This window comes from Amphiura filiformis, chromosome 5 (genome assembly GCF_039555335.1).
Source record: "Amphiura filiformis chromosome 5, Afil_fr2py, whole genome shotgun sequence".
In the NCBI taxonomy this organism is placed as follows: Eukaryota; Metazoa; Echinodermata; class Ophiuroidea; order Amphilepidida; family Amphiuridae; genus Amphiura; species Amphiura filiformis.
The window spans coordinates 6,931,255-7,003,343 of NC_092632.1; the positions used below are offsets into that span (position 1 = coordinate 6,931,255).

The window sequence follows — 72,089 nt, forward strand, 5'->3', positions numbered from 1 at the left end:
ACACAAATGTTTTATAGAAAACATTTAAATGTCGGGATATATAAAGGTTATAAAAACGTTTTAATAACATTTCAAAAACATTTTTGAAAACTTGGAACAAATCATTCTAAACAGAATGTTATTTTGGGGTTGAAAAAATATTTTGCAAAAAATGTTTGCCCAAAATATTTACAATAACGTTTTTAAAATGTTTTCACGACCTTTATAATTATAACCCGACATTTAAATGTTATTAAAACGTTTTGTAAAAAACATTTTAAGAACATTTCTGTGTTTGCTGGGTGCAAATATTTTAACATAATGTTATTTAAGTGTTGACAAAATATTTGGCCAAAAATGTTTGTAAAAATAGTTTATAATGACATTTCGAAAACATTTTAAATATTGTTGTAGTGTGTTTTCATACAAAACGTTTTAAAACGATTTCATGACCTTTATATAACCCGACATTTTAATGTTATTAAAATGTTTTTACCTAAACCAAATCCCAAAATATAACTTATTTTAAACGTTTTAAAAACGTTTTTGTGTTTGCTGGGTAGTAGTGGAAGAAGCACAATCGATGCAAATGGCGATGTAAACTCAATTAAGCACACGCTTCCAATTATGAGTTTGTTTCGATATTTTAGATATGGAACAAATGGAAAAATCAAACTGATAGTAATTGCATTTTTGCTTTTTATGTTAAATTAGGGCGTGAATACTGAAATAATGACATATATTATTGGGTCGAGTTTCCCATTTGTCAATACCACTTAAAAGCTGTAAATAAACTTGCTTATGAAATTTCACCACAGTCCATTAAGTCAGAGATGGTCTATGTATACGAAATGACCTGTTATTATGTGCTAAGTCTTCATATGAGTGTTTCCTCAATTTTTCTGCTCACGTGACATACTACAAAAATAACTGCTAATGGCGGCATTATTTTATGTACCAATTACGATGATTTGCACGCTCAATCAGCATTCGAATCTGTTTATCAAATTAACACCAGGGTAACAGGTTTTATAATTTCATATTCATTGATTTAGCAGCAATTCTGAAAAAGGATCACATTGCTGATGTTAGATGAAATTTTGTGTGCAATCGTTCACAGGATACATAATTTCGTATTTTTACATGTTTTCTCAATTTTGATTTAACTAATACATTATCGACTCGTGTAGTAGTAACCTGTAAGGTTAACACTTTCAACTACTGGTATATCATCTAGTATCCTGTCGCAATGAATATTGCACAAACAGCTACGACATCAATGACATCTATAGTTTCAAAAGACACATATGAATATGAATGGGACGCACCTGCCAATTTGGGTCAACTGTTCCTACCAATCCGTTTCATTCCATACCTTGTTTTTCTGGTTCTAGTGGCGTTTATTGGTACTTTGGGCAACGTTCTCATCATGTTTTCTGTGGCTCTCAATAAGAAACTACAAGTCATCAGCAATGTGTTTGTGATCAACCTAGCTATTGCTGATTTAATTGTCACTGCTGTCATTATTCCCTTTACCGTAGTTGGACTTTTCAACGACGCAGCTTTCTTTGACAGCTTTCCGATTGTGTGCAGTGGTCTCGGCGTTCTTGTTACTGTTACTTGCGCTTGCTCCATATGGTCAATTGTTTCAATATCACTTGAAAGATATTTACACATCTGCCATCCAACTTGGTATCGGAAAGTTTATAATCGACGATCAGTGTCATTTATTGTGTTTTGTATTTGGTTGGTAGCAGCGATCGTTGCGCTACCTTACCTTTTTAGTTGGGGAAGTTATAGATATTACTACCGTCATCGGATCTGTTCTTGGACATCCAAGGGAAGCTACTTCTACAGCTATTATGGGATCAGTTTAGCACTGGTTGTTCCTATGATCATTATACCATATTGCTACACTCGTATTTATCTATATGTCAAGAAATCAAAGCAACGGGTTTTGAAGCATCGTTCCGAGGCCAGTGTTAGCCACAAAGACGGTAAAAAATGGAAAGGTCATGATATAAAAATCCTCAAGACAATAGCAACAATTTGGGTAGCTTTTATGATAATGTGGGCACCGTATACGTCTGATATATTGTTTAACATATACGGCACCTGGCCAGATTGGTGTATGCTGACAAGTGCCGCTCTGTGTTTAACTAACAGCTCAATTAACTTCATCATTTATGGCATTATGAATATGAATTTCCGTCGTAGTTACAGTATGATATATCACAATATATTCTGTGGAAAGTGCGGTCAACAGTTAAGCAACAATGACACCGAAGGAGCGGACAGTATGAGCAACAGTACGGGTAGACACACTTCCGCAGTGAACCTTAACACTATCTCAAAGAAGTACTCTGCTCACGACAATATTATAACATATTCAACAACTCCTCCTATACCTTTGTACAGGAGCCAACCGTTGTTAATCCGTGATGAATCCACACTTTTACTGTAGCGTATACGCGAACACGAGTGATACTACGCGTTACGCGAATGCGCGTGAAATTCGTCATGCCTGGAACCTTTGTGTGTATGCAAGCTTACAAGTTGAAATCAGTATTTTCAGATAGCGGCTAAATTTTGCCGTTTTATTCTGTAGTTTTATTGATGATATAAACAGAGAAATCATCAAAGTTTTTGTAAGGCTTAGTGACAATGATTAACTGACATTTCCCCGTGAAATAATCGTGAATTATACGATCTTTAGCTTCTTTTCGTTGTTGAGCTTCTACGATCTTTAACAACTCGCGCCCGGCGCGTCTGCGTGGTTTACTTCGCTCGGGCAGCTAAAGCTGCCCTCGCGAGGTAAACCACGCAGACGACGCGGTCGCATCGTTGTTAAACGGTGATGAACAACGGTGAAACATGATTGAATCCCTAAACATAACATAACAACAAGTATTTATATATGCGCCTTTGCCTAGGGATTCAAGGCGCAAGAGAAAAGAAAACCAAAAAATTCAAAAATACAAAAAGCAATGGCAGCAAAAATTACGGAAATAAGTGAGTTTTGATCAATGACTTAAATGAGTCCAGGCTGATGGCATTCTTGATTGTAGATGGTAAGCCATTCCAGAACCTTGGGGCAGTCACTGAAAAGACTCTATCCCCAGCACATTTCCTGGTGCGAGGAATGATCAAATTAACACTCTCATTGGACCTAGTACTCATAGCATGTATGGAGCTCTTGATCGTGAGACAGTTGGAAATGTACTGAGGAGAGAGGCCATTCAGGGACTTGTACACAAGCGTGAGTGTCTTGAACTTGATTCTCTCATGAACTGGTAGCCAATGAAGACCTCTTAAGAGTGGGCTTACATGATCAGACTTGGGCTGTATTATTATGACAGTATGAGCAACAGTTCGGTTAGACACACATCTATTAACCTTAGCACAATCTCAGAGAGGTCCTCTGCTCATCCCAATATTTGACATTCAAATTCGACATATTGTTTATTGGTTTGTCTGCAAAAAGCCATATAGGAACATGAACGTCAGCCAACGCATCGCATTCCACAGTGCCTCCTCGTGTCTAGCTGTGCATAGTGCAACACGATTATGTGCAATAGCTGCCCTGTAGATATTTGAGGATTTTTGCATTCTATAATGTACACAACTACAAAATATGACACATGGCAGATATTGCAGATGGGGTCTTCTCAATATGTAAATAACGAGGTAACGTGAAAGAAACACTGCTTGTTATTTTGGCCGTTTAACACGCAGTTCTATGGGCGGACATAAAGTCATAATTTCTTGAATTATGACTTTATGTCGAACTTTGCTCTGTTTACCTACAAACACAACAAATTTGGCTGATTCCATTTAGGTGCAAGTTGTGACATGTGTAAACATTACAAATATGCCAAAAAATCAGGTTTGAAAAAAATTAACCAAATTCATATTATAAGATCGTACATTATGACTTTAACAACATTTTCGTTGGTTTAATTCGTAAAGGAATCGTGTTGTCACGGTTTCATTTTTCGTGAGCAAATTCAGTCGGTAATTTCAGTGACCTCGCGTAACCATTGTCATTTATATTGACTGTTGTATCTTTTGGCATTCCACTAGAAAGCGAATATTTATTTAAAGAGAATCAGCTGAAGTTGACTCTTGCTGTAATTTATGCTGTTGTCGTTACTGCTGCAGCAGTTTAGGTAAAGTTGGCAGGGTGTAATAAAAGGTTTCTTCAACAAAAATAACAACCTGGAAATGTTTGATATGAGTGTAACCATTTATAGTTGCCAGGTTTGTTAGTCGGGACTGTAATAATCGAAAATGTACTAAGATATACATCACATCGTGACTTTTCTCTAGTTGAAAGCGTCGCTAGTCCGAAAACCAAATTAAGTTGGCTAATCCGAAGGGTTCTCCAGTAGTCCGAATATAGAATAAGGGTTAGTGTTAGGGTTTAGGGTTAGGGATAGCCAGCTTTATTCTATATTCGGACTAGAGAACCGAGGAAGAAAAACAACCCTGTAGCGATAATGGTCAAGCGCTTCTTGGACTTGTATTCCATTGTTACTGTGGGCAAAATTATTCATAGAAACAATAAATAAACATGATCTTAACTTACAATAAAATTTATTAAAAGGTTGCGTGTTTCCACAAAAACAAGCCAAAATTGAGTTCAACTGAAAATTATAACATCTGCAATTTTGAAAACACAACTGAGCGGATGAAACATGCTACACTTACCAAGCGTGAAACTTCTCAAATCAAGCCTTTAAATATCGGCGGCAGTCGCGTCGAATCGAACCATGTACGCAAGTGTTGTTTGTTTGTTTTTAATTATTACCAACAAACTTTGATCGTTTTGTTTTAAAAAAAAACCATCAGCGAATTAGAACGGAAACCACGATGTACGTTTATCATCAGTCGAATGCTATTTTTGGTCCCAATTAAGTGCGTGTGATCAAATTCCATTTGGTCAAAGTTCCTTAAGCGTCTTCTGTAGCCTTGTTGACAAACAAAAGGTTCAAGCAACTTGAGTGTACGCTAATCGTTTGATATCATGGATATGTATTTTACCTTGAAGGATCAAGATAGAATACTCATTTCAAGGTAGCTTGATTAAGATGGACATGATAAATGAAGAGTGACAAAATACACAAGGAAATGGGTTAAAGAAGTAAAAAAATGACATGCATTATTTCTACTAATTACTAGTAATTAGCAATTTATCAGATTCAGTCTTTAATTTCAACCCCATTAAATCAGGAAATTTGTCAATGATATGAAGTCAATAATTGCATTCATATTTCCCGATAATCGGTCTTTTTTTTGGCACACACTTACATTGGATGAAAAGGCCTTATATAACCCATACCATTCCAAAGGTGTGTCAGCTTTATTTGTCTCAATATTTGAGTGGAAAATCCGCTAGGTCATGCTCCCCTCCAATCTATTCTTTTCTGATTTTATGCAACAAAATAAATAATTTGAGATTATTTTCATCAAAATCGGAGCAATTTAATTTTTGCCTCCTGCAGGGCCTACGATGTCACATTGTTACCCTTTAAGGACAAAGTATCCTGTTTCTGAATCCTCATTGCCAGATTATCACGATAATAACGAATTTACGCGATCTGTCCTATTATGCATGAACGGAATAGCTAGTAGTGGAAGAAGCACCATCGATACAAATGGCGATGTAAACTCAATTAAGCACACGCTTCCAATTATGAGTTTGTTTCGATATTTAAGATATGGAACAAATGGAAAAATCAAACTGATAGTAATTGCATTTTCGCTTTTTATGTTAAATTAGGGCGTGAATACTGAAATAATGACATATATTATTGGGTCGAGTTTTCCATTTGTCAATACCACTTAAAAGCTGTAAATAAACTTGCTTATGAAATTTCACCACAGTCCATTAAGTCAGAGATGGTCTATGTATACGAAATGACCTGTTATTATGTGCTAAGTCTTCATATGAGTGTTTCCTCAATTTTTCTGCTCACGTGACATACTACAAAAAATAACTGCTAATGGCGGCATATATTTTATGTACCAATTACGAGTTGAGGTTGATTTGCACGCTCAATCAGCATTCGAATCTGTATATCAAATTAACACCAGGGTAACAGGTTTTATAATTTCATATTCATTGATTTAGCAGCAATTCTGAAAAAACGATCACATTGCTGATGCAAGATGAAATTTTGTGTGCAATCGTTCACAGGATACATAATTTCGTATTTTTACATGTTTTCTCAATATTGATTTAACTAATACATTATCGACTCGTGTAGTAGTAACCTGTATGGTTAACACTTTCAACTACTGGTATATCACCTAGTATCCTGTCACAATGGATTTTGCGCAAACAGCTACGACATCAATGACATCTATAGTTTCCAAAGACACATACGAATATGAATGGGAAGCACCTGCCAATTTGGATCAACTATTCCTACCAAGCCGTTTCATTCCATACCTCGTTTTTCTTGTTCTAGTGGCGTTTATTGGTACTTTAGGCAACATTCTCATCGTGTTTTCTGTGGCTCTTAATAAGAAACTACATGTCATCAGCAATGTGTTTGTGATCAACCTAGCTATTGCTGATTTAATTGTCACCGCTATCATTATTCCCTTTACCGTAGTTGGACTTTTCAACGACGCAGCTTTCTTTGACAGCTTTCCGATTGTGTGCAGTGGTCTCGGCGTTCTTGTAACTGTTACCTGCGCTTGCTCCATATGGTCAATTGTTTCAATATCACTTGAAAGATATTTACACATTTGCCATCCAGTTTGGTATCGTAAAGTTTATAATCGACGATCTGTACCATTTATTGTGTTTTGTATTTGGTTGGTAGCAGCGGCCGTTGCGCTACCTTATCTTTTTAGTTGGGGAAGCTATAGATATTACTACCGTCATCGGATCTGTTCTTGGACATCCAAGGGAAGCTACTTCTACAGCTATTATGGGATCAGTTTAGCACTGGTTGTTCCTATGATCATTATACCATACTGTTACACTCGTATCTATCTTTATGTCAAGAAATCAAAGCAACGAGTTTTGAAGCATCGTTCCGAGGCCAGTGGTAGCCCCAAAGACGACAAGAAATGGAAAGGTCATGATATAAAAATCCTCAAGACAATAGCAACAATTTGGGCAGCTTTTATGATAATGTGGGCACCATATACTTCTGATATACTGTTTAACATCTACGGCACCTGGCCAGATTGGTATATGCTGACAAGTGCCGCTCTGTGTTTAACTAACAGCTCAATTAACTTCATCATTTATGGAATTATGAATATGAATTTCCGTCGTAGTTACAGTATGATATATCACAATATATTCTGTGGAAAGTGTGGTCAACAGTTAAGCAACAATGACACCGAAGGAGCGGAGAGTATGAGCAACAGTACGGGTAGACACACTTCCGCAGTGAACCTTAACACTATCTCAAAGAGGTACTCTGCTCACGACAATATTATAACATAACATAACATCACATCACAACAAGTATTTATATATGCGCCTTTGCCTAGGGATTCAAGGCGCAAGAGAAAAGAAAACCAAAAAATTCAAAAATACAAAAAGCAATGGCAGCAAAAATTACGGAAATAAGTGAGTTTTGATCAATGACTTTATGAGTCCAGGCTGATGGCATTCTTGATTGTAGATGGTAAGCCATTCCAAAACCTTGGGGCAGCCACTGCAAAGACTCTATCCCCAGCACAAATCCTGGTGCGAGGAATGATAAAATTAACACTCTCACTGGACCTAGTACTCATAGCATGTATGAGCTCTTGATCGTGAGACAGTTGGAAATGTACTGAGGAGAGAGGCCATTCAGGGACTTGTACACAAGCGTGAGTGTCTTGAACTTGATTCTCTCATGAACTGGTAGCCAATGAAGATCTCTTAAGAGTGGGCTTACATGATCAGACTTGGGCTGTATTATTATGACAGTATGAGCAACAGTTCGGTTAGACACACATCTATTAACCTTAGCACAATCTCAGAGAGGTCCTCTGCTCATCCTAATATTTGACTTCGTTTCAAATTCGACATATTGTTTATTGGTTTGTCTGCAAAAAGCCATATAGGAACATGAACGTCAACCAACACATCGCATTCCACAGTGCCTCCTCGTGTCTAGCTGTGCATAATGCAACACGAATAATGTGCAATAGCTGCCCTGTAGATATTTGAGGATTTTTGCATTCTATTATGTACACAACTACAAAATATGACACATGGCAGCTATTGCAGATGGGGTCTTCTCAATATGTCTTCTAACTCTAAGTTGTATTGATATTATAGCATGACTGAAATAGTTTCATTTTGTTTTCTTTCTTTTTTTCTTGTAATAATTTTGTTTTTGATGGAAATAAAATAAATTTGAAAATTTGAAATTGGCACCAACCGATTTCCTTCCGTGATCACGGCTGTTCCTCTTTCAAGCCCTCGGTCACTACGATGTTAACACCATTTTCGTTGGTTTCACTCGTAAAGGAATCGTGTTGTCATGGTTTCCTTTTTTGTGAGCAAATTCAGTCGGTAATTTCAGTGACCTCGCGTAACCATTATCATTTATATTGATTGTTGTATCTTTTCGCTAGTCCGAAAACCAAATTAAGGTCGCTAATCCGAAGGGTTCTCCAGTAGTCCGAATATAGAATAAGGGTTAGTGTTAGGGTTTAGGGTTAGGGTTAGCGAGCCTTATTCTATATTCGCACTAGAGAACCTTACTTATTATTCGGACTGGCGAACCCTCGGACTAGAGAACCCGATATTCGGACTAACGAACCTTTTTTCAGAATTCGGACTAACGAATAGTTCTTTATTCATTATCAACGCCGCTTTACCAGCACGTATATCATTAATGGTGACGTCAGCAAGTCTTTTGGATCTTGGATGATCTTCAAGGACGCCAATTCCATCTTTGAACTCTAAGGACCATTTCGTTGCTGTTATATTAAAGGCCCATTCAGTGATTTGCTCATCCGGACGATCGTAAAAATCATCAAAACTCAGATTTTGGTACCTTTGTCATTGTCATAGATGGGCTAACATAGCCTGCGAGTGGTTCAGCCGAAAGCTGTGTATTTAAGACAAAATAAGACATTTTAGATGAATCTGTAATTTAGATACTGACAGTATCTAAATTAGCTACATGTATTTGAATGGGGCTTCAAGTTCGTCAGTACTGCTGTTTTCTTTGTTTTTTGCCAAATTTGTCATATCAAAAATATCAAATGACAATTTGAATGACTTATCCTTCACTTTTAAGCAATTTATAAACAATTTTAATTTTTTTACACTTGCGCTGGGATCACTGAATGGGTTTTTAAGAACTTCATCACCATATACAGCAACTGTACATTGTTAAATTTCATTTACGTTTTCACCGCCGTCGGAAGAAATTTCCAAAATGACCCCGTGTTTACTTCTGGAAGAAGGCTTCCTCTGCAGAGTGTCCTGCCCACTCATGCAAAAATCGAGTATTTTTGCGGTACTGTTTTGAAGGAACAAGCTTTCAAATGAGACCAAATTCAATACCGTACGACAAAGTAGCAAAGCTTGTTCTACGAACTTTTTGACCGCCCCTTGTAGCTTACTTTTCAAATACAAAACACGAGTGTTTCTTGGAAGTTTATAATACAATTTGCGTGACTTCTTCGCTAAGTGAACGGTTTTACGGGCTCATTAAATTGCAAGGTCTCCACGCTTTATAACAAAACGCGTTGCTCACGGGCGCATTGTCTGAGAACAGTTCTGCTCATTATGAACAACTACGGGTTTTAATTAACAAATTACTTCATTAGATAGGTAATATACACAAAAACGTTGACTTTCATGCATCGCTGACATTTCCAAGGTAGCACTGCAGAGTAATACATACTGGTGCCTTTGAAAAGAGCTGTTAAATCTATGTGGAATTAAGGAAATGAGCGTAATACTACGGTGCCCTCTCCTCAGTTAATGATGCAGTTACAAGAATCTACTTCTCTGATAGCACTACTTTCGGGCTATTATGTTGCTTTAGTATAATATTCAGAGAGGTTGTGTCAGTGCTCGAGGCTTCACGCTCGGTCCAGCCCTTCGGGCTGCTCCTGCGTTACGCGCTCGCTAAGTCCGCGAGGGCCACAGATTGCGGCTATTTCTCTGATTACTTACATGTATTCAATTTTACCAATTGAGCGGCTCCTTTCAGAACCATCATTCATAAGGAGCAACAAATATTTTAGCATCTGATGAAGACATCAAATTTTCATAAACGTAGTCTTCAAAATGACATTACAAATAAACAAAAACACAATCAAGAATTAATTTTCTCCCTCTGTTCCTCCCTGATCTCTCATCCTCTTCCCTTTCCCTCTTTCAACTGTCCCTCTAGTTCTAGTACTTCCTCCTCAACTGCGGAGAAACATAAAAGCTGAGATGGATCTTAAATTTCGCAAGTTTAATCAAATGAAAGCAATAATTCCATTCGTACATGACTATACGAAGTATTTTATTTTCGCTGTCTACAATTTGCGCGCTGTGGAATACTTTATAATTTGTACAAAATATGTATTGTAAAACATGCACATTTGGCTAATCAAGTTTGAAACAAAGATGATCCTCAGTGTAAAGGCTTGAATAGTTTAGTTGATTAGGGCATATACTGTACGGTGTACACGCAATGCTGATCGCTTGTTCGAATCCCGCCCACAGCCCGATTTTTCCATGCTCTCCAGAATAATATTAATGACGAGCTGATGATTATGTTGTTTTCACATCATTGTCGACTTATTCATCAACGCATGTTAACCTAGGGTTATAAATACGTCGATTTAACTGTATAAAATACTATGAGGCAAGAATATCCGACAAAGTATTGCCAAATACATCTCATCTGAATGTCAACATATTGCCCGCTTTTTGTTCAATCACTATTAAAATTTGGTTCGACATCAGCATCCTCTGCATTAATAAGCAATGGTGATTTTTCATCGTGTGCTATTGAAGAAGTTTCTTTATTTTTATTTCGAGCTTTTGTAAGGTCGTCATCGCCTGGTGCTTTAAGGTGCTTCCACGATATTGCTACCATGATCTGAAGAATAAAATCATCCAACAAAAATAGCAGTAAAAGTATAGCAGTAAAAGTAAAAACAAAAACACAACAAAAACAAAACAAGGGTATAATGATGATAATTATCTAAATCTTTCATACACTCCTAGATAGCGACAACCAATCAGAGCAAACGTTAATAAATTACTAGCCGTGCATAAATATTGTTGATTGCCCGGGCGCGCTCTCCGCGTTTCAGACGCGTTCATTTTTCTTACGGGTGGATGCATTTATGCTTGCATTTTCCAACATTTTTAGTGACACCCCCACACACCATGCATAATTCCATCTCTGTATACAGATGTTATTTATATGAGGTGTAGTGAACAATGGAAAGCGTCCCTTCTCACCACCAATGCTCGTATGAGGGGTTCGGAGTACTCTCTAGATTATTTTAACGAGTTCGTCTATATCATTATGATGAGGAGTAAATTCAAACGCAGATTCAAAATTCTTAATCTAATAGATTCAAATTTAACTAATCTGAAATAGATTATAATTGAAATTTTTTAATATCTTAATGTGGATTTTTCTCTATTTTACTTACAGCTATCATAACAAAAAGAATCAACATGACCCCAACCATAATATACCCCATCATGACTGCTCCACCAGCCCATAGCGGCCCCAAGATGGTTGCTATACCGCCAACTGAGCGTCTGATGCCCTGGGTTAAACCTTGGAGAGCAAAACCAGTAGCAGAAATATTTTAGGCACTTGAGGCATATTTTCTTTTCAGTTTTGAGGCATATATCAACCCGTTCTCTCACGACCGTATCAGCCTACCCCAAACCAGCCCTTTCTCTGTCTCTATCTCTGCTTCACTCTCTCTTTCTCCCTTCTCCCTCTCTCTCCCTTCTCTTTCTCTCTTAGCAGGTAAATGTGGTAATTTTGTGAAGCGAAATTATGATATCATCGATTATTTGGTATTTACAATTCAAATATAAATAATGTTTACCTTGACTTGATTCGCTTACTAATTTTGAATAGAGTGAAACAATCGCAACTCCACAGAATGCCAAGCCAGCTATTTGTGTGATAAATGCCACTACAAACCAGCCCATATTAGCACTTCTGTTGTCTATAGAAAGAAATAATACATTGCAGCCAAAAGCTATACGATATTCTGGTATTAATGTTAATGTTATACTTTAAAATACTTATCTTAATTGTTTGGGCCATTTCACGAAATGTTTAACAATACTTCGCAAGTTGCACAATCCGTCGTATAAACCTTACCTGGGTTTTTAATGCGATACAATATGCGCTACAATGGCTTAAAAAAACTTTGTTGACAGACATGACACAATAAATAAAATATCATGCATATTAAATAAGAGAAACACCCGGTAATTCTGAGTACAAGTTCGCTGATTTAACTCTTAAATCAGAAGTAAAATCAGAATGACTAGCTACATACAAGGGTCGGTTAGTATGTAATAAGAGTTGACTTGTGACGTCATATGTGGATTGTTTTCATGGCATTTCTCGATGATTACGTAAACACTGTACCTTTGTCTTTCAAACAACACATTTAAAAATTATATATCACACACATGATTACGTAACAGCATTAGCATAAAATCAATGGTCTAGAGTCACCTGCTGAAAATGAGTCGTATAAGAGGCTGAAATGAGGTATTGTTGTATATTTTAAACCATGTTTGTTGGGCTGTAAAGGTTTTAGTTTATTTAAAATATGGTCAAATATGTTTTATTTTTGACAAAAACAAGTTTCCTTGCCAGTTCTAATCCCCAAACATTAAAACTAGAAAATATTTGAATACGTGATTAAAATATAACTGTTATTCAACTATTGTTACATTTATACAAAAAGTAGTGGTACAGAGAGAGAGGCCATCGTTTGAATGAGAAATTTATTTTTAAAACTTTTCTGTTCATTTGAGGTTCAGATCATTCATAAAAATTCATATGAATATTTAAATTAAAATTTTCATAGCATTTTGTAATATTTTAGGCCCTATTTACATGGAATTTTGCCATTTTCGTGCATTTCCAGCATGTTGTATCGGTCATCCCACCTACGCATGCGCAGATTGTTGTTTCATTTGCACCAGTTATCATTGTACTGATTACCAGCTCTCACACGTGACCAGTCATTATATTTTAATCTGTTTCATTTTGGTGATAATCAATGTCATTTATAATAACTGCTTTATCATTTTCGTCATTTTTGCAGAATATCATTGTTGAATTTCCCAGACGTCCCATTTCCTCCCAAGTTTAATGGCAAGGCTCATATTTTACTAAAAGCAAACTGAGGATCCCTGCCTAAAACTAGCAATATTCACCTTGTACTTTTGCTGTTATCGGATATTTTAAACACGTGCCTTTGCTGTAATTTAAAAGGCCCGCCTTTTTGCGTGATTTTGCAGTGTCTATAGTCTATTGACTTTATGCTAATGATGTTACGTAATCATGCGTGTGATGTAATTTTTACATGTGTTGTTTAAAAGACAAAGGTACAGTGTTTATGTGATCATTGAGAAATGCCATGAAAACAATCCATATATGACGTCACAAGACAACTCTTATTACATACTGACCCACCCTCGTGTGTGTAATTTTCAGTAATAGAAAGATCCCACAAATATTATTTTCTGTTGGAGCTTGTTGGCATGGTCTATTGTTAAGGGTTATGTGGTAAAAAGGGTCATGTCAATATTTATGCTGCAAAATTGTCAACAAATAAAGTTACTCCGATTTTCATCAATATTTGGAACGAATTATTCCCGATTAGCACTAGGTGCCCTGTGAGCAATGTATTTTAGTCCGTTCAAACTAGTGGGTCCGTTGTACACCACATTTCGCCATACTGCATTTTAAAAACGCTTGCTGTTAGAATAAGAAAAATTTTAATTGTAATTATTGCACAGGTCACGGAAGCCCTGTGACCTTTCCGGAAAAAGCCGAGTGGCAGGTTTTTCAAATAAATATTTTCTGTGTAAAAACTGTACCATCAGATAGGTAATGGAATATATGAATATTAACTGTACATCTATCATAACAATTTTTGATAACAACTTGCGTCACAATTGATCTACTATAGAAGGTAGAGAATTAATTTCAATCTTATATACGCCATTTTTTTTTTTTTAATTAACTGAAAATAAATTCTGTAAAAACGGTATTTTTTTAATGTAATATTGACATTATATATATATAGACCCCGCAAAAGATTACCGCTTTGTTGTTATGATAATCTAATCTTTTGATTTCGTAAATAAAATTAGGGTCTAATGTGGATTCTGGATGCAAACTGGAACAATCCAATGCCTTGTCAAAAGCATTCACTTCAAAATGGAGTTCGGATGCACTTCGTAATACAACTTCCGCCAAGAGCACGTGGCCGAAATCAAAATCGATTTTATGTATTGTGTATGTATCATAGGACGCTCGTATTAATTGTCTCTATGCGCTTGAGAATTCAACAATATAAATAATGGTAGCTCTATTATAATATACATTAATGTTTTAAGCCAATAAAATTCCAAAATATAATACGTTTTCTGCCTTTGCTTGTCACGTGGTAGGCCTATGTTGAAGTTGCGATTATATGTTCAAATAAGTTTCAAATGGATAAGTGGCCGAGTGGTCTAAGGCGCTAGGCTCATAGAGTACTAAACGGTGCGCCGTGAGTACGAACCCCGCCTCTGCCAAACTTTAAAAGCAGTAAATTAAAATTGTACTTTTTTTTAATTTCATATTTGGGAAATGTGACTGGGAGAATTTATGTATGGCGTGGAGTGGTGTGGGTCCGTTGAGTGTGGTATAGCGGTATTAAACACGGTAAAGTTAAAGCGAACATAGCCATGATAGCTGGTTCTACCATAGATTTTAATATCTATGGTTCTACCCGAGTCCCGAAAGGCATCTTCCACCGTTCCAGGCATGACAAGTGTGTATATCAGGATGTACAGTTTACCAATCATGACAATATTAGACACTTACGGTGTGGAGCCTGAGGATAGACAATGAGAAGTAAAATAAGAGGAAACATCTCCATCAGAAACCCAGCTGCTATCAGCCATCTATCTGTAACACGTTTACTGAGAATCTTGACGAGAATAAAACAGAATATGACCTGGGTGGAAAACATTTCATAAATGTTAAATACAGTGAAGAGGTCTGGATATTACATGATCAAGTTTATCATATGACGTGTTCATACACAATCAGCTGACAATCATGAAACGCCATTATTAACTATTAATCCATCCACCCTGCCGGATTTACCATTGGGCCAGCACACTTGCCACGCGCATCCAAAAAACACCTATGTTTTGGGCCAAAATATGCGCGCTTTGATTGTTTCTTCAATTTTTCTGCTCAATTTAACATACTACGAAAATAGCTGCTAATGCCGGTATAATTTTAAGTAACGGTTGAGGTTGATTTGCACGCTCAATCAGGACTCCAGTCTGTTTATCCATGGAAATAGTAGATCAAATTAACACAATAGTAACAGGGTTTAAAATTTCATATTATTCTGGAAAACTATCGCATTGCTGATGTTAGATGACATTTTGTGTGCGATTGTTCACACAATTTCGTATTTTCAATTATGATTTTACGAATACATTATATCGACTTGTATAATAGTAGCCTGTATGGTCAACACATGCTGGTTATCAACATCGTAAAGTATCTTGTCACAATCATGACAATGGATATTGCGCAAACAGCTACGGCATCCATAGTTTTTCAAGACACATACGAATATGAATCGGAAACTTTTTTGGTTCAACTATTCCTACCAATCCGTTTCATTCCATACCTCGTTTTTCTTGTTCTAATGCCGTTTATTGGTACTTTAGGCAACATTCTCATCGTGTTTTCTGTGGCTCTTAATAAGAAACAACAAGTCATCAGCAATGTGTTTGTGAGCAACCTAGCTATTGCTGATTTAATTGTCACCGCTGTCATTATTCCCTTTACCGCAGTTGGACTTTTCAATGACGCAGCTTTCTTTGACAGCTTTTCGATTGTGTGCAGTGGTCTCGGCGTTCTTGTTACTGTTACTTGCACTGGCTCAATATGGCCAATTGTTTCAATATCTCTTGAAAGATATTTACACATCTGTCATCCAGTTTGGTATCGGAAAGTTTATAATCGACGATCTGTGCCATTTATTGTGTTTTGTATTTGGTTGGTAGCAGCGATCGTTGCGCTACCTTACCTTTTTAGTTGGGGAAGCTATAGATATTACTACCGTCATCGGATCTGTTCTTGGACATCCAAGGGAAGCTACTTCTACAGCTATTATGGGATCAGTTTAGCACTGGTTGATCTACGGAATCTGCTAGCCAGATTGGTGTATGCTGACAAATGCCACTCTGTGTTTAGCTAACAGCTCAATTAACTTCATCATTTATCATGTTTATGGAATTATGAATATGAATTTCCGTCGTAGTTACAGTGTGACATATCACAATATATTCAGTGGAAAATGCGGTAAATAATTAAACGATAATGACACCGAAGGAGTGGACAGTATGAGCAACAGTGCGGTTAGACACACTTCTATTAACTAATAACATTATCTCAGGGAAACACTCTGCTCATGCCAATATTTGATTTCGTCTCAAAGTTTGTATGCAATAAAAGCCATATGGGAACATGAACATCCAGCAACTCATCGTATTACGTGCCTCCTTTGAAAACAAAGGTTATAAAAAGCATAGGGTGATTTTGATGATCCTAATCACATCTGCCAGAACTTATTAGGCCACTTTTAGTAATTGCTTGTGTATCATTTGTGGAAGTGGCTTTGATAGTATACAACGTGATGAAATGAGTTTGTTACTTCTCTAAATTGAATACCAGATACCTCGACACCGCATAGGCAGTACATAATGCTGTTCTCTATTTCTCCAAAATCCATCAATAACTGAGCCATTGGTGTTAATGCAGTCTGCAAACATAAATGTGAAAAAATCTGAATTGAATTATGTAAGGGTAAACACATCATGGTCAAGCTTCTGTATACTATGAATCTACACATGGCCCAAACGCTATATCCGCGAAGATGTTGGTCTAAACATCAAAAATGCGACCGAAAGTTCTATAATTGTCCGAATTACACTCTCAGTGTCATAAACAAAACTTAATTTTGATATTGGGATATTGTGAAGGGTCTGATATTTAGGCTTCAATAAGATTATATTGTCATGCTTTTCACATTCAATAGCAATAACGATAAAAACGAGCGCAATGGCAAAACGGGATTTACACAGCCCGCCCTCTATGGTCATTATAATACAAAAAGGACCGGTTTTGGCTATTTGAGATTCGTCAATATGCTGTAATCATGACGAAACATGAAACCATATAAGGAAACGATGTAATCTTGTACGTCAAAATCAGGCAATTCTTGTTACACGTCGACATGGTGATATTTCAACACAACATTTAGCAAATAAATGTATAGCATGGTGATTTTGATTCTGATCATAAAGCACTAATTTGTGATTTGAGAGTTTTTTGTCACTTAATCATGTAAATATTACAAATTCATATATTTTCATTTATAAATTACAAGCTATCTTAACTATATTGTTAAGTTTACAATTATATATTAGTTACACGTTGATACGCATCACAGTAGATACGTTACCAAGAAACGTCCGATTCCTAAAAAACGTGTCACAAATTATCTAACCTCTACTATACTCCAAACAATATCTAATAAAACTATCCTTTGATATATTCAATTATCAGTTAACTTACTCACCTCCATGCACATCTTTTCGAAGAAAAATACAAACTGAGCCCACAAAAGGACAATAACCTCTTCTTTTAGGAATTCTGTAAAAGGAGGATGTATAATAGGTCTACCTTATAAGAGATTCATTGTGGAGCAATCTAAATGGATTTTAGAATACAGCCGTCACTGAATTTCTGAATCCTGTGAAATTTGCATTTTAACAACTAACAAGGCATCACGTCATACATCGTCGTGATCGCTTACTACACGGTTAAAAAAAGAGTTTTAGGCCGTGATATTATGACCTGACTGAAAAGAAAAAAGTTTCATTTTCTTTTCTTTTTTTTTCTTGTAATAATTTTGCTTTTGAAATGAAAATAAATTTGAAAATTTGAAAACGGGACCAACAAACAAACAAGCAAACAAACCATCCTTCCATGACCACGGTTGTTCCTCTTTCAAGCCCTCTGTCGATGCGATGTTAGCAACATTTTCATTGGTTTCATTCATAGAGGGAATCGGGCTGTCATGAGTTCCTCTATCATGAGCAAATTCAGTCGGTAATTTCAGTGACCTCTCGTAACCATTGTCTTTTTGATTTGCTATATCTTCATCGTAAAGAGAATCAGCTGACTCTTGTTGTAATTTATGTTGTTGTTGCTGCTGCAGAAGTTCAGGTAAAGTTGGCAGGTCGAAATAAAAGAATATAAAGAAGAGCTCTGCCAGGATCCATAATATGAACATGAACAACTACGGGCATTAAGAAACAACATAGCTTCATTAGATCTATATATATTATATAGTGTCAAAAATTAAAATGTATATAGATTACTTTAAAAGTAAAGGATCAGTCATTTAAATTGTCATTAGGTATTTCTTGAATAACAAAACAACAAAACAAAAAAAAACAAAAACAAGAAAAAAAACCAAGAAAAACAAAACAAACAAAAACAGATAAAACAAAAACGAAACAGCAAAAATGAAATAAGTGGAGTTAACCACTAGCAGGCTATGTTAGCACATCTATGACACTAACAAAGGTGCGAAAATCTGAACTTTGATGATTTTTACGATCCTCCGGATAAGCGAATCACTGAATGGACCTATAAAGCGATATTGTAACATTTGCTGATGAGGATGCCTCAATATTTTTCTCTTTTTTTATATGATTGTAATGTATATTCTTTATTAAATCAACATACCCTGCAAAAATCAAGACAGGGTGCTGTAGTTTTGTCAAAATCTGAGATTTTGAATAAAGTGCAGGAACCGTCGTTTAATTATTACAATTAGTCGAACGCGTGCGAGATGTTTATAACACAGTACGTACATGACGTGCGGGACAGTCATACACACATCAAAGGACTGTGCCGTAGCACGACCGTCGAAGTGACACGCATTGGCGACATAGGCGATGGTAGTAAATTCCATTTTCTTTGCTTTACCTCAGTTGGTCGGCTCAAAATTGAAAGGGAACATATTATGTAAAAGCTAATATTTTACGGAAAAGAAATACTAATCTATTTTTTTATGGAAATGTTAGTTGTTACAACATGGTTTTAAATATATCAAATTTTACCGATTGAACAACGGCTCTTTTCAAAACCAAGATTCATTAGGAACTTTGCAAACCTCGTAAGTCAACAACACCGTACAAAATTTAGTCTCCAATGAAGACCGTACATAAACAAAAGTCAACAAAATGAAATTAAAGATAAACAAAAACACTGCGCTATATATAGGAAGCAACATAAAGGCTTGCACATTACCCCCGGACTCGTGAACTGGTTGACTTCGAATGGTCCAATCCAGAAATGAATTTTCACAAGAAAAAGATTAAATCCCGGCCCAAGGAGAAGACCAACTTGTTTTGCTGCTAATGCTAAAGATATTGCTGACGCCCTATCTTCCTCATGTGTGGATCTTGATATTTGAGCAAAAATCGTCGATTGTACTCCCGCACCTACACCTGGAAATATAGCGTATTTCGTACACATTATTTGTTCGTTCACTTTTTTTAGGGTTACTTATATTGTAACAGCATCATGTCACTTATTGTAATGTCGCCCTGATTTCTTGTATCGTGTATTATATCGTGTCATCTATTAGCACAAGTTGCGGGCGGAATATAACAAGATGCTGTTATAATTACTTCGGCTTTTAATGTCAAAATATACTTACCAGCTACTAGTCTGCTTAACAATAGAAACCACAGATTGAACCCCATGAAGTACATAAAATTACCTGAAGTAAAGATAATAATATTATGGAGATGGTTGGTTTCTTTTGTTGACAAAAGGCTGCTCTGCTTAAATGACATAACGTCTGTTATTTGACAAAATTTGTATTCCGCCGGTGATGTTATCTCTTCAATTGAAGAATAATAAGTCTACTTCTTCTTTTAGTGCCTACGACATGCCTTCGAGTGTTTTGCGTTCTTGTGGGGGTGGGTGGGGGTGTGTTGGGGGGGTGCGAGAGTGGTCTGTTTATCACGCTGTTGCTTTCAGCAACATCCTTTGTTGTTATTTTATGATGAAAATGAATTTAAAAATGAATAGAATCGAATTTAAAAATGTGATGTATAAATATATTATTGCACTGGAAATTTTACGAAACTCATTACCTATAATTTCAAACAAATTGGCTATAACGATGAGTATTTTGGTTCTGCGCAATTTATCCTGTATCGTTCCAAAGATTGGCGCCACCAAGAGTCCTGAGAAACTAAATGCAGATAAGACGATCCCGAGGTATGAAGGAGAACCGCCTAAATCCTGAATATAAAGGTATAGGCTTGGCATAATAATGGCTGTACAGCAAAGGGAAATAGAAAAATTAATTGATTAGAACTCATGTGTATTAAAGAAATGTCAGTAATAGCACAGAACTGATGATTCATAGGACGCTTTCTTTAATTTCCTTAGAAATTTTGACTTTTTGTCGGAAATCATCGACTTGTGTCAAAAAAAAGTGGATTTTTCACAAGTGCACTTTTGGTGGATAGGTGTGCGTCGCACGGTCGCGCCCACCTGGCCATGGCTACGGACTGGCCTGGCTATTAATTAGTATCTTAAACCATCAACAAGTGCGCTAACCAATCATGATTAAATCAACACAAGAATATCAAACATGTACATCATTACAACAAATCTGCATGTTGTTGTTTAATAGAATATTGAGCAACCTGATAAAGAACTCTATTGAATTTAAAATAAGACCTGGCTTGAAGACCAACTCCCCATTTACAACTAAAATTCAAAAAATAAAACATTATTAACCATTTCAACTCTAAATTCAAAGCTAATATAATAAAACCACACTAACCATATTCCACGCCACCGAGGAAGAAAAACAACCCAGTAGCAATAATGGTCAAGCGCTTCTTGGATTTGTATTCCATTGTTACTGTGGGGGAAATCATGCATAGAAACAATAAATAAACATAAACATTAAAATTTATTAAAAACAAGCCTTTGAAGATGGAGAAAATTATAACATCTGCAATTTTGAAATATTGAAAACACAAACGTCATGACTGTGATGCATAGAATATCATGCTAAATACTTACCAAGCGTGAAACTTCGTAAATCAAGCCTCTACAAATGAATCGAACTGCCAATGTAAGCTCCCGCACTTGAACGTTTTGTTTGTTTATTTGAATTACCAACTACGTTTGATCTTTCTTTTTTTTACAAACTCTTTGTATTGGAACGGAAGTCACGATGTACCTTTATCATTAGTCGAATGCCGAGCTGTTTTGGTCCACACTTATTGGATGAGATCAAATTCCATTTGATCAAAGTTCCTTTTGCGTCTTATATAGCCTTGTTGTTGACAAACAAAAAGTTCAAGCAACTTTAGTATAACCTTTGATATCATGGAAATACTCATTTCAAGATAACTTGATTAACTTAGATGGACGTGATAAACGAAGAGAGCCAAAATGCAAAAGGATAATGGGTATGGTTATGCAGACATACATACACAGAAACACCCTCATACAGAAATGGTATGATATGCATATCATACACACAGCAATGGGTATGATATGCAGACATACACACACAGAAATGGGTATGATATGTAGATAAACACACACAGAAATGGGTATGATAATGCAGACATACACACACAGAAATGGTATGATATGCATATCATACACACAGAAATGGGTATGATATGTAGACAAACACACACAGAAATGGGTATGATATGCAGACAAACACACACAGAAATGGTATGATATACAGCCTTATACACACAGAAATGGTATGATATGCAGACATACGCACACAGATATGGTATCATCCTACAGAGATAAATGGTATGATGTACAGAGTATACACAGACAGAAAAGGTATGATTATGCAGACACCCCCACACAGAAATGGTACAGGGTGTCCCAAAAAAAAGAGGCCCCTCATTGCGCCCTCTTTTTCTCCTATTTTTGAAAAGTTGATCAAATTTTGCCATTGAGCCATATTTTTCTTCTTTTTCAGAAAAGTTGATCAAGTATATGTTGGTATGTAAAGAAGCCTTTACCCGTTAGCTTTAATAAACCGAAACAATTATTTTCAATCGGCTCATAACTTTTGAAGATATGCCCTTTTAAAGAATTGAATCCGTTTTTCACTCTGTCCACGGAGGAGGTTTGGTTACTTCAAAGATTGAAAAGTGCATAAATCATGCATGAATATAAAACATTCCTCGATGATAACTTTATAAAATGACAACTTTATTTTAGGGAATGGGCTTTACCGGTGGGCTTATGGGTTATGGATTTTGATAAGTGTCATTAATTTGGGCGAAATTGATGTGGGATGGGACTTCTTTTGCTATACTTGCAATTACTTATGTTTTCTTGGTTATTTTATGCCCTTTTGTTTTATTATGTTTCTTACTTTCTTACTGGAATAAAAGGTAGCCCTGAAAAGGGCTGTTTAGTTTGTCTTTGGTTCTTTTGAAGTGAGTTTACTGTGCTGCTCTGCCCTCTACCTGGTTGCCTTCTTGACGAATACATGTTTCAGCCCTCCCAGCAAACACAAAAACGTTTTAAAAACGTTTTAAATAAGTTGTATTTTGGCTTTTGGTTTAGGTAAAAACGTTTTAGTAACAATAAAATGTCGGGTTATATAAAGGTCATGATGACGTTTTAAAACGTTTTGTATGAAAACACACTACAACAATATTTTTAAATGTTTTCAAAAAATGTTATTGTAAACTATTTTTGCAAACATTTTTGCCAAATATTGTGTCAATACTTAAATAACATTATGTTAAAATATTTGAACCCAGCAAACACAGAAATGTTCTTAAAATGTTTTTTCAAAACCTTTTAATAACATTTAAATGTCGGTTATATAAATGTCATGAAAACGTTTTTAAAACGTTATTGCAAATATTTTGGGCAAACATTTTTCGCAAAATATTTTTTTAACTCCAAAATAACATTCTGTTTAGAATGTTTTGTATCAAGTTTTCAAGAATGTTTTTGGAATGTTATTAAAACGTTTTATACCCTTTATATAACCCGACATTTAAACGTTTTCTGTAAATCATTTTTGTTTGCTGAGCAGTAGCTTATCAAAGAATTTTTTTAATGTTATGAAAACGTTTTATACTCTTAATATACTCTTTATATAACCCGACATTTAAACGTTTTCTGGCAACCTTTTATAACCTTTTGCGAATGATGTCGAAAACGTTTTGTGTTTGCTGGGCTAGTCCTCATTGCATCAATTGCGCTGCGTACCATCCTTGTGCGCCGGATACTTGCGAATGCAGCAGTAATACGGTCGCGAAGATCTTGGAGGCTAGCTGGTGGTCCTCGCTCATAGACGTCGCTTTGGATTTTGCCCCAAAGGAAAAAATTAAGCGGTGTGAGGTTTTTAACCTTTTTTTTTCATTTAATCTTTGATGTAGCCAAACTTCATCTGTGGAGGGCATATCTTCAAAAGTTATGAGCCGATTGGAAATAATTGTTTCAGTTTATTAAAGCTAACGGGTAAAGACTTCTTTACATACCAACATATACTTATATAACAACAGACGTTTTACTGGCACAGGGATTTGCACTCCTACATGTAATACAGATCATTGATTGCTGTATTAATCCGTGGAACGGTTTAAAATGAGGTAGTCTCGTAAAATGATTATATCAAGAACGGAGTGATCAAATGGTCAAAATTCAAAAAGTATTCAAAGTACGTGATAGCTGATTTATTCCTCAAAAGCATCAAATATTCAGTAATGTTTCTTTCGGCCATTAAAATACCCCCGTTTCCGTCGATTCATTCTTTAAGGAACACCCTGTATATAAATGGGATGGAAATGACACCCCTTATATCAAGCCATATATAACCCATTCACTATGACACTTGAGTGGTCCCGGAATTTGATGTCTCATGGTCTGATTGTCTGAATATAATTTTTATTTATTCTCATAGCCAATGTTGAGTCTGATTGATAAAGTCCGGTATATAGCGAACAAATCACCAGGATATTCATAAAATCTCATGTAAATATGCCTTTGTGAAATAGCAGCTTGCTCGTCTGGTTTAGGAAAGAGCAAACCATAAAAACAATATTCAAAATCGCGTAGGACGTGTTTTCTCTCATTGTATCCTCGATGTGGATTTTCCCCTTTCGCTCTACTTTTTGAAACAACAACTAATGAAAATATCATCAATTCATTTCCTTCATAGACTGGAAATTGACTTTATTAATGAGGTGTACATTCTATCCCGCATAGCTGAAACAGGTATCTGATACACTGTTTCCTGTTCCAATGGAATATGATCCTACCAACTTTGCTCTAAAGTTGTTTAACTTTTGCAAACTCACGTCACCACTTTCAACTCGGCATTGTATACAATAAAAGGTATCATAGCTCACTATAAACGCAGGTGTGTATGCCGGATAAGTTTCAGTTTTTAGTGCCGCAAACTTTGTGACCAGTATGTATACCACACACAGATACCCCGCACTTGTGCCACCACTAGCGTTGGCATCCCCGCTACAACTGAGCAAATCACGAGACTTTACTGACCAAGAGTCTACTCTTCAGAGCGCAACATCATCACCTTCCCCTCCTCTCGATGATCAGAATAATTTCGTACACCATCATCGCCATCATCGTTTGCGATATCAAGTCGACAAACATGAACTTCAACGCTTTTGGTTTCCCTATTCAAACCCACAAGGAGAAGTGAGTGGTAATCGTGCGGCATCGCCATGGAAACCTACATCTATGGAGCAAGATGAGGAGGATAGGTATCATCAATCTTGTCACGGACCTTGTTGTGAAAGGAGTAATACCAATAGTCATTCAACAAATGAGATACTTAGTGAAAGTTTTAAAAGAAGACATGATGGTGATGATGATGACTGCAGTTCTAGACTTGCAAAGAAGGAATCAATTACATCAACATATAGCTCGCAGCTGAAGTTTGGAATTGATAGATTACTTGCAAAAGACAAAGACAGCGATATCATCCAACCTACACAGAATGATGACAACCGATTCATAGCATACAGTAAGTGCATGATCCAATATAATCTAGGTTACCCGTATACGAGAACTCGGGGTTCTGATTCTGGTTGCGATGGTTGTATGTAGGACGCGTGTGCTACTTAGCTGCAAATCCCTGGTTGTTGATCAAATTTATGTTGACAGCGTATGGTCATGATGGTGTGTATTGGGCCACATTGATTAGAGAATGCATGTAAAGTATGCTGAGGTTTGTGGGGTTATGCCTGTGCGTAGCACACTAAAAATCACTGCGAATGTTTGTTTTTTGTTTGTTTGTTTATGAAAAAGGTACCAGTCAAACGATTATATAAATTTCTTGCATTTTCATTCCCCATGAGCGCCAAACATAACTTTATGTGAAGCTTATTGTTTGTTGATGAAAGAAAAAGAATGACCGCGGTGATTGAGCGACTGATTTTATGATGCAGATATCCTGGGTAAATTATCCGTGAATATGTCAGGGGCTGAAAACAAACAAGCAAACAAACGTGAAAATAATGGGCAAAGTGCAGCCAATCCCTTTATTATTTCTTATCCGAGGGTACATTATTCATCTGTAAAGGATATCTTTTATACCAATTATATTACCCAAAATAGCGCAATTAAGAGAAAGAGGAAAACACCCAACTTTTGCCGAACAAACTATTACTTTCGTATGTGAGCACACTACCAATAAAGCGTTTCATTGAAACACACGTGAAATGCGTATTTTCTTTGCGCGATTTTAGACCTTTTCGGTTAAAATGTAACATAAAAATACCACCAATCGATTGGAAATTTAATATTTTTCAATGTACGGGTAGCCTTCAGATCAAAGTTTGAGATATGCGCATTAAAATAGCGTCATTGCCATTTCCGACCCGTTTCCTGCCATTTTTCAATCCAAGGGCCTAATTTTTTTCAAGAATCTTGAAAACTTTGTTGTTCATGTTGTCTATGTGAAGCTGAATTTACATTAACGCCTAACGAACTATTTTAGGACATCCATTCATGTTGATAATTGATTTGCATTAATTCACTCCCGAAAATTGATAATCAAGAAAAGTAAATTAATTAGAAAAATAATAGATTCATTGGTATATAATTCAATGATTGGTCAGTGTAGTTAACGAGGCAAGGGAGATCCAACTCACATATGAAGCGATGGGTACAATTGTATAGATCAAGCGGTTCGACGCTTTGAAAACGGAAAGTAAAACAGAGCACAAGTGCGATTCGCTTTTCTCAGTGGCATCTGCAGGTTTTCAAAATGGTGTGTGTGTTTGTTTGGTTTTTTTTGTGGGGGGGGGGGGGAGGGGGCACGGAGCTCGATCCCCCACTGTTCACAATTTTTGTAGCAATATTTGCGCACGCCACTGGCAATGCCTGGCTTTTCTACAAAGCGATCGAGTATAAATTCAGTTTACATGGTTTAAATCTTATGGTCTGATCAAACGCGTATTTGTCACCCGAATTTATTCTCGATCCTATATAACCAAAATACTAACCAAATTAACACTCTTCTTTTCTTTACCACGTAGCCAACAAACCAACTGCCATCAAGTTACATTGCCCATCTTTGCTGCCTTATACGACATATCAGTATCTGTGGAGTCCTAGATCCTTACCATCTCACCATTATGCACTGTTTGCAACTTACGACCAGAGAACTGCATCAAAAGACCCCTCACAGATTCGTTTCCATGGATCAAAATCTTCGTTATGGACGAGACATCAGCCGAAAGGGATAGACTTAACAGGTAGGTTTTCCTTTCTCATATCCATGATAACCACCTTTATATTTGGGGCTTAATGTGCAAGTATACAGTGCGAACAGTTTGAAAAATGCCACTCGATCGGATTATACATGAAAAGTATAAGAGGTATTTGGTCAAAATGCTCTAATTGATAGCCGAATCAACATCATGTACTCCCACAAATGTAAAATCACCGGCGTGTAACCATCAATAAAATAAGCATGATAAAGACTCAGTGTCTATTTTTGTGCACCGAGTTATGCAAATAATTGCAGGTAGGCACAAGATGGTGCTCCTCCACACAGATGGATAACTATGACGGAACGCCTTAAAGAATTGTTTGGCAATTGTATGGAGGCCCTGCATGAAATTATCGATAGGCTCCAAACAAAGGATTTGAGCCGGTGTCCTTCACCGTAGTTATGGCGGAGTGCAGTCCATTCAATCAAATGTTGTCATCAACCTATTTGATCGTAGTGCAGGGTTATGTGTGTGAGACGAACTGTCACGGTAGATTGCAATCATGCTTTTGTTGAATGCATTTGAGTAGTCCGCCATATTTACGGGATGATACGTCACATGCAAGGCCTCTATGATTGCTTTGAATCACCAAGCGGAAAGGCCTCAAGATCTCCTGATCTTACACCTGTGGATATCTTCTTGTGGGGCTATCAAAGGTTTTCACACGTCTTCCAGTAAACCTTGATCAGGGGCGCTTATGCAGGATTTTTGTACCCGGTGAGCGGGACTTGTTTTGTGACGAGCGAGGCGACCGGTAACGGAGCAAGGCCCCTAACGAGTGGGGTCCAGGGGCTCACCTTACGGGGCTGCAGGGGGGAGAGCCCTCGGAAGCTCCTGGATTATGACTGTTTTAAATGGGACATTTAGAAGCGTCTCCTGGCCCTTATTATTACTTATTTACCCGACTCACAAAAATAGCCACTGAGTCCATATTAATGGTCACATGCCAGTTATTTTCGTCTCAGTGTGGGAGGACATGATGTTGATTCACCTATCACGGAGTGGAGTTGGAGTCGGAGCGGAGTGCCATAAATGGCATTGGTATCAGGCTGGACACGGGGCTAGTGCTATGAACAGCTCGTAATAGGCGAGAATTGTTCGGTTTTTGTTAATGCGCAAGTCAATAAAAGTCCCGACTTGTGACCGTGTATATTCACAAGCATGTATGGTGTACTTGGTATTTATAACGTCACCTATGATAGGTCTTCCAACCTGATCGATATTACAGAATTTGCATTTTAGGCCTATTTAATGCAAAATCCTTTTAAAATCGAACATGACAAATGCAATATTAACAGCTGGCAATGACTTGACATTATTATAAGACTATTATTGTTTAGAAACAGTAAAGGGAAAACTGATGTCACCCATATCCGATGATGATCATCATCATGATATCCACACGACCATGACGACACTTGAAATTACACATTGGACTGTAAATTGAAATGTGTTCATCATGTGGACATCAGATGATTAGTTTCACATGAGTGATTCCGATAAATCATTTGAATCTGGATCCCCCGGCTGGATCCAACTCGATTGGATTTTGCTATTTTGCCACTGGGTGAATATTAAATCGCAGTCAAGTTAGCTCTATCGATAAGGCGTTCGACTATGGTGTGAGAGGTTGTGGGTTCGAACCCTGGCCATGGAATAATTGATAGGAAGAGGCACTCCCTAATTTGCATGAGGCCGCGTTCTTATTTAAATTAGCCATTGTGTTATAAATTCATATTCATGTTTACCTGTAGCACTTTACACCACCGCGTAGGGTAAGTCATGAATAATTAAGTGTTCTGAAGTCAAATAAGCTTCATTCTTTCCAGTCTTGAACAAAATAGTAGGCGGAGGCGGGAGTCGATCTCGGTACCTCTCGGTTGAAAGGCACAGCGTACGACCACTAAGCTAAGTAACTATCTGATGTGAGACGTGTGATTTTAATCCTTGATATTGCTCAATGGAATAAATCGTGAAATTAAATCAATAATAAAAGAAGCAGAGTTTTATTTAGGGCTCAAATTGGAGAAAGCTCTACTAGAGAAAAGGGAAAATATTTGTCTTTGCTCTAAAGAAAATATTTAAAGGCCCTTTCAGTGATTTCACAGGAACATTTAAAAAAATGGAAATTTGTCAGAGTTGCTTAGAAATAAAGAATAAGTCTACAGAATTTCATTAAACCACTTTTCCCTGAATACATCGACAAATTAGTCAAAAACATAAGTTTTAGAAAGGTTTTCTACTTCAACTCTGAGAAAATCGAGATTTTCGTACAGTGCGCCACCAATCGACTGGAAAAACTTCCTAGTCCAGTGTTTCTAACACGGGGAAGTAGAGTCTAAATTGATTTAAAACAGACGCTTTTAAGCTACAATTTTGTAGTAGAAAACAAAATAAGCAATTAAAGGTCACCGAGGCAAACTAACGGTCAATTCAAATATGAAAAACAGTCAAAATTGTGTATTTTGTTTAAAATAGTAGCTACTGATGTAATAAGTAGTAGAAACAATACGCAACGCGTGTTGGTACGTGGAGAGTGAGCTTCTTTCGATCTCGAGTCGGACTTTTGTACTGTCAGTATCAAAAGTCCAGAATCATGCAAATGCTTTATTTTGTCTAAAATACACGGCTTTCGACCGAACCACTAGCAGGCTATGTTAGCACATCTATGCCAATTACAAAGGTACCAAAATCTGAATTTTGATGATTTTACGATCGTCCGGATGAGCAAATCACTGAATGGGCCTTTAAGTTAGAAAATAATCAAATAAATTTAAATAAATATTTTGAAACAGAATGTTACGCCTCTATTGGAAAAAATATATTACAATAACTTGTCTATACTATAATTTATTATTTATTTATTATTTATTTATTTATTTATTTATTTATTTATTTATTTATTTATTTATTTATTTATTTATTTATTTATTTATTATTTAATCACTAACATTTATACTCACTTCATCACTCACTCACTTAAAATTAACTTCATTCTGATGACAAAACAACCCAATTAATTATATCATGAACAATATTATTTAAATTATTTAAATTTTGTAAATTTGACCAAATAGTTTATAAATGTCCCAGATAGATCAATTTGATTGTAGGTGCATGCAGTAGAAAATAGTCTAAAGACAATATATGCAAAGTTTAAGGCCTATTATGGTGGGTATACTTTTGGAGCTACATTTTATCTCAGGTCGAAATATGGTAAAAAATGAAATGTGTAAAAACGCGTTTGAAAATTTAAAAAACGTTGTTTTTAAATCTTTTTATCCGATATGCATAACTTTTAAAATTTTGTTTAATGTATTATCAAAAGTGCATTATGTTAATGTGTCTAATAATGAAAAACACATTGATATAATGATGATTTTTTGATTTCTCTTGACACCTGTCTCACTTTAACTTCAAAATGGCAATTTATTGCTCTCATTTATTTCAGAAAAATTAATTCATCCACCAATGCCAAGAAATCTACCGTCACCACTGTCTATTTTGCCATAATGACAGATTCAGTGATCATCCATCTTACAAAATAATATTGTGTGAAATAATATGTGGTCAGTAAATCAATCAACCAATCAACTCCCTTCTCTCAATGTTTTTGTTTTGTTTTCATAAAATTGTTGTAGGCCTATTTCTCCTTTGAAATTATTAGGGGCTGTGCAATAATGATGAGCCCTGGGGAGGGTAAAATTGGGGGGGAAGAATTTTTGGCGAGCCACAAGGGGGGGGCAAGCAATTTTGGCCAGCCGAGAGGGAGGGGCGATTTTTGGCATGTGCAAGGGGGTGGGGCTAAGAATTTTTGGCGGACCGAGAGGGGGGTGCAAGCGATTTTTGGCAGGCTGAGAGGGGAGCGATTTTTGGCGGGCCGTTCGGAAATTTTACCCCCGGGGGCTCATTATGGGTCCCCGGTGATAACATTTCCAAACGGCGTGTCAAAAATGCCCCCCCACCGGCCTGCCAAAAATCGCTTATCTGCAAATAAAATTGTGACACATCCAAATTATTGGGATCCCGCAAACCTTAAATTAAATAGATTCATGAGATTGGTGGATAGGCCCGCCGCCTATAGGCTTAGGCCTACCGTAAAGAAACATATTTTTTACAAACTTGACCGATTATTGACCATAGGCCTATTTTGTTCAAAAGACAATTTGCATATTTAAGCGTTTCCGGACGCGCACTGTTATCCTAAGCCTTTTCGGAGCGTTTTATTTAATAGGCGTAGGCCTAGGCCTACCATAAATGTGTGCAAAAAAGCCCCCTTCTCCTCTCCCCCGGCTCAGAATTATTACATGCAGCCCTTGATAAACTCCAAAATCATTCAATTATTCTTTTGATAGACCTAAATTCTTCTAGTAGGCCTACACACGTAATTCAGCAAGTGACATATCAGTGCAATGGTGTGTCACTTCATTAATATTACTAACCGGCTCACACGCGGTAGTGTATAAATCAAAATTAAAACACTCGGGTGATTATATAATCAGTGGCCTCAGCTCAATTGAGGGCGTTTCAATTTATTACGTGATTTGGGAAATGCACAAGATCAAATACAATGGCGAGTAATGATTATTTACTTGTTTTTAAAACAAACTGCTTAGGGCGGTAATACAACGTATAGGCCCTAAGTCCGATAACTATAGATTAAATGATATTTATCATCACACGAGGAAACAAAAACAAACGAGGTCAGGGAGGTCAGTGGTCTCAGCTCTCATAGCGGGCGCACTTTCAAGCTTGGTACTCGCCTGGTACTCGCATTGAACAGACAAAGTTCGCAAAACTGAATGGCGGCTTTTTTTGTCAACCGTAATTAACATGATCAAGGGGTCGAACGTGATATATTCATAACCGATCGATAACTGGACTCATTTTCTACCAAGCAAACCAGCGGGATTTGTCATAGGTTTGCGTGCTTAATAGAATAACCGTGAATTTAGTGTCACCCCCGTGCCCTGGCGTTGGTTTAGTACGAGCTCGTGGGAAAATTGAGTTAGCTTGTTCCCCTGGACAAGGAACTTACTGCTAACTGTCTCGTTATAACCCGTACGAAACTCGGGGAGCTGATCCTGGTTGCGATGATCCGAAATTTATTTATTATTATTTATATCATTAGTGGAATGTCTAAGGTGTGCGCTCTTGACACTGCAAAGTCCCTGTGTTGTTTTTGTTAAATGGTTTATGGAATAATGTGGGGCCGTAGTGGTCAGCGAAAACCTGTAAAGTGTGCTGAAGCTTGTGGATCAACGTCTAGGCGTTGTGCCTGTGCGTAGCGCACTATAAATTTTATTCCCTACAAAATGAGCTAAATTTCCGCGTTACGATGCAACATACTGTACTAATGCGCCTGCATCAGGACTGAAAATAACAGTCCATTTATAGATTCGTGACTGTTTTTGTACCATGGTCACGGTAGTGTTCGCTGTTGAAGTGATGATGTAACAGGATTAACTACCATAGCAATTATATATAGATGAATACAACTTTTGCGCTACAACGTTCACGTGGTACCTATGCATTGAACCGTAGATGTAAAGAACAGAGATAAATACCTGGATCGTAATTCTATAGAATATTCAAATCATGCTGATCACTCGCACCTGTGCGATTAGTATCTTTGAAAAGAGTGGCCTTATGCATTGAACCATAGATGTAAAGAACAGAGATAAAGACCTGGATCGTAATTCTATAGAATATTAAAATCATGCTGATCACTCGCCCCTGTAGTATTAGTATCTTTGAAAGAGAGGCCTTCATTATGACGTCACAGTGGTCATCTTGTGGGTACTAGTCAACTTTCAAAGTTTCAGGACATGAACAACAGGTGCATTAGGTATAGAATGATACTAGCAGTCAGTCAATCTATAGAAGTCATTATCAAACAAGTGAATGAGGAGCTCGTGGGTATGAAACACTACTGTCATGAGTAACGCTTGAAAAACGCTGACGGCCTTTATTGTTAATTCTATTACCCCCACGACCCATTATTCAAAATCGCGCACTGTGATTTGTTGAAACGCGTCACGTGACAGACCATTAATTAGCGATAAACTTTATGTTCTTCTATCATCACAGCGCACAGCAGAGCGCACAGCACACCTGCTTAATATGTAGGGGAGAATGGAATGTCAGGGGTGTGTTATTGTATGTCCATACCTGCTTATACATGTTACAGGGGAGAATGGAATGTATAGTTTGTGTTATTGGAATGTGCATACGCTTTGGCTACGCGTATGCGCCTGGGGTATGCGCTCCACCTTGAGGTAAACAACTTGAAATATTTGGGCAAAAAATTTGATATTTTCTCTTTAAATCACACTATTTTGTGGTAATAGAATAGAAATAAAGGGTGCAGCATTATCCTTTACACGCAAATAATGTGTCCTCGGCAGTAAAACGTTTAAATAATGGGTTCGGCTGCGCCTCACCCATTATTTACGTTTTACTGCCTCGGACACATTATTTTCGTGTAAAGGATCATGCATTACCCTTTATTTCTTAATTGTATTCAATCGAAAAATCCTCGTTTTTTGCAAAAACAGTTGTAGTGCCAGAATGTTAAGAAATAATGTAGGTAGTTAAATGTCTACCGAGTCGGTAATCAAGATATCGATAATATAACAAAACAATTGTGATGCTAGATTCGCCAAAATTCTACCCCAAAACGAGCTTCTAAAATCAGTATTGCATTTGGTTCTGATAAATAATGACATTATTTCTTCGATCGGTTTGTACCACAATACAAAAAAGGAGAAAGCAATCACTCGGCGTGGTTTTATACGGGGCAAACATTTAAAAAACAAAAATAACATGGAAAGTGTTTTTGATCTATAGTGAACATGCATAAAAAGAATGAAAACGAAGTTAAGATTTAATTTAAATCTGGTCAACCAGATAATACCAATTTTTGACGAACGAACCGACGTTGCGACTGAAACCTTCAGTCTTCAGCTGGGTTGTGATGCAAAATGACCTTGAGTACCTGAAGACTGAAGGTTTCAGTCGCAACCTTGGTTCGTCGTCAAAAATAGGTATGCCTGGTTGACCAGATTTAAATTAAATCTTAATTTCAACATACCCAGATGAATGAGAGTCTACAGTTTGATGAAAACGAAGGATTTTCAAACGGATTCTAACAAATTGTTAAATAATTAGTCCAAAAATACGAAACTAATGTAAAGCTACATCCAACCCACCAACATTTCTCTCATTGGGACATTTAATTGCTGAAAAAACTTGATTTTAGGGAATAAGTTTATACGTTTTTATACGTTTCTTTCCGAGCCCTTAACATGCTTTCCCCCCGTGCTTTCCCCATGTGCTATTCATACAAAACCGCTGTTCTTTTCCCGGGAAACAGGAAGTAACCCGGGAAGTAACCGGGAAGGAACCATCATTTGTAGTTTACTGCCACAATAGCATTTTTTCTTGGTCAAAGGACATCAATTCAAATTTTACAGAAGATATAACAGCATGCATGAGAGATGAGATCCAGATATAGCTCTCTTGTCTTTATACTGATAAAAACCTATTATACGACACACCAGTTAGTTTTCTTTAATTCTAATTACGTTAAGGAATCGGATAGCAAACGTTTGCACAGTATTTTTTGTGGGACCTGAGAGCACGTCAGACATATCGAATTGCATTCTGAATACGAGGAATGTCCTTCTGATATCAAATAATTTTGATTTATTTATTTTTAAATTCGCGATATAATACAAATACAACATTTTAACATAGAACGGATGGTTTATTTACGCGCATTTGGATACCTCATTCACCTAATGTCGTCAAATGTTTTAGTTTGTTCGAGGTTTCGGAATAAACCTGTCATTATTTTATTGGTAAACGATAAAATAGCAAAGTAGCTAAAATAAGCGGTCATTTAACTCAGCAGCATATTAAAGTGAGCGCCAATAATTTCCTGCTTGTAATATCCGCAAATCCGGTAGCATGGTGAAAGTGTTTTCCATTTCTGTGAAATGTAAACATGCTAAAGGTAAATGATAAAGCATTTGTCAGTATTTTTCATCCTAATTTTCTTTGGTATCCTTATAAAAAAAGGAGTGGGCATATAATAATTATTATGCGAGTATTCGACAGAAAAATATTTCACACAATTCTAAAGATGACTGTTTGAGCCCCGCCTCCTGTTTATACGAATTACGATATTTCTTTACAGATTTAAAATAGCAAACGGGTATTGAGCTAATCAATAAACTCGCTGAATGCAGCATACTGCAAACTTACTGACACCTAATTTGTAGCTCTGCGCGCGATATCGTTAAGAAAAGTAACAAGGATTTTAATGGTAACGGGTCGGATTTCAAAAGTTGCAACACCTATACAAAAGTGCAAAGCCAATAAACAAGAATAACACTGAACGCATTATTTTTAGGATTCAAAAGACAAGGTACATGTGACGCATCATGTAGGGGGAGGGGGAATGACAAAAATATATATATAAACAAAGTATTAAAAGGCTTTAACACCTTTTGGATGTTGTGTCATATTTATGCTTTAAAGGTTTAGGTCTACTTGTGCACTTTCTAACAAATAAATATATCTTTAGCAACGGGTTGGTATAAATACTTGGTCCCTTTGATGAGAATGTCTCGCCGCACCGTACCGTGCTGGAATAGTGTACGACTATAGAGACTAGCCAATGCATGTACTATTTAACTCCCAATTATTCTACTGCCCCAGAGAAAAGAAATGATACTCATCCGTATCTTGATCCTAGATTCGACTCACTTAGTGTCATCCCCTTAATGCTAAATTACCCGTGCATTGGTAATAGCCCACAAAGAGCATACACAAAAGTCAAACCCGGAACATTTGCTCAACAAATTTATTATACCTACAATGTATTTTTACCGATTCGACTGAAAAACTATGTGATTCATACAAGATATATTTAAGTTCAATACTGAGTATTTTGTTTTCAAAATAACTTAGGTAACTTGGAATTGTTTATAACTAGAATGACTATGATTTATTAATCTCATACACGCTGGTTAATTGACTCAAAGTGTTGCAAAGCAACGACAAATGTAAAGTAATAACACTTTTGTGCGCATTGTCCAACATTTCATTGGCAGAAGCTACGAACAGACAACGACGGGCAACCGATGTGTGTGTTTGACGGTCCAATACCTGGCCATGCCAAAAACCACTAAAAACATTTTAAGATAAATCCGTCCAAACTGTAATTTCTGCAAATTTCTCAATCACATGCAATGGTTATATGTTAATAGCATTGAATAGCAAAAAATGCAAAAGTCTTGTTGGTCTTTGGACCATTTTTCATTACCTTACACAAATACCGCGCACAAAATACAAATAGGATTATCTTTGTATTAATGGTTTCCTTAATGTATTCCAATTATAAAATGTCGGAAGTCATATAGAAAAATATTATGTCTGTCCATAATTTCAGTTGCATGCATCTAGTGTATGACCGACCTGTCCGTTTGGCCATGTACGTATATAGACCAAAGAGCCGGTCTTCATCTGTTCATGAGGCAAGTTAGCCATACATGATCTGAGATCAATCGGACTTTTCACCATGCACCACTGGTCCGCGACGAAATACGCTTCACTTGTGAAAATAAAATTTAGAGGGCGCCAGACAATGGTCGATATTTCAAAAACGGAACGTCAACGCTCGACGACAAATGTTGATTCGTTGTTAACCTACCATCGTATGTGTTGTTAAAGAATGATACTAAAATTTGGTCCGATTAATCAAATTTAATAAGGAGCTACGCTACGTACGGTTACCAAATAATTTTACGAAAGGAATGAAGGCCCTGCACAAGTTATTGTGCTGCGTGAACCAGACGTGCGTAAAATGGTACATGCAAAACGCGTAACTCTCGCTAAATGGAATGACTCGACAAGTGATTTTGGATGAAGGGGCATCATATAACCTACATTATAATGAATTGTAAAGAACAAACCCATAGAGAATATTACTTCCTTATGTGCGAGTGTAGCAGTAAGCGTGACGTATTCCATGTATAACTTTACCGTGATTGCCACAAATCGCACAGGTGGATGGTACTCCTGAAATGAAAATCACTAGACTGAATCGAGCCAAGCTGCTCAGATGTAGGTCGCTGGTTCATAAACTCACAAAACATATTGTGCCCTTGTTTTTTTAAGTATCTACAGTCTCTGTCACGTCAAACAAATAAAGGCTAAGAATCTTAATGCAAGCTGTCATAGCTGTGTAGAAGAAACGGGTGCAAAGACTAGTAGCTATCATTTTCCGTGTATCATATTTTCACGGTTTCCTATACTTCCTTCAGAAATGACATCAAGGAGATTAGCTTTATGTTCTGTCATCATTATGCGATGCACAAAACCTGCATTTATATGAAAAGAACTATAAACACGATCGCAAAACCTTTCATACCAATATGGCTATTGCATGTAAGAACCACTATAACTCAACGCTGGGTACGCTCATTACTTAAAGGTGAACCTCATTGAAAATAAAGTTATATATCAACATGATCAATGGAAAGCTTATGTCTGGATACTAAAAATTATTTTTTCCGATTTTTTGATGGCCAATAAAGCTGAAAAATTAAAAAATGAATGAATTTTTGGTCTTTTTAAGGCGCCCAAAAAGCACCCAAATCAATCGTCTATGACCTTGGGAATGCTCGTGACGTAAGCTCAGGGTTCGCAGTCACGTGAACCGTCCGGCAAGTCTGATTTTCACAATAAAGCTTGAAATTAGAGGACTCTTCAAGTTGCTGGTTCCTTCTATAAATATTAGAAATAATATAATTATTGTCAGCACATAAATTTTCCGTAAATTTTTGACAAAATCAGTCATAACTCGCTGGGTATAATTGGGTAATTGAGTTTGAATTTCGCGCTGGGATCAGTTCCATGCGCAAATGCTTGCTGCTACCGCTCATGTCATGGATTGAATAAACAAATTAAATACTTGTTTGTGACATTCCCTATTCTTTGCATTTTCGCAATAAAGCTTAAAATTAGAGGAATATTCAAGTTGCAAATAATATAATGATTGTCAACACATAAATTTTCCGTAAATTTTTGACAAAATCAGTCGAAACTGGATGGGTATAATTGGGTTTAGTCCAGGAGCAAGATCCCACAGGGGGCCTAAATAAGGACTTGGTTCATCCCCCACTACATACAAGGTTTGACACCATAGGTAGTTACTATGGACCCTATAGATCACTGCTAGGTAGGTAGTGGACTCAAATTGTGGTATCACTTTTTTTTACAGGTCATTTTATGTATGGACGTATAATCGCATAAATTCACCAAAAATAGGACAAAATTAAGGGGTAGGGGAAATATAAACTCCAAGAACTCAACTTTTACTCATAATAATGAATTTATTTTGGTATGAATATGTAGCTAATTGATTGTTCTAACTGCCTAGTATTATTTGAAAGCAAACCTGGGTTTCATTTGATCATGATTTGAAGTGGCCAGTCTATAACACTAGTGGAAAATCAGATTTTTCACAACAATGCGTAGGGTGGGTGTTTTTGTGACATTGGCTTCAAATTTTACTATTGTGCCAATTTCTATTTTCAAAATTAATTAAGTTTCCATTTTTTAATTTTGTTTTTAATATCAAGCCTATCCAGGCAAACTTTGATGTTCTGGTTCAAATATTTATGTATGTGCATGTTTGCTTGCATGTTGGTTTGTGTTGTGTGGGTTTGGGGTAGGTGGGGGTGGGTATGTGGGGGTGGGTACGGGGTGTGTATAGGGTTCAGTGTTGGGGTGTTTTACATGTCTTAATATGTCACTCGGCTGAACTATATAAGTTCTATTAACAAAATTTGTTTGGTAAGTTGCCATTCATGTACTATTTTGAATATTTATATGTGTGGGGTGAGACCAACCACTGTTTGTCAGGAAAATAGACTAAAAATGTAAAAAATAGTTACTTTTCCACATGTAGCAGCGTGTGTAACAATATTAAGGGGTAGGGGAAATATAAACCATCATAACTCAACTCCAACTCATGATAATGAATTCATTTTGGAATTAATATGTAGCTAATTGATTGTTCAAACGTGTTAGTATTATTTTAAAGCAAAGCAAACATTAATTGTTAGGTAGATAGCCATAAAATGTGAGAAAAGGTTACTTTTCTATGTACAACCATGTCAAATATGGCATTATTAAGGGTAGGGAAATAAAACCACCATAACTCAACCTTTACTCATAATAATGAATTCATTTTGGTATCAACATGTAGCTAATTGATTGCTCTAACTTTCCAGTATTATTTTTAACAGAAAAACCATAAGATAGACATAAAATATGATAAAAATTTTAATTTTCCCATGTGTAACAGCGTAAAATTTGACAATATTAAAGGTTAGGGGACGTACAAACCAACATAACTCGACATTTACTCATTATAATTCATTCATTTTGGCATTAATATATAGCTATTTGGTTGTTGTAATCTTTAAAAGCAAAATAACCATTAATTGTTAGCTGGAAAGACATAAAATGTTAAAAAATGTCGATTTTTCATGTGTAGTACCGTAAAATATGACAATATTAAGGTGTAGGGGACATTCAAATCACCAAAACTCAAGTTTTACTGATGAAAATGAATTCATTTTGGTATCAATATGTAGCTATTTGATAGTTCTAACTTTCTAGTATTATTTTAAAAGCAATTAAGCCATTAGTTGTCCGGTAGATAGACATAAAATGTATGAAAATGTTAATATTCAATGTCTAACAGCGTAAAATATGACTATATTAAGGGGTAAGGGGACATACATATCACCCAAACTCAAGTTTTACTGATGGAAATGAATTCATTTTGGTATCAATATGTATCTATTTGATTGTTCTCATTTTCTGGCATTATTTTAAAAGCAATTAAACCATTAGTTGTCAGGTAGTTAAACATACAATATGAGAAAAATGTTGATATTTCATGTCTAACAGCGTAAAATATGACAATATTAAGGGTAGGGGACATACAAATCACCAAAACTCAAGTTTTACTGATGAAAATGAATTCATTTTGGTATCAATATGTAGCTATTTGATAGTTCTAACCTTCTAGTATTATTTTAAAAGCAATTAAGCCATTAGTTGTCCGGTAGTTAAACATACAATATGAGAAAAATGTTGATATTCCATGTCTAACAGCGTAAAATATGACAATATTAAGGGGTAGGGGACATACAAATCACCAAAACTAAAGTTTTACTGATGAAAATGAATTCATTTTGGTATCAATATGTAGCTATTTGATAGTTCTAACCTTCTAGTATTATTTTAAAAGCAATTAAGCCATTAGTTGTCCGGTAGATAGACATAAAATGTATGAAAATGTTAATATTCAATGTCTAACAGCGTAAAATATGACAATATTAAGGGGTAAGGGGACATACAAATCACCCAAACTCAAGTTTTACTGATGAAAATGAATTCATTTTGGTATCAATATGTAGCTATTTGATAGTTCTAACCTTCTAGTATTATTTTAAAAGCAATTAAGCCATTAGTTGTCCGGTAGATAGACATAAAATGTATGAAAATGTTAATATTCAATGTCTAACAGCGTAACATATGACAATATTAAGGGGTAGGGGATATACAAATCACCAAATCTCAAGTTTTACTGATGAAAATGAATTCATTTTGGTATCAATATGTAGCTATTTGATAGTTCTAACTTTCTAGTATTATTTTAAAAGCAATTAGTTGTCTGGTATAATAGACATAAAATGTATGAAAATGTTAATATTCAATGTCCAACAGCGTAAAATATGACAATATTAAGGGGTAAGGGGACATACAAATCACCAAAACACAAGTTTCACTGACGAAAATGAATTCCATTTTGGTATCAATATGTAGCTATTTGATTGTTCTCATTTTCTGGCATTATTTTAAAAGCAATTAAGTTTCCCACGAGGGGTTGAAGGTCATAATGGGGCCAATACTAAAAAATTATCCCATCATGTTGTAATGTTGTAATCTCAAATTGTTCCTCTCATCGCTATATCATCATCATATATCAAAAAGTATAAAAGCTATGATTTTAGTACTTTCTCTCTGTTTCAATTACTTATTCTTTTCCAAATATCTGAATCTTCAATCCGGTACAAGCTTTAATAACGGGGGAACATACATTTTTATTAAAAAGAAATCCTATCATCTATCCAAACTCGCCGTGTTATTCCAATGCACATTTTACTTCGCCGGGCAGCCATTTTTTAATTGTATTTTGAAGATGGGCGTCATAAAACCGTCATAGGTACAAATTTAGTACTTTCTGTCAATCAATTATGGCTTATTCTCTACATGTCAATCTTTAAATAATTGGCATAGTCCTTATAATAACGGTACTCCGCCTTGATGAGTAAATGACAGCAAACAGCTGCAAACCAGTGAAAAATATCCCAAAACTTGGTCAGTGGGGCCCCGTTCGTACATGTCAATAGAGTCGTTATCGATTGGATTAGTCGTCCGTAGCGGACAATTCGGTCGCTCATTGGATCAATATTATCAGGTGGTAATAAATTTGCATTGGACAATAGATTACTATATAATGGTTTAGTACTGCATATATCGGTTTAATCTTCAATAAGCGGGTTTATGGCTGGAAAGGTCACGGTGAATTCGCCGTGGACGTAAGTGCACTATGATTCATTATCACGAGTAAAAGTTGAGTTATGGGAGTTTATATTTCCCCTACCCCTTGATATTGTCATATTTAGGGACCGTTCACAAACACTTGTAAGGGGGGCTGAACAATTTTGGCCCTCCTAGGGGAGGGGGGGGGCCTGAAAAAAATGACCAAAAGTTTTCGTGGAAAAATTGAGTTTATATGATTTTCTATGGGGTTGACCCATAATTTTCATGTCAAAAAGGGGGCCCTAAAATGTTTGAGGTCTGTAAAGGGGGGGGCCGAAAAATTTTTGCGATGACATTTTTTTGTATTAGGCCCCTCCCCCTTACAAGTGTTTGGTGAACGGTCCCTTCTGACAGTTTTTGTGTATCTACCTGACAACTAATGATCGCTTTGTGTATAGAAAGTTAGAACAGCCAATCAGATACATTTTGATACCAAGATGAATTCATTTTCATGAGTAAAAGTTGAGTTATGGCAGTTATAAATTTCCCCTACACCTTAATATTGTCATTTTGTATTATTATGTATTTAAAAATACATTTTGATACCAAGATGAAATCATTTTCATGAGTAAAAGTTGAGTTGTGGCAGTTTATATTTCCCCTGCCCCTTAATATTGTCATATTTATTTATGCTCTTAGACATAGAATAGTTACCTTTTCCTCACAAATACTGTGTATCTACCTGGTAAATAATGGTCGCTTTGCTTTAAAATAATACTAGAAAGTTAGAACAATCACTTAGATACATTTTGATACCAAGATGAATTCATTTTCATGAGTAAAAGTTGAGTTATGGCAGTTACAAATTTCCCTACCCCTTAATATTGTCATTTTACGCTGTTAGACATAGAAAATTTATCTTTTCCTCACAGTTTCTGTATATCTGCCTGACAAATCATGGTCGCTTTGCTTTAAAATAATACTAGAAAGCTAGACCAATAACTTGGATATATTTTGATACCAAGATGAATTCAATTTCATGAGTAAAAGTTGAGTTATGGCAGTTTACATTTCCCCTACCCCGTAATAGTGTCATCTTCACGCTGTTAGACATAGAAAAGTTACCTTTTCCTCACAGTTTCTGTATATCTGTCTGACAACTAATGGTTGCTTTGCTTTAAAATGATACTAGAAAGTTAGAAAAATCAATTAGATACATTTTGATACCAAGATGAATTCATTTTCATGAGTAAAAGTTGAGTTATGGCAGTTTATATTTCCCATACCCCTTAATATTGTCATATTTACGCTGTTAGACATAGAAAACGTACCCTTTTCTCACAGTTTCTGTGTATCTACCTGACAACTAATGGTCGCTTTGCTTTAAAATAATACTAAAAAGTTAGAACAATCAATTAGATATACATATTGAATTGAATTGAATAGAATTAATAGCAAGATGAAGTCAATATCATGAGTAAAATATTGAGTTCTTATGATTTATTTTCCCCTACCCCTTAATATTTTTCTATGTTATGCTGATATACGAGGGAAATCAACATCAGTTTTGTTGGTTTTTTTTTTTTTTTTAACATTTTTGTCTTTTTCCCAGTGGTTACTCACGTCCTACACATAAATATTCAAAATATTACATCAATGGAAACTTAAAGGATTTTGTAAATGGAAGTTGGTGCAGTGTAGTGACATATTCATGTACACACACATTCATCCCCTCACCCCCACACATACCCTATGTACACCCAGCACCCCACACACAACTCGTCCCACAGACACCCTGACGAACTCATACATATTACAATATTACAACTGTTACAATAATGTTTCCCTTGATATGCTTAACATTAAAAACAAAATAAAACATTAAAATTTAAATTAAAAAATTAAAAATGTAAACTGAATCATTTTGAAAATATAAAGTGGTATAGTTGTGAGATTTGAGGCCAATGTCAAACTTTACACATATGGTTTTAAAAAATCAGATTACCACTCATTTATGGACTATATACTTCCAAATATGCTCAAATGAAACCTGTTTTTTTTTAAAAATAAAACTAGAAAGTTAGGAAAATCATTTAGCTACATATTGATACCAAAATGAATTCAAAATCACGAGTAAAAGTTGAGTTTTTAGAGTTTATATCTCCCCTACCCCTTAATTTTGTCCTATTTTTTGTGATTTTATGCGATTATACGTCCATACATAAAATGACCTGTAAAAAAAAAGTGATACCACAATTTGAGTCCACTACCTACCTAGCAGTGACCTAGAGGGTCCATACTTACTACCTATGGTGTCAAACCTTGTATGTAGTGGGGGATGAACGAAGTCATTTTTTTGAGGTTGCTGCTCCTGTACTAGTTATTGAGTTCGAATTTCGCGCTGTATCAATTATTCCATGCGCAAATGCTTGCTGCGACCGGTGTCCGGTCATGGCATAATAATATAAACATCAAATTAAATACCCCGGGTTAAATACTTGCTTATCAAGTGACATTCCCTGTTCTTGATTCATTTTAAAATATCTGATTTCTAAAAAATATTGTCTTGCCGTAATCAAAAAAAGATTTCATTAAATCCAGCTCATAAAAAGGTTTCATATCTAGCGCCGTGATCATTCCCCGGTCGGATATCATTCATTGCGGAAAATATTCTTTCCATGAATTCACAATTGAAAGAAACAAAGACTTTATAAATACAATTTAGGCTTAGTAGACCGAATATTTCAGTTGATGGAATTCTGAAATCTAAATTATAATATTGTCATTTCTGTCACAGTTCTTGATGATAGCACAATCGGTGTAGCCCTACTGAAAAAGAAAAACATCCATGTAAATTGTTGTATGTAGTAGCGACATACTGCAGAAATTGCAGGAGCTGATGTCTGCGAGGCGGGTATGCCCAAACAGCGCTAGCGCTTCGCGTCGTATTCCGGGAGAATTTCTGCTGTGTAGGCTTATTAGCTGATTTGATCAATCGTTCCTTGATATGAACATTTACAGGAATAAATTTTGCTGATGAAGTAGCAATAAGTTGGAAATATCAGAATGTGAATATCAAATCGGTCATTTTGTCTGCAAGTACAGTACAGTCGCGGATACACTCGGCGACTGAGCCTCAGTCACTGAGTTCATCCACCATGGTCCATCCCGTACGTATGTATCTACGAGTTCGGCTATCATACATGACCGGTTGTAAAGCTAAGAAATAATAAAACAAAATCCTGTACATGTACCTTATTCTATTCCCTCATTTTCTCATTGTGATATGTTCATCTCAACTTGGTGTGACGATCTGAACTGGTAGCACTGTACTCATGGTACTAGCAGTTATTTTTGCAATCTGTTTTCATTCCGGTTCTTCGGCGAATCTTCGCTCTTCGTGCTTTACTGTAATATTCCCTATGCATATCGTGGATGGCTTGGCCAGCACTTTTTCCATTTTATCCACACACTTTATTCAGGAACTTCATTCTTGATTTGATCATGTTTCCTTCATTTTATTCTTATTTTATTGAAGATATTTTTCATGTAAAGTAAGTTGGCAATGACTGAATTCGTACATTGGCCCGATGCATGACACAGTAATGCATGGACATCGTGTTTACAATCAAACCCGGAAGTAACTGTGTGTCCCCGAGCTGACGTCATCAACGAAAGCGCCCAATTTGAACGATTTCGTTTTGTAATTTAGGGGGGTGTGCCAATATCCAATCTTTGCACGGAGATTTTGTCTAGCCTGGTACGTTAGGCAAATAAAATCATAAGCTTTCCATTGTCAATGGCTATTTGGTGAATATGAAAACGAAACCTCGAGTCACACATAACATCTAAGATCGCATCAATAACATCACCAGTGCTCACGAGATGGTTAGATAGAATAATCAAAGTCGTAACAAATAACCCACAAACAGATAAACTAATCATCTTCGCGTAACCATCCTCGACCAACGAACGACTTAGATTTCATTGGTATTATATATTATTTACGTTAATTCAAACATTTTTACTTCACAAATCCAGTAAATGAGTACTCACGACTAGTTTTCGCTATCGGGGCTAATGGCTTTATCACAAGTTGGTCCACTGCTTTTCCCGCGAAACGGCTTGTTGACATTTCCCGGAAGTGATGTTTTTGTTTTGAGCAGTGGATCGTATTATGTGATCGACGAATACGAGACATTCGTCGAGGTTGATTGCTTTGGCCCCCTTTTTACGAATGTAGATTGCTTCCCTGATTCTCCTGCTGAATGGGTGCCAAAGCAATCAATCGCGACGAAGGTCTCGTATCTCTCGATCACGTACGGTATACGATCCACTGCTCAAAACAAAACCATCACTTCCGGAAAATGTCAACAAGCCGTTTCGCGGGAAAAGCAGTGGGCAAAGTCACTAGTAATCAAGCCATCAGCCCCGATGGCGAAAGCTAAAGTCGTGAGTACTCGTTTAATGGATTTGTCAAGCAAAAATGTTTGAATTATTTATCTACAATCCTACAAATGCATTATTATTATTTATGCTGTTTGTGATTACTATCGTGGTAAACGCTAGCGCATCATTCCAAATATGACACACTGGCTTAGTTCAAATTGCGTATTGCGTAATCGACTCGTTTGACCATCTCGATGGTTAGTATAAACTGGGCACATTGAAGGGCTTGGGTGCGTGAAAAAATTAGGAAAACAGAATACATTACGCGTTGGCTTACTGCACATAAAAGTATCTGCACACTTAGAACAAAAGCAATATCCTAAAGACACTACACCTAACTTACAAAATAAAGTAATCAATAGAATTGAGAATTTTGTTCTGCGTATTTGATACCTCATTCGGTACGTTGCGACTATATTTCCCCAACTCATACTGCAGTTACTGTCCGTTTTCCTATACACAATACACAGTGCTCTCACCATTGACGCGTGACCTCTACAAATGATGTATGTTGGAAGAATGGACACTTGCCTAGTTAACATCACTGTGTGAAAAATAACCAGCCAATATTTAATTTATTCTCCAAACTTCTAGCAAATAATGTTTCTCTAACATGACCTAAAATTACAGCTAGGTTAGATGTTCAGAAATGGTCGCACTTTTGTAAAATATGAGTGAGGGCAAAGCATAGCTAGCTCATAGCTAGCCAACTCCCCGTGTTAATTGAATGGAGATTTGACCGAAAATATTGAGCTATATTGGTAACGGACCGCTCCGTTCTGAAGGATGCCACAAAAAAACGGTACAAGCTACATTTAAACTATTCTAAATAGGTTCTAGAAAATATAGTTTTGTAACATGTCCTAAATTTTTAGCTAATTTAGATGTTTGGAGAGGGTCGCACTTTTGTGTTTTAGGAAGGATATGTAAACGACAGATAACACCAAAAATATGAAGAAATTATTTCCAAACCGTGTTAAGTCAACAATCATTATGTTGCTCATTTTGAAGAATGCTGGTTAACAAAAAGCAGGTCTTTGTCTCATTTCGTGAACAAAGGTACACATACCATTGTTTCCTTTCGTTTCCTTTATAATCGGTTACCCAACTGAAGCTATAATACCAGCTTTATTGCGATGTCGCACATGTAAAACAGACACTTGTGCACAACCAGAGAAGATCTGGTTTAATCAGTTGAGCTGCTTCAATGAGTGTTATCTTGGTTTAATAGCTTTTAATGGGGTTTAAGTCCTGCAAAGGTCGAGATGAATTCTACTGTAGACATGACTGCATCATGTTATACCAATTTGAATGAAAAAGAGAGCATTTCAAAAGTGGTGTCTTTTAAGATACTGCTTTTGTTTGAAGTGCACGGAAACTTTTTTGTGGGCGCTATATTTCGTAACTCCTTGGATTAATTTCCGAATATGATCCAAGCTCTCTATTGTACAGTAGATTTGGATTTGCTCTTTTTGTTATAAGAGGTTATTTTTAATTTCCAATTCAGGTAGTCCTGATGTGTTGATGACACTGGCATCTCCTCCGTCGCCACGGCTATATAAATCACATCCAACATCCTCTTTATATCAATACAATCAGCAACCATCATCTCATAACGCAGTTGTTGCCAGCAAAAGAAAAAAGAAGTTGGTCACGAGCTGTCTTTACAACCCTACAGCGTAAAGAACTGGAGAAACGCTTTGAAATACAGAAATATGTTAATAAACCAGACAGAAGACAGTTAGCGTCAACTCTAGGGCTTACAGACACTCAGGTAGGTTTATAATTAATTAAGAATAGTTTTACATTTTAGCTGCTCTTTAGAGAATAAAATGTATTATTTGACAGTCCTGCTGTCACTTTGCGAATGCTTCTATACTGCGCCAAAAAAGGATCTTTGCACTTGGAAGAAAAATACTAATTTTAAAACTAAACCATATTTGGGTAAATTTATTTTTTCAATAGATGCACTATCTAATCCAGCACATTATGACAGCCCATTAAATCCAAAGTGACTGAAAGTAGCAAAGTTACAAGCATTTGATTAGACGAAGGCCCAGTTTTAAAAGTGACAAACTGGCCTATTCAAAACTCCACGGACTAGACACTGGGGTTTGTGAATGGTGAATGGCTAATTAATGCATGCATGCATGCCTTTAATTTAAAACAAAAGGAACAAAAGAAAACTGAAAAAAAACCCTGACAAATAGAATGAAAGTTATAAAAGTACAGAGAGGTAAAAACTGAAATAAAAACTGCTTTAACTAACGCTTCATTGTTGTCTCTTTGTAACGCTTGTTGGAATCTTTTCGAGCCTTGGATAGGCCAGTTTATCACTTTTAAAACGGGACCTTCGTCTATTCAATTGCTTGTAACTTTACTCCTTGAGGTCACATTGGGTTTAATGTGGTGTCATAATACCCCAATATTGTTCAGTTTTGAAATTGTGATTATTTTTCCATGTGTAAAGATACATTTTGGCGCAGTATAGTTCTGGCAGCGCGAACATGGCAGGACGTTTCTCGAGTGTTTACAAATAAATTATGAACGAAAGAACGATGCCAATAAAACGGCCAATTCCTGACGACAATCACATGAATTACGATATCACGTCCTTGATCAACGTTCACCAAGGCGGATGTGTGGGATGGCGCTGAACGAAGTGGGTGAGGCCTTTTTAAATTTGCCGGGTTAGGGACGCACCATTAGATACTCAGAGGGGGGTAGGAAGTTGGGGTCGGGGAAGAAATTTTTCGGCGGCGAAGTTTTTTTTTTTTTTTCTAAATGCTTTAATTTTTTTTTTTTTAAATTTCATGCATTTATACAGTTAGGTGGGGAAGGTTTTTTTTTTTTTTTAGTGTTGGTGGGGAAAGTTTTTTTTTTGCTCATGTAGTGGGAGAAGTTTTTTTTTTGAAATACTTCCTACTCCCCTGAGTATCAAATGGTGCGTCCCTTAAGGTTTTACCCAGATTGAATCTTGTGCACGCCATATGACCAGAAGCGTCGATAGCTATCACCAAGTATACACACAAACAATAATACTAATATCAGAAGCAAGACAAGCTTAGCTTAGTGTTGATATTTATATCAATACCATGATTACTGTAGATATCTATAACGATAACAACCGCCTCTTCTTATATCATATATAGGTGAAGGTTTGGTTTCAAAATCGTCGGATGAAATGGCGGCACTGTCAACAGCAAGAAATGAAGGGAAGCGGCGAGAATCCACCAGTAGCTCAACCTACTACCATCCCGGCTATATTCACTGCGAAAGACCTCTCACCGTCAATTACGGGAAGCGGCGAAGATCCAGCAGTGGTCCAACCTACTACCATCCCGGCTATATTCACTGCCAAAGACCTCTCACCGTCAATGAAGGGAAGCGTCGATGATCCAGCAGTGGTTCAACCTACTACCATCCCGGCTATATTCACTGCCAAAGACCTCTCACCGTCAATAAAGGGAAGCGGAGAAGGTCAAGCAGCAGCACAACCCACTGCCATCCCGGTTCTTGTCCCCGCGAATGACTCCTCACCGTCAAGTGACATCGATTACCACACGACTACGGAGGCTACCAAAGATAGAACTGTAAAATAGCATATACTTCCAAGTTGGACTAGACTGTAAATGACTAATTTTCAATGCTGATTGTGACTGAAATAATTTGAATGAGACATGTAAATACTATACTATGTACCGATAGACAAATATACCGAGATAAAATACAAACTCGTTTAAAACTCTGAATACCTTATCTCACAAAACCCAAGCCACATGCATGTCTCAAAGAGCGGAACCAGGTGACTCAAAAAGGATTCCTCAAAAAAAAAAAAAAACAAAAAAAAAACAACAAGAGGAGCAATTTACGTGATTTTTTTTGCAATCATTTCCCCCTCCCCGAATGGCTAGTATAATATTTTTCATCAAAATGTGGGCGCGCAAGATCATTTTTCAAGAGTGTGCCCCTTTCAAAAAACCTGGATCCGCCCTGGTTATACTTATTTACAATGAATTACATTCTTACATGTATATAAGATGTGTGCAGAATTTTGTTATCTGTAACTGCTGTTCAATAACTCTACTTATGATAAAAAAATGCTACCGACTTCGACGACGCGAAAACGGAAGCAATCGAAAAGATGTCAAGATGACCGTAACTGGTCGTCCTGTAAAACCAAAACAAACCACATACATGCAACACGTCTTTTTTGAAATCTATTCTTGTTATCTCGTATGAGATCACAGAGAGCGTAGCTCTAATTTGATCAAACTACATCAATTTTCTTTCAATCGTTTAAACATAGATTAATATAATATTTTTTGACTATTATTGTCCATTATCTAACAGAAGAAGGCTTACATTCAATTAAAGAAATCTCAAAATCAAGGATGTAAATTAATTTATTTTGAGTGCAAGTACATTTGCATTTTTCGTCAATGGTGAATTGTATAAGTGCGACATAAATGACAGCCTGTGAAAGTTTCACTGACCATCCAGGATTCGAACCTGGGACCTTCGGGTTACGAGTCCGACGCTCTACCATCTGAGCTAATGGGTCAGATAGCTGCTGTCACTTATGCGGCAGGGACCTTCGGGTCAGGCACTCTATCAACTAAGCTTATGAGTACCAAGCTTATTTCTCAGATAGCTGCAGTCACTTTATGCCCCAGTACGAACATACCAAAAGTAGCTTGCAGTTGTGTTTCGCAGTACATGTATTCAACATGTTCAAGATCAGAAAAATTTGACGTCATCAGGTCATGTCATTTGAACTTTTGCGTATTTTTTTTTTTTTTTTTTTATCAGAAAACCAGTAGCAGAAAATTGACATTTTTTATTGTCTTAGTCATACTTTCAACAAGTATCCTCGTTATTCAATTTGTTTATAGTAATTTTAATCTTTTAACGAATAAATACCGTAAGTGTAAACTTGCCCTTAGTTGAAGACAACTTTGCTACTAAAACATTGGTACTGAAGGTGTTGACCCCCTCCCCGCATTTTACCCAATCAAAACCCAAATTCTCATAACCCCAGCCTAATTGCGAGGTAGACAATATGACACAATCAGAATATTCACCTTAATCTTGGACCGCTTTGCAGTGTGCCCCACCGAGTATTGCATAATTAATTACTTGGTTACAGGGGTACTTCGTGATTCACAGCCTTGATCTGAGTGAGTGAGTCATCTCCCCGTTCACTCCATGAAGTTGAGACTTCCAAGGGGATAACCCTATCGGTTTAGGATATGGATTGTCTTCAAACCAAGGATTCTCGAGTACTAATATACTATAGGATAAGCCACTCGTTTGCGCAAATGAAGTCAGTCACACAGCCAATGCACGATCATGCATGTGATGGCATTGCTGTACCCCTGTACGTGTAGGAGTGTATTTTCTGTGGAAGAGATGATGCATGTTTACGTCATCGTTTCAAAAAAAATTAAATGGCGAAAAACGGCGAACAATTGGTCGTTTCTTTCCATTACCAGTAGACTTCGGTTGTATATATAAATGCGCTTTTATAAATGCGCACGTGACCAGATAGCCAGCGCCATATTTGCATTACATCACTGTCAATCACTGAAATGGCGACCATTGAAGGAGTGGCTACAGTTGTGACCTTGTTTCGTGGCTAGCACTGGCAAGGAACATTGGCTGGAGGTTCGATGTTATACATTTGCAAGGATAAATCATGGATATCAAAGGATCATGATTATTGCACAGCACCCCCCATGTACAAACATAACTATTTTTTTTTTATTTATGCGACGAAAAACGAAAACCCTGTTCTATTTTGAACAAATTGGGAAACAAATTTTTCCTGTACAAATGAATGCCGACCCCAAATTTCGGAAATTTCAGGACTTTTTTTTGTATTTTCTCAAATTGAAATTTATTTACAGATTTTTGTGATTTTTGGGTTATTTAAAATTTTTAAAAAAATACCAACCGACCGACCGACCCTACTTGAAAGGTCCGTTCGCCCATTTAACAGGGTTTCTCTCTTTCTCGCCTTACTTATAATTTTATAAATATTATTTGTCCCCCCCCCTTCCCCAAAACCACCCCTCCCCTTTTACACTCATAAATTAATTGTTTTTTGCTAACTTTCCCTTCCGTGTAAAGTAAAACTTTATAAACTTTATAAGCCGGTTGAATCAAACTGAACAAAATTGACGTATACAATTACAATATACCATGACAATAATGTGTATGACGAGATCTAACTTACTAGCTGAATAAACCTCAAACCATGCATCACATACGTGATTGTACGTCATATTGTCATATAACGTATGAGCGTGATGTATAGTATACGTGTCTTCCTCAACATCTTCCAGCCGGGATGATTAGATCATGTACAGTCATCTACGTGTTTATACTCTAAATTGTACGTCAAAGGGTGACAAAGGGTGTACAGATTACCGATTTAGCATGGGGGATACAAAAAGGTGCTTAAAACACATTTTGAATTTGTTTTTTTGTCCATTTGCGAGCGAATGAGTAAATTAGAATTGAGGTCGGGCGGGGACATATAGCCTATTTATTAGTTTGAGAGGGTCATTATACCGAAAAGGGCTAAAGTTATAGTTTCCTCAATTTACGTTATAATTAGAGTTAAAATTAGGGTCAGAGTTATGTTCATTGGCGGCGCTACGGGGGGGATACTTATCTTGACTCCCAAATAAATAAATCCATGACCCCTTCCTTCCGAAGAAAATGACAGCCCCCTAAGTTCCCTACGTGCAAACATTATCAAATAACATCATCGGCAGCTACCCAGTTCTGACCTTAATGCCAGTAAGAATCACATTTCGTCATCAATATAGCCAATTGCCACGCCCATTTAGCACGGAAATAATGAAATATAACTTTTTAAATCAGCTATATCTAGCTTTTCCGTCATAAATTTTTTTTTCCGTAATGGAAAATCCAAATAAAGAGTTTATGTTTCGGGTCAAATTATTTTGCCCTTTGCAATCAATGCCACTATTTTGCAAAACCAATTTTCCTTGTAACCTGTCATTTTCGCCTATACTTTTGCGTGTGGAATTTGTGCACATCCGGGTACCTTACATCGTTGAACACGGTATGGCGACTTGTAGATGTCACGTGCGCATTTATATATATACCCGAAGTCCACTGATTACTATCATATTTTTAAAAACCAAGTAGCTAAGGAGTTACCTCAATATGCTAGGAAAATATTCTCTTCGATGATCCCATGATGAGACTGGCTAAATAAGCTGTATTTTTGCCGGAAAGGGTCCGAATAATTGGCAGTCGATGTGCGCCATCTTGGAAAAATAGCACGAAATAGACTTCCTCGACAGTCGTTCAAGATTGAGGAGATTTTAGCCTGACGATGTTAGACTTGATCAAGACAGACTGTCGTTTGTACTGTAGCGGTCTAAATGTGCATATTTCGTACTTAAAGCTCGAAAATCAATAAAACAAGTAACGAATTTTCGCTCTACTAAAACAAAATGTAATGAAAAGGGTATTTCTTTCCTAAAACAAATAAACGTACTTTCAAATTACATTACAATCGTATGTGTATTTGCACGTCTGGAACTAAGACTAATTTGCGCACTGAAATGTTCAAGAACTGTCAATCATTGACGAAAGCTGTCAATGCAATACAGGATAAGTTCCTTTGGCCTTACGCAAATTAAATACGTGCACAAGTGCGTAAGTTTCAGGCTGCGCACTGGATTGCATAGCAACCGGCATAGCAACCGTCAATCAATGTCAATCAAACTGCCGGCGAAGTGACTTCACTTTTTATACAGGGATTGAATACGAGTGTCACGGCCCTGTTCAAACCTACATGTCCAACATCGTCCCCTTTATTCATTTATGTGAGAGAACGGGAACATTTTCAACGTAAATGTGAATAATTAGCATGATAATTAGCAAGCCAATACGTTGGTACGCGTGAATTGCATTCAGGTCAGGCATCCTGAAACAAAACTGTGCCGTATGAGATCCTGTGTCATATACTGGGATACCCAAAAAGGTGGTTTTGTTACCTCAGAATGATAGTAAATGTGGAAAAAAGAGGTGGGGTTAAATCCCACCTACTTTGTGATTGTTTTTGCCCGCACTCTCATTTTTTAACCGATTTCCATAAAAAGGTATCAAAATGCTCAGGAGGATGAACCACTTCAAATGAGACGTGTAGGTAAAATGTTTGAAACATTTCTTTTTTTTTTACTATGTAACACAACGGTACCCCAGTTTGTAATACAGGACCAGGACAGTGACGCCACTTGATTTATTAGCCAAGGAAAACATAGGACAGTAACGGAATGTTTACATATGAGTTGCAGTTACCTAATGTACGTGTGGTATTTTTATTTGGGGTCAAAGGTCATTAAGGGGCCACTTCCGGTATAAAACGAAATTCCTTTAAAATGCATCTTCTCCCACAAATTACGTAGGACAGTGACACCACTTGCACACATGCATTATTACCCAGTGTTAATGTGGTGTACACAGATTTGGGGTCAAAGGTCATTATGGGGTCACTTCCGGTATAAATCGAAATATCTTGGCTAAAATTGTTATTAGCTAAGAAAAACATAGGAGAGTGATGTTATGTTCACACATGAATAATTTGTGTTTACCCAATGTATATATGGTATTTTTTATTTGGGGTCAAAGGTCATGAAGGGGTCATTTCAAGTATAAAACGAAATACCTTTAAAATGCATCTTCTCCACCAAATTACGTACGACAGTGATGCCACTTACACACATGCATTGTTATTACCCAGTGTCTATGGGGTGTACACAGATTTGGGGTCAAAGGTCATTAAGGTGTCACTTCCGGTATAAAACGAAATAACTTCAAAAAACTTTATCAGCCAAGAAAAATATAGCACAGAGACGGTACATTCACACATTAAGATACGTGGTATTTTTTCATTTGGGGTAAAAGGTCATTATGGGGTCACTTCCGGACTGAGACAAAAAAAACTCTTCAAAATGCCCCTTCTGCCACAAATAACATGGCAAAGTGATGCCACGTGCACACATACATTGACGTAAGCCAATGTCTATGGCGTTTTCATATATTTTGGGGTCAAAGGTCATTATGGGGTCACTTCCGGTATAAATCGAAATATCTTGGCTAAAAATGTTATTAGCTAAGAAAAACATAGGAGAGTGATGTTATGTTCACACATGAATAATTTGTGTTTACCCAATGTATATATGGTATTTTTAATTTGGGGTCAAACGTCATGAAGGGGTCATTTCCAGTACAAAACGAAATTCCTTTAAAATGCATCTTCTCCCACAAATTACGTACGACAGTGATGCCACTTACACACATGCATTGTTATTACCCAGTGTCTATGGGGTGTACACAGATTTGGGGTCAAAGGTCATTAAGGTGTCACTTCCGGTATAAAACGAAATAACTTCAAAAAAACTTTATCAGCCAAGAAAAATATAGCAGAGACGGTACATTCACACATTAAGATACGTGGTATTTTTTCATTTGGGGTAAAAGGTCATTAAGGGGTCACTTCCGGTCCGAGACAAAAAAAAACCCTTCAAATGCCCCTTCTGCCACAAATAACATGGCAAAGTGATGCCACGTGCACACATACATTGACATAAGCCAATGTCTATGGCGTTTTCATATATTTTGGGGTCAAAGGTCATTAAGGGGTCACAACACGGCTGTGTTCGTGGTCTTAGACCACAGCTAAGTCTAGTTTTTTTTAAATTTCGCCCCTTGTGTATTTCTTTATTTTATGTTTATATCATTATAGCGCCATCTATAGCTTGATATATTTTTGCGGTCGAAGTGGTATTGGGGTGAAATGTCCCAAATTCATCCCGATTTCATTCTTTGGCTGCCCAAAACTACTCGTGCAGTGTGAAATTTCGATAAAGTGGTAACCACCATGAAGCTGTTTCTTTTCCAGAAATACATCGATTTGAAGTGCCAAATTGCATGATGGTAATGACAAACATATGATTCATTACATGATATCAAAAACTCATTAACAATGAGAAAAATGGGGGGGTGATGATGTCGATCGGGTTACGGACCTTTAAAACCATCAGAAACCTTTAACTGCACATATTTGTGCATAACCTTTTTTGCATATTTGGTTGATTGATAAGTTGACATGACAGTGGCATTATGGGACATTGTAATACAGCAATTGTGCGCAACGCGCGAATTCAATGTCCGAATCAACTGAAATTTTTACAAAATTAATCCTCTTGTTTTGGTCACAAACACTACATTAAGCTCTGTTGATATCATTCGTGTTACTTGTGGTAGCGATCAAACAAGGAGAGTCGTTACATTGATTTCTATAATTGCATGAATAAAATGCTTGTCTAACATCGAAACTAATTGAAACTTTCGGGGCTTCCTTTTCTTTGAATATAGATGAGGTAGGTTAAATGTGTCCCATAGTTTTCCGACAACTTTCAAAGTAATTTATTTTAGTACAAACTATACTTGTGGGTGGTCAGATTTGTTTCATATTCTGTTACATCAGACCTACATATTTTAGCCGTGACTAGCTCTATTAGTCGATGAATTTTAACCTCGCTCACTCACTGCCGTTAAGGTGTTGTTGTCAGCGCCCGAAATTTCCTGCTAAATCTGTTTAACAAAAAACATTGGACCATGTGACCAACGGGCTGCAGCATCTATTGTTTCCGAGATTAGAGCGCTGACATACTGGAAAATGTTGCCAATCAATATTCATGAGCTGTACATTCAACGTCCAGTTTTTTAAATTGGGCGACTTGTTTGGCACTTGGCAGGTGTGAATTGCGTCTGACAGGGTGTTTTAATTACGTAACGCATAGAGGTTTAGCATCATTGAATGGCTGCCAAGAGTGCTGTTATGTGTTAAGTTTCTATTTGCTGTCGAAGTTATGTAATTAATCCAGCTGAGAATGATTAGCATTTCTTTGACATCTATGGTTCAATGCACATAGTACCGCGTGAATGTTGTAGTGCGGGGCGATCTATTCAAATTTGTATTAATCTATTGCTATGATAATTAATCCTGTAACATCATCACTTCGACGGCGAATAATAATAATTATTATTTTCACTCTTATGTATGGAGTAGGCAAACCTAACTGATGTTTTTAAAGCCATCAAGAGCCCAAGCCACGTTTTCCAAGGATTATTTTCAACATACCTGAAGTTTATTTTATGGTGGGCCAAAATGTCTGACATTCGGTTTTTTTTTTTTGGGGGGGTGTCAAAATGTACAACAATGTACAATTGGGATGTTTCATGAGTAGTTTCTCAGCTAAAAGTATTCTAATAGGCTCAATATGGGATTAGCGGAATGTCTCACCAAAAGCCTCAGACGAAAAAAAGGAAAATAATATTCTGGTTACTTTTGGAGTTCTGACACACCCCACACCAAGTTGAATTTTCAGGGCCCTATATCTTGTCAAAATGTACAACAATGTACAATTGGGATGTTTCATGAGTAGTTTCTCAGCTAAAAGTATTCTTATAGGCTCAATATGGGATAAGCGGAATGTCCCACCAAAAGCCTCTGACGAAAAATAAGGACAATAATATTATGGTTACTTTTGGAGTTCTGACACACCCCCACCCCAAGTTGAATTTTCAGGGCCCTATATCTTTTAAAGTAAAGGTACATGTACATTTATGGCCCTCCAAAATTTGTTTACGCTGCCACGGGAAAACGAAATAGAGTGAAGCTCAAATTTTCATGATTTTACTTTCTCACCAATGTCTACCACCACACAGAAAAAAAGACCTTTCACATTCGCTCTGAAAGGCAGGGGCGTAACCAGACCTGACCTTCCGGGAGAGAGGGGGCAAGATTTAGAAAACTTTCCCAATTTTTGAGAAAAAGTTGTAGTATTTCGCTCGCACCGCGAGCGGCTTGCGGCGAAGCGTTAAACGGGTGGGGTCCAGGAGCCCGCCTGCCCCCGGAAGCTCCTGGTTTTTGGCATATTAGAGGCTAAAAATCATTGTTTCAGAGTACAAATTTCCCTTTTCTCTTCTTCCCTCTTTTTCTTTCCTTTTCTCTTCTTCCTACCCCCTTTCCTCTTTTAATATGCTTGCTGTCATTTATTATATCTATCTATATTATGTCTTAATTGCTATGAAAGTGCTATGAAATCTATCATCATTTAGCTCAATTATATTTGTCTTAATGAATATAATTGTTGAATGGTTACAATTAGCTTATTAAATGGTCCTCATGATCGTGAGGGCAATTGCCCCCCCCCCCCTCAACTGGTTACGCCACTGCTGAAAGGCCCTCGACATAGGGGACAACGTCTGAAGCATAGGGGACAACATCTGAAGCCTTGGTTTTGTCCTCGTCTTTTTTCTCCCTTTTCTTGGGGTTTTGGATGTTGTTTATCTTCCTTAACCTTGTCGATGGCCCAACTGAGGTAACCACATTGAGTGAGAGCGTCCTTGATCTTACGTTCTTCCTCTACTTTATCAGCCGCCTCTGTGACGATAGCAACCTTTCTGTCAAGAAGGGTCCTTACCACTCCTAATTTCTGGTGTAAAGGGTGGTGGGACTGGAATTGCAAGTATTGATTTGTATGTGTGGGCTCCCTGTAACTAAACAATTTTGTGGTGCCATCTGGTTTTCTGGTGATTTGAATGTCTAGAAACGGAATACTACCATCACTCTCCTTCTCATACGTAAACTTGATGCGGGCAGTAGGACCAATCTGATTGAGATGGTCAGTCAGGTTGATTGTTTCACCTTTCTTAACAATTTCAAGGACGTCGTCCACGTAACGCTTCTAAAGCTTCGGCATACAGCCGGCTGGTGCAGTAGCTATGGCCTGGACTTCCAACCATTCCATGAACAGGTCGAAATCAATCGGGCTGAGAGGACTCCCCATGGCTGCGCCTTTTTTCTGCTGGTAGATGATGCCTTTGGAGGTGAAATACGTGGTGGTTAAGATAAATTCAACCAATTCCATGATATCGTCAACCGTCAGCCTTATTCTTTGGTGAAGAGTAAGATCTTGCGCCAATTTCTCCCGGATTATGTCCAGGGTCAACTCTATTATGGTGAAGAGCGAGACTACGTCATGGGCTATCAGACACTCATCATCTTCAATAATTATTGTTAAATCCTCAGCAAGTTGTTTAGAATTCATTACATGGTGGCTTGTGGTTCCAACCAATGGACTGATGATGTCAGCAAGGGAACGAGACACGTTGTAACCAATGGAACCTGTATAATCTATAATTGGGCGCAAGGGATTGTCCTTCTTTTGGATTTTCGGGCTACCGTAGATGCGAGGGGTGATTTTCCCCGTCGGATACAAACATTTCTTGTCCTCTGGTCTAATTTTCCCTTTTATCCAAACGGCATAAGACACCGACAAGTTGTTTCTTGTATCGGGGCGTAGGATCCTTGTCTAACATCGGCCACTTAGGACTGCCGATATCTTGAAACACCATTTATAGTCATTGCAGAGTGAACAAGGTTCCTGATTGGAACGGAATATTTCGAGTGAGTACTTCATTTCTTTTGGATCACAACTCATTTAATTAAAAGAAAATACTTGTTGGATCTCCGACTCCAGGTTGCTTCCGTGATCAATCGCAATTACCAGTGATTACGCAAATATTTTATTTCTGCTACCAAATAACAGTAATAAACTGTATCATTAATTTAAGGAATTGAGGGAACAAAGGGCTACATTTCTGAATTTTATTATTAAGAAAGGTTTTTCAAGTGACTTTTCTCACACAAACTTCTAGTTCGCCGAAAGTTCATAGGCCTAATATGAGCTCAATTTCTCGCACACACAAGGCAAACAATAATTGTCTTGCTCCTGAATGCAAAATAAACCTGGCAATGTAAACCTGATTATTTAACACAGATAAACCCATGAATTGGAATATTATGAAAATAAAAGTCTTCATTTGATACATGATTGACAAATTCTCGGCCTCCCAGGACGCCTTACGTACACGTAACGTTATGACTGAACCCTGATCAAGTTTTCAACTCATCAACGTATTTATTTCAATGTTTACATAATTTGTGTTACTAAATAGGTTACACTTTCAAATACAGCGTGTGAGTTGTCCCTTTGTCAATGATCACTTCAAGACTTCTTCAGTGATCCCAGCAAAAATGTAGAAAAAAAGTCTGTATAAAAGTAAAGGATAAAAATGAAAAATTGGAAAAAAACGAGGAAAACGGCAATATTGACAAAGTTGAAGCCCCATTCAGATACATGTAGCTAATTTCTTACGTAGGCTAAATATATAGAGAAATGACAAATTCATGTAAAATGTCTTATTTTGTCTTCAGTACATTGCTTTCGACCAGCAGGCTATGTTAGCACATCTATGACACTAACATTAGGTGCAAACACCTGAATTTTGATGATATTTTTGAACCTGTACAATTTTGAAAATAGAATGATACAAGTAATTGATATTTATATGTCTATCAAGATAATGTTTTTAGCCACCAGATAAGATTTGTTCCAATAAAATCGATGGAATACAAGTGAAGATATGGCCAATTATGAAACCTAATCTTAAAACCAACGTTCTGCAGGGTCTATTGTTCTATTGTTTCCGATTAGAGCGCTGACATATTGGAAAATGTTGCCAATCAATATTCATGAGAGTGTACATTCAACGTCCAGTTTGCGAAATTGGGTGAGTTGTGTTTGGTAGGTGTGAAATACATCTGACTGGGCGTTTTAATTACGTAACGAATAAAGGCATTGACATCATCGAATGGCTGCCCAGTGCTGTTATGTGTTTAGTTATTATATAGGCCTAATAATTATTATTAAATGTATTCATCATTCCTTTCTTTTCCCTTCTCTGTACTTATTCATTCCTAAGCCTACACTTTATCACTCCCTCGCTCTCATTATCACCTCTCACCTCCCCCTCTTTCATTCCCATCATTTTCCTTATATTTCTATTTATCTACTTGTCTTTATTATATCTTTTTATTTCTCCTTCCTCCAGCCCTCTCTCATTCTCCATTATCCCCTCCTCCCCTTTTCCTCCCTCCTCCCCTCCCAAAACTTCTCACAGAGGTGAATCTGCTCCTCCCCAACCCCCTTCCCTCTTTGGGTACGCCACTATTTCTATACCAATCTCCTTCTTAAAATAAAATTAAATGGAAATTTCTTAAAAACAACCTTTATAGGCCTATACTTATACTTACATGTATACGTATAGCTATTACCATTATAGTGTAATATAGATATATGGACTGGACATGGCAGCCTTCATACATTCTAATGTGTAATCGATCAGCGAGAGCATTCAATTTATTTAAATGAAACGCCTAACGCCAGGTGGGTGGTAAAGATGATGGCATCGACAGCTAAAGCCTCCTTATATACTTCAGACCCACACAAGCACACATTTGGGATACGTGAGTACAATGGTACCACTTTACACATGACTGCCCTTACACATGACTGTAGTGTGGTCACTTATTGATACTCGCCTGTTGTGTAGAGCGTTAATATGATGCCGGATCAGTGACCAATTTAATGGCGGAACCCTTTATTCGAAACAATGGTACCACTTTTATGAATAGCCTGTCGCAACTTCTAATCGGCATCAAACGAACAAAAGATTATGTAATCTATTGCGACTCTATTTCTATTTAAAACCTCTTTGCTTAAAACCGCTTGGGCCACTTTTGTCGAAGTGTTACAAAAGTGACTGAATAGAGTTGAACCATGGACCCGTTGGACGGTGGTCTTATGATAGGTAGTTTTAAACAATAGGGTATTCGAACTGGTAGAAATGATTACATAATAGAATATCTCCTTGAGTTTTTGAAAGTCACAACTAAGTACTGACATAAAAACCTCATTTACTAGCAATCATGGCTGCAGCTCAACAACTTCAACCCCAATTCAAGTTGGAAGAGCGTATTTTTATGGTTGTGACATTCGGTAGCACATGGAGTCAAGCATAAACCATAAGATTGTTTATAGCTCATTTTCCCAATTCATGTCTTTCATCAAGGCATAGGCCTACAATTACATAAACTATAAGAAATATCTATGATTTGTTAACAGAAATGCTGGCAATAGTGATCGCCCCAGAACAGCTAGAAGCCCAGCTGAACTTAATTTCAAAATTGTTTTGTACTTATGGAATGGATGCAAAAACTGTTCTCAGTTCTAGTGATAACTAAGGGATATGAGAATATCATATGAGAAATTACTTATAAGATAATTATAACATAATTTGAAAGAAATTTCACGACTTCATTTATAGAAATATCATATTATTATTTAAGTTCATGTTAATTATATGAAGAAACGCCAATTATAATTCTTTTGTGTCAGTTCTTTGATGTTTAATGCATGATAAGCATATCTACGCGGTTCAAACTTGATATGCGCAAACATACGTTTTCTGGACGATTTAATTAATCGGACATAACTTTTAAACCCAAGCTAGTAAAGAAACCAACTAAACGTCTTCTTTTAGCCAAGATATTACGGATTGTATTTGTGCCATAACTCTTTTAGTTTTTTGCTGAGAAGTCAAAATGCAGTTGTATAAATTTTATTGTTACACCCTGTATAATCACGATTCACGCGGCCGGTTCAGAAGTTCAAAAATTGGCACTTATAATGCTCGTTTTCATTTTAACTTGCTTCATTCCAATATTAGCATTATAAAACCGAGACTATAAAATACCGATTAAATATACAGAAAATTCTAGTCCAATCTTCAATAATGGTTCCAGGAAATGCTTCTATAAAACTGAACCAAATGTGCCATTTCTACTCTCAAAATTGTTTTTGTCAAAAAGCACCAAGAGACACGCCATGAAGCACAAATCACCATTGGAAACACGTCAAATGTCATTGTTATGATTTTAATCATAATAATAGTAATAAATGATAATTGCTTTTTACGTGATTTTGAAACATTCAAGATAAGACAGACCACCTCGGTGTTAAACACTGTTAAAACATGGCGCGTCAATTTGTGAGCAATAAATATGCGAGTACAAAAACCTAAGGCAGATTGCATTATCCGGAAAATTGCGCGGTAGAGGACCACTTTGATGCCGGAGATTTAAGAACATAATTTATCACCAAATTCAAACCCAATATGGTTGCAGATAGTAAATAAGGGCGGTAATACATGATAACTTATATTCAAAAATGCATTTTACATGGTGTAATTTGTATGCATGAAGATTTGATACGTTGAAACCTTCAGGTGATTTCAAAAATGGGCAAGTGTCAATATCAAGTAATCTGAAGTGCTAATGACCACATCCATGACTTCGTTCTGTTTACATCGGTTATAGAATACGAGAAGACTAAACTATTGCCTACCCCCTTCATCGTCGTCGCCTACCTTCCATTCTATTTAGCCAATTGGGCATATTATTGGAGACGAGGTGTCAAGTACAAACAAAGCAGATTGAAATGCTACACTTATACGGGACATTATGATTACAAAAGTCACTCCGTGGTTACGTGTAACGTTACCATTATTGCTGTCAATCAAGATTGTTAGCATTGTAATGGGAAACAGATACGATTCACATCAAATTAAATACCCGTAGCAACTGGTATCAATAACTGTAATAAACCATGCCGCAGTTTTAATTCAATTATATAATTTTTTTTTTATTAACGATGTAAAAATTACAGAAAGATATGCGGGTTTTTTTTCTTGCAAAAGTTACGCGGATTTTGCGTGAGTTACATCCAGTGTTATACCAAACCCGCGATTACATCGACATCCGTCCCGCGAGTAGGACAGGTGCCCCCGCAATCATACGATGCAACTTTAATATTATATTAACTGGATAGCAGGGAACGAGATCACAGGAGTTATAAGTAATATCTGCATCTATACATTAAGCTGGATCTTAGTTCAGGATCTGTGATCCTAGCGATCACTATGGCATAAGAGGCAAAAACAGCGGTACTTCATCCATCACAGCAACTGCTTTAAGGATACGATACATGATTTACCGACAAGTGACTCATTTCGGAATGCGATCATGAATTTTGAAGAAAAAAAAGTTTCCACAGGCTTCGTTGGGATTCGAACCAGCGATTAGAAACTTCCTTATTACGCGTCTAGCGCTTTACCGCTCGGCCACGGTGGCAGTTTAGTGGAGGAGTGTAATGATAAATGATACATCTCATGCCATCTTTAGCCTTTTGTTTACTAAAAAAGACGCGTTTTGTAAAGATAGATTAGCCGTTTTATGCATAAACAGCACGAACGTTTGGGAAAGGTTTCAAACAAATAATAAAGACCCTGATGTGATGATGAAATTGCGTAAGTCGGGAAATATCTGCGTCGCAATGTTATGTTTTGGTTTTAGGAATTTGACCTTAAAATTTACGACTTCGTGACATTATCATTCGAAATCAACAAATTATATTTCAACAGTATATGGCCTCATTCTTTCTCTAGAATATTTTGTACAAGTATGTGAAATAGCTTCAACAATGGTTCGCTGCATAATGGTAAAAACAGCCTTGTCCTTTAAAAAGGGCGAGAGGTACCATATTGACCGATTCAGGCTAAATTTAAAATTGATATAAAACGTTTTTTTTTGATAGATTACAAAAATTAATTTTTGTCATATAAAGAAATTGTGTCTGGCGTGAATTACACTACAGTTTTTTATTCTTAGGGCTCTTGAACTTCTTCAAATAATGTTTTAAATGATCGAGTGAATCCCCTGGCCCTCTATAATTACGCACAAAAGATCGAGTCCCCTTAATACGGACAAATCGACTCGGTGCAAGAAGTGGGTAAGTGCAACAGCTGCCATGTGTAGATGAGTAGGCCTACAATATACTGTAAATTGCCACAAATGTTCACAAAGCAGCAATATTGCACTTACCAACTTCTGGCACTGAGCAGTCGAAATTTCTCATTTACAATCCCTTTACAATTTACTGACAGGCAGAAAACTTCTTACACAGAATACATACATGCATCATTCTGTATCGTAGGCCTACCCTTGTTTATTCTATTTAAATACAGTACAAATAAATATTATAAAGCCGAACCATGCTGGCAAAACCACAGGCATCTATCGCGCGTAACTCATTCTTTATCCCACGGCTGCGAAGCCTTGCGGGAGTATGTTGATGACACTCGCTTTACGTTTTTAGAGGGGTAGCATACCGAATTCGCTGTCGTAGTGCACGTTAGAATATGACCGTTGCTGGTCAACTGGATCACGCTTTCCTTGTTACGAACCACTGATCGAAATGATCACAACACTAAGCCTATGGCATATCAAAATTCGGAACAGGTGCTTGAGCCCAGGCTTGGAGCAGTAACCAATGGTTACTAACGTGCACTACGACAGCGAATATAAACGTACTGTAGTTCTAATGGGATGTACATGTATTATAATAGGAGAATCGAGCCATGTGAAAGTACCTTTGGCCTGGTTATACCCATAAATCATCATGATGTAATCAACATGATGCAGCGACGGTACGTTGACGACACTTTAATATGAATATCGATTCAACCCTAATCTCAGGCCTGCCTAAATTACACTTGTGTTTCACAAGCTACGCGCTATACTGAAGAACCTCAAACGCAGGGGTAATTTTAACGCATGTTTTTATTACATGTTTTTGCTGCAACAAAAATCTGCCGCAACGGCAAAACATCAGGTACAATGCTTGGGAACAATGCTCATCTTTCAAACGAGTTATCGTTAGCAGCGCGCGGGACAGTGGAAAATGCAGCGCTTGTCGCATCTTGCCACTATGTATTGTCAGTGATTGTATAAAAGCTTGTTAATGAAATCAAGATAGATGCTATTTGCAGAGACGGAGAAGAGGGTGTGCAGATCTACCGGATAGAAATTACAGTATGTTCTGTAGGTCTGTTTGATCTCACCTTCTTGTATGGGAACAAAGTGTGAAATTGCAAATTATACACTGGGCCAAAAATGATGCACACCTGTAAATATTTCGTCGTTGCCCACCCTGGCAACTGACCCCTGAGTATATCATAGAAGTGCAAAATGGGAATTATTATTTTGAATGCTTTCCTTAGCTCCACTTAAAAATCGCATCCACCGACTAACAATCTTCATGTGCTGGGATGTTGACAGTCAAACACCAATGTGTAATGCACTGATTAAAGGTGGGTGCTCTGATTTGTTCATATTCCGTTTTCTATCTTTATTGAGGCTATCCGTTTCCACTGAATTTTTGAGTTGCAATTGACTGAACATGCTGAACAGGCAAAGTCGCACAATGAACTGGCATTTCCCGCGCGATATCCTGGGTGGGGGAAGGGAGCTGTATCAAGCCTGTATGCACCTTATGCATAAACTCAATTTCTCAAATATTACTCAATATTACTCAAATATAAACTTCTACTTGTTATAGGCATGAGAATGAACTTTCATGGAAAAACGTGGAACCGCTCAGCCGTATGGCATTTCCCACGCACTAGGCTTGTTTTGTGAGGTTCATTATCGAACCCCAACGGTTTTAGCTTGTTATTATTATTTATTAATATAGGCCTACTTGTTTGTGATATTTTAAGCGTTTTAAAATTTCAAAATAATCCCATTCAATTACACGAAAATGTACTGAATTTAGAGACTTCGTGGGGCTCACCACCTGAGAAAACCTGAAAAAGCGCATGAACGTGACTAAAAACACCCCCAAAACGGCGGCCTGAAAATAAATTAAATTGCGTAATTTTGGTAAAGCGTAGCAACATGACCTATTTCACTTGCATTATAAAACGATTAAGAATTACTACACCTGCTGCCCAATTTTGTTTTTTTGCATTTTCTCAAAAATTATGGCGCATTAGGGACAAAAGATATGTATATTATAGGGCAAGGACTACAACTACTGCACTGGAAATTTTATTTCAGCACAGCCAACACTTGTGGAGTTACAGTCAAAAATGAGGGAAAACCAATATTTGATCAATAAATCAATAACTACTTGCTTTGTGTTGCTGTATTTTCAGTACAGTAGTTGTAGTCCTTGCCCCTATAATATACATATCTTACTTGTCACCAATGTGCTATAATTTTTGAGAAAATTGCAAAAATAGGCGCAAAATTGGACAGGGGTGTAGTACCCCCTTAAGCATCAGGAATTATCTCTTGTATTTATGCACTTGCGTATTTGTTTGAGTGTATTGTTTACATCGCCTAGGGGCCTACTTATAACATTTAGTACCCAGTTTCAATCATGCGTTTATCACTGGGAGCCTATGGATAGAGCGCCCGTCCGGAGGTCGTGGGTTCGAATCCCATGCCGGCACATTCCCTTTATTTTAAAAATAAATGTAGATATTTATATAGCGCTTTATGCCGTAAACAACCTCAAAGCGCTTTACATTTATTCCGCCGTCATAAGAATATGTCGGAACCACGTTTGTCGCCTACAAATGGCGCAGGGTCTATCAGTACAACGACTGTGACTACCCCTAACAGCTTCCCATTGCACCTGGGTGGGGTGAGGCAAGCGAGGCAAAGCGCCTTGCGCAACACGGTGGTGGGACGGGGAATCGAACCCACGTACGTCGAGCAAGCTCTCGGATTATGAGTCCAAGGCCGTAACCACTGAGCCACCGTGCCCCCTTTTCAAGTTGGGTTGTGTGCCGGTCGGGATTTTGTTTATTTGTCGTGCTAATTGTAACACTTTGGGTTGGTAAACTGTTCTCTCTAACCAAAACAAAACCTGAATTCAGGTTTAAACCTGAAAATTCTCATGCCTGTTGCTATTTTACCTTAGATTTGAAAATAATTTGGCCTATATTTCATTAAAAAAAACCTTTCCCCAGATATATAACTGACCCAAATCTTGACAATCTATCTTGGGCGCGAGCTTGCTCAGTGAGTGTCCCCCTCAAAACAAATCTAAATATTTTTTATGGCCCCAAATCCGCATTTCCGGAAAGGTTACATCTCTTCCCCTAAACGCCATGATTAGCTATATGGAAATAGCAACATCCTCTTACTCCTCATAATAGTGCCGTGCGTTCGAACCCGCAACAGAAAAAATAGTCCTGTATAATATTAAGGGGGTACTACACCCATTGCATTTTTTTTGCATTTTGTGAAGAAATGAGAAAAAGAAATTGGACAAAGTGGTATGCAAAATGAAGGGGCAAATCTTCTCGTTCAATTGGTGGCATCAGTATCAATGAAGCGTACATGCTTCTAATGATATAAGCCAAAAGGTGGTACATCACTGATGTTTTAAATTCACTTCATTTTGGAAAGCTTACTATCAACGGATTTCGTTACAATTTTGGATATGTGTTGCTAACACATTAGGGAAATAATGTTGATATGTAAAATGGGAATAAGCGGTCCCTGATTTCTTTTATGACTTCATGAACTTGGTGCTCCACAACTATCAAAAAACGAACCGGTTAAAATGCTTCTATTTTCAATGTTGAGCTATAGTTTGTATTTTGAACTTGCGACACTATTTCACTGAAACTTAATTAAGCCATAGGTAACAGGTTACCACAACCACACTACAGCAATGTAAGCTTCATTTTTGTGATTTTGGTAACTATTTTATATTTATTTGCCCAATTCATCTCAACTAGGCAATCTAAATTGTACTCACCATTTACATCCCAAGGTATCCCAATCCACCTCACATATTTCCATTATATATCCAGTAACAGACAAAATATCAAAATTGATGCCTCATTATGACATGTATGATATCACAGACTACCACATGTTGATGCCTGATTTTGACCTGAACCAATTGACCTATAACCTGACCTTTGATGACCTTATAGCCCTTTTTAATCTCTTTTCCTAACACCACATTATAGAAGATAAATACATGGTGTAGTATTAAATTGTCTATGTGGAAGAGATTAGGCCTATTTAATTTATTCAGTGTTATAATCAGTGAGTACATTTCTATAGATGGTATAACAAAGGATTTAATGTATTCTATTCATGCCCCCTACTTGAACATGTTGAAAAGAATAAATTATGGTTTGTTATGAAACACGCATCTGAGTTACCAGGATACATGTAAACAAAAAATATATAGGGCTAAAATGACTTACTATACAATGGTTTAAAAGCACCTTTTTTTTTTTTATTATTTTAGTTTTTTCTTTATTTCACATGATCCGTGCATATATCTCCTAGCTATAAATGAAAAAATATTTTTTAGACCAATCAAACCAATACATGGGTGTAGTACGCCCTTAAGTCCATGAGCGGAATAAGACGGATCTTCGTCAAACCTTTCACTGGAGGCCCGTTTGGTCCCCCGATGGTACATCATGCATCCTTACCATTTGTTCCAAATCACCGATGATTAATTCATACCCTGGCTGTTTTGAACCATGATAAACGGTTTTCAAGGATAAAAATACGGACGGATGCTGCATATTCCGGCATATGTTCCTTAAATAACAAGTACAAACCCTATAATCAACCCGGATTTAAGTTTATTACCTTTATCATGTCTATTTTAATAAAGCTCCCGGATTAAAGGTGGGTGGGTCGATTCGATTGTAGCACTTGTGTATGCCTACATGATTTGTATGTATAGGTAAGTATAGGTAAATATAGGGATGTTGAACGAACCCTTAACTTCAAGACTCGGTTTAGTACCGGTAACTAAATTGGGAGTTACGCTGATTGGTTGCATGCACCTACCGGTTGGCGTCTTATGCTGGTTTCATACTTTCCTGCCACTTGCCGCTTTGACGACGATTTTGCTTCACTGCGCAGTCGCGCCAGAAACGCTAGCGATGACAAGCGGCAAGCCAATAGGCCTATATCGATAAAAGCGGCATGATGATGATGATGAAGCGTCACGCCACTCGGCGGAAGCGACAGAAAGTATGAAACCATCACCCAAACATTCTTATTCCTAGTTCGGAGTTGCTCCAGCGATTTGGATTCTGGAAGCAAAACCCGAAGAGTGCACGACTTAAAACTACCACGCATACAGATGAACCTTAACGTAACATATTCCAGGCCTAGAATTTCACAGAGGTTCTGAAAAAATGAAGAGCTTTCATCTGATCCCCAAAACGGCCTAGGGTCAAGTGACAGACGAGTCTGCCAATCAGCTCACACACCTGCGCTGACCTTATTCTACATTCGTAGCCTAGTCCGGGGGGCACTCAACTTGAAATTTGGTAGGGGTGTAAGAACTTAGGGAACTAACATGTCTTGGAACTGATTTTCAGACAAAATGAGGGCTTGATGAACTGAAATATCAACGTTATTCTTAGGAGGGGGGCGGGGTCTAGTGAACTAATATTGGGCCAAATCATAGGCTATGGAGCTACAATATTCCAAATTTGAGCTAAAGAGCTTCAATTGTAAAGAGTTTGAGGCTCAAAGAACTGGACCATGATCTTAATGTGGGCCTTAAGGAACTGCCAGAGAGCCTGAAAAAGGGACCCTTGACCGCCGCACATACCCGTACCACCTTTACATGTGACTGACCCCGGATCCTTGTATTATTATTTTTTAAATCTTAAACATCTTTCTAACTTCACCGCGGTTAACGCAGTTCGTGTCTGATGCCCGGACGTAAATATAGAGCTTATGATTTGATAAATAGATCAAACGATCAACAACTTCGTTTTCGATATCGAGTATAAAACCACAAAACCAACTGAAACAAAATACAGGTACCTGGAGCGTTTCCTCCATCATGTGTATATTTCGATATCATGTGCGCATCGAACCTTTTACCAGTTTATTCCCCTTCATAATATTTAACATGGGCATTAATGGATTCCCGGATAATGGACTATTCCAGAAAATAAGTGCACACCCTTATAGAGGATAACTTTTCAATAAAAGAAATGTCTGGATTTCCAGCTTGGCTTTCTGAAAACGACTGGAATTCCAGTTGCCAATGTCAGTGGGAAAAGCTTGGAAATACAGTCGAGTGAATGAAAAATCACGGAATCAAAATGAGCCCCTCAAATTGAGGATTTCCGATTTTGAACTATTTTTCTGCTGAATTTTCGCCTTTGGATACTTTAAAAGTGTGGATTATTAACAATCATGACTGGACAAGTCTGTAAATCCGAACTCCTCTAGGGATGTGCATCTACTAGTATTTTCTGGAACAGCCCAATGTAGGGAAGACATATTTTGCACAGTGAACCTGTGCAAAGACTTCGTTACAATATCGGGGGGAGGGGTTGCAAGGCAAAATAAAAAAAAATGATAAAATAACAAACAAGTAAATAAATGAACAGTAGCGTAGCCAGGATTTTACCATTTTGAGGCGGCAAAGCCAAATTTTCGGCCCCATTTGTCAATTTTTTGTCCCATTTTTAGTTATTTTAAGGACACTGTTACTCTTTGCCGTCCCACTTTATCCCTGAAAATTTTCAGAGCCAGTCTGCCACCCGGCTACGCCCCTGTAAATGAATAAAAAAAAACGAAAATGAATAGAGAAACAAATAAAACTTGGCTTTCGCGGAAATTGGAAAAATTATTCAAATCAGCTATTTAATTAGCATATTTTTTTGCTGAAAATGTAATCAATTTGAGAACCTCTGGCCCTGCTATCCTACCAAGTTAAGTTACGTCATGGTATCACATACAGATCTCTATGGGGTGGGGGAGAAGAAACCCTAACCAAAGTACGCCATCGCAAAACCCCTTTTGCAAAGCCAGTGTTGGGATAATAAAATATATATACTACACGACTACGGTATGTACAGACCTACCTTTCACTTCAATCCATGCAGCATATCCTATATCTGCCATTCCGTCTCTTGCTCTTGGAGTTGCATTCAAAGCGAACCAATAGTCTTTCAGAATACCACATTTTATTAAAACTCCCATCTATACGCTACAAATTGCGAATTTACGATACAATTATTTATATCACACAATTACTACTGCATACACGGCTCA

At 37.0% G+C, this 72,089-nt stretch overlaps 3 protein-coding genes across 3 annotated transcripts; 2 read left to right on the forward strand and 1 right to left on the reverse strand.

Moving 5' to 3' along the window:
- Positions 1-6,307: 6,307 nt before the first annotated feature.
- Positions 6,308-7,447, forward strand: LOC140151757 (melatonin receptor type 1A-like). Its single transcript, XM_072174093.1, has one exon. It carries the CDS (start codon positions 6,308-6,310, stop codon positions 7,445-7,447), a length of 1,140 nt encoding a protein of 379 aa, XP_072030194.1.
- Positions 7,448-10,581: 3,134 nt separating this feature from the next.
- LOC140151758 (major facilitator superfamily domain-containing protein 8-like) lies at positions 10,582-21,214 on the reverse strand. Its single transcript, XM_072174095.1, has 11 exons — positions 21,118-21,214; positions 20,417-20,602; positions 19,975-20,037; positions 19,563-19,762; positions 18,222-18,543; positions 17,821-17,894; positions 16,894-17,001; positions 15,039-15,171; positions 12,025-12,147; positions 11,614-11,744; positions 10,582-11,048 (listed from the first exon to the last, which is right to left on the reverse strand). Exons 1-11 carry the CDS (start codon positions 21,212-21,214, stop codon positions 10,881-10,883), a joined length of 1,605 nt encoding a protein of 534 aa, XP_072030196.1. The 3' UTR covers positions 10,582-10,880.
- A 3,362-nt stretch (positions 21,215-24,576) lies between these two features.
- On the forward strand, positions 24,577-47,845 carry LOC140151759 (uncharacterized). Its single transcript, XM_072174096.1, has 3 exons — positions 24,577-25,329; positions 26,846-27,064; positions 47,670-47,845. Exons 1-3 carry the CDS (start codon positions 24,753-24,755, stop codon positions 47,843-47,845), a joined length of 972 nt encoding a protein of 323 aa, XP_072030197.1. The 5' UTR covers positions 24,577-24,752.
- The last annotated feature ends 24,244 nt before the right edge of the window (positions 47,846-72,089 follow it).

What these genes read in the sequence shown, in the direction of transcription:
- LOC140151757 (XM_072174093.1), top strand. Translation starts at nt 6,308, where the DNA reads ATGGATTTTGCGCAAACAGCTACGACATCAATGACATCTATAGTTTCC.
- LOC140151758 (XM_072174095.1), bottom strand. Translation starts at nt 21,214, where the DNA reads ATGATTTCCCCCACAGTAACAATGGAATACAAATCCAAGAAGCGCTTG. An exon ending in ACCGTGGTCATGGAAGGATG is followed by an intron (nt 17,895 to 18,221) that starts GTTTGTTTGCTT and finishes CTCCTTTTACAG; the next exon opens with AATTCCTAAAAGAAGAGGTT. An exon ending in TTCTTTTTGTTATGATAGCT is followed by an intron (nt 11,049 to 11,613) that starts GTAAGTAAAATA and finishes TTTATTCTTCAG; the next exon opens with ATCATGGTAGCAATATCGTG.
- LOC140151759 (XM_072174096.1), top strand. Translation starts at nt 24,753, where the DNA reads ATGTATACCACACACAGATACCCCGCACTTGTGCCACCACTAGCGTTG. An exon ending in CAACCGATTCATAGCATACA is followed by an intron (nt 25,330 to 26,845) that starts GTAAGTGCATGA and finishes TTTACCACGTAG; the next exon opens with CCAACAAACCAACTGCCATC. An exon ending in GAAAGGGATAGACTTAACAG is followed by an intron (nt 27,065 to 47,669) that starts GTAGGTTTTCCT and finishes TTTCCAATTCAG; the next exon opens with GTAGTCCTGATGTGTTGATG.